Source organism: Vigna unguiculata, chromosome 9 (assembly GCF_037176805.1).
Source record: "Vigna unguiculata cultivar grain cowpea cultivar isolate G323 ecotype 2 chromosome 9, ASM3717680v1, whole genome shotgun sequence".
Lineage (NCBI taxonomy): Eukaryota > Viridiplantae > Streptophyta > Magnoliopsida > Fabales > Fabaceae > Vigna > Vigna unguiculata.
In genome coordinates, this window is record NC_140800.1 from 24,620,425 (window position 1) to 24,692,513 (window position 72,089).

At 35.3% G+C, this 72,089-nt stretch overlaps 1 protein-coding gene and 1 pseudogene across 2 annotated transcripts; both read left to right on the forward strand.

Moving 5' to 3' along the window:
• The first annotated feature begins 25,212 nt into the window (after positions 1-25,212).
• Positions 25,213-38,068, forward strand: LOC114171964 (uncharacterized; annotated as a pseudogene). The gene is made up of 16 exons (XR_014984388.1): positions 25,213-25,592; positions 25,692-25,740; positions 27,041-27,168; positions 28,974-31,701; positions 31,784-32,279; positions 33,144-33,182; positions 33,424-33,489; positions 34,132-34,207; positions 34,281-34,322; positions 34,682-34,790; positions 35,687-35,726; positions 35,826-36,055; positions 36,341-36,417; positions 36,591-36,824; positions 36,905-37,155; positions 37,249-38,068. The product of XR_014984388.1 is annotated as an uncharacterized LOC114171964 (transcript).
• A 4,575-nt stretch (positions 38,069-42,643) lies between these two features.
• Positions 42,644-43,658, forward strand: LOC114195941 (uncharacterized). The gene is made up of 3 exons (XM_028086392.2): positions 42,644-42,907; positions 42,984-43,085; positions 43,169-43,658. The coding sequence occupies exons 1-3, from the start codon at positions 42,884-42,886 to the stop codon at positions 43,556-43,558; spliced, it is 516 nt and encodes a 171-aa protein (XP_027942193.1). The 5' UTR covers positions 42,644-42,883; the 3' UTR covers positions 43,559-43,658.
• The last annotated feature ends 28,431 nt before the right edge of the window (positions 43,659-72,089 follow it).

Consider the following 72,089-nt stretch of genomic DNA (forward strand, 5'->3'; position numbering starts at 1 on the left):
ATTAAATACCCAGAATTAAACACTGAATGAGGGCAAAAATACACACTCATCATACCCACACACTTATCCTTTTGCACTCCTGGGCAAAATTAAGTAATTCCAAAACTTGTTCTGAGGTATTTTATTTCATATCAACACTGGATCAAAGGAATGAACATCATTGGAGATAAATCAATCTTCTAGAAATCAAATTATCATGTATATACAAACGGAAAGGTTCTATTTTTCACACATGAGTTAATCTTTCGAATTCACAAGACAATCAATTATGAAAGAAAGCACTCAAGTTAAATGTGTATTTTCTCACCAAAATTCACTCAAGTGTTTTTGGCTTGTGTTTTCACTCAAAATACTCATGCAAGTAAACACTCGTAATACTTAACAAGACTCTAATATTCACAAACTTTCAGAAAATATGCATTCAAAAATCATGAGGACTTTTCACAGGTTATAACAGGGCCAAGGTAAAGATAGGAAAATTTTGAGGACTCTTTGGGTTTTTGAAATAGTAATGTAGGAAGAATAATGTAGCATAATTTCAAAAACAACTCTTTTTCGTTTATTGCTTTGTTGCTCTCTCTTTTTTTTAGAAAACAATTATTTCAACACTTTTTCATCAACAATTTTTCCTTTTGCCATTTTTATTAATTTGTGGGTGAGGTACTCACCCACACACTTTATTCCTCAACCATTCTTGAACACAATCCATTAGCTCCTTCTTTCTTCCTAAGGTAGAATATGGTCTTTTTCTTTTCAAGATTATGAAATAGGCTTAAAACAAGAAAAAGAGGTTTAAAAGCTCAAAGGGGATACCAATGGATTAATATCAAGGTGGGTTTATTTGGCCAAGTAGCTAAAAACAAGAAGTGCCTCAGTCATATCAAATCATGCATATTCACCTAAGTTGCAAAACAAAAGAATCAAGCTAAATATTTGAGTATAAACAAACATGAGCAAGTCACTCAAGAAAAAATAGGAATGGCACATGGCGGTCCATCCTTTGCATTAAGGCTCAAGACTCACAAGGTCAAACTCTTTCACAAAAGATTTAATCAAGAAATTCTCAAATCAACTCAATTAGCAATTCATAGAAACAAACCACTCATATCAACATGACTTTTATTTTTCCAAAATTATGATCATCCCAATTATTGAATCAAATCCTAAAAATCCAATGTCAATATGTTTTATTGAAAGCAGGGAAATATTTTTGGTGGATTTCTTATGAGACATATTGTTTAAAAGTTTCACTTAGTAAAAAGTTAACTTTCACAATTTTCTCAAAAAGAAATCACAATTTTTTTTCTTTTTAAATGAAAACAAAAACAAAAAATTGAAAAACACAAAAAAGAAAAATCCTACCTACAGTTTGTCTCTCCTACACTTATTTCAAAAAATAAATGGCCTTGATGGACTTATTTTGGGGAGGAAACGAAAAAAAATTTCATTTCTGGCTCAATCTGGCCATATGTCAAAATTTATTTTCTTTAATTTTATAAAGTACAAGTCAGCTTGTACCATTTTTTTAATTTTTAGTTTTTGAAGTTTATGAAAACTAAAAACAAAAAAACATATTTTTGAAATTTTTTTATATTTTTTATTAAAATCAAAAACAAAAAACAAATATGCATGCAATTTAAATTTTTTATCAACAATGCTTTCAAAAGAATTTGAATCTAACCTGTTTTCTTGTTGCAGCAACCTTTCTTCTTTTTCTGCAGCCATGTCAACAAAGATAACCACTGAAAACTTATTTGCATCATTCACATCAACAAACTTGATGTGTGGAGTGTGTGGCTTCAACTCAACTTGAGCATCATCAGGTGCATTCAGAATGTTAACAGGATCATCAGTAATCCTCATAATCTCACCTTGTGAGCAAAAATCTGCACTTGAAGTAGTTGAATTTGCTGCTTCATCATTAACCAAGTCAGTTGCAATAGTAGATGCACTTGAAGTAGTTGAATTTGCTGCTTCATCTTTTTTCTCATTTTTTAATATAATTCTATTATAAGATTTTTAAATTTTCTATTTTTTTAATATTTCTCCCTTAAGATTTTTAGAAAACTTGATGTTATTAATATTTTTTCTTATCTTCTTTCTATATCACAAGATTTCAATTTAAACAATTTAAATTTTTATCCAATAAAATAAAAAAGCAACTTTTTTATTTTTATTTTTTAGTTTAAAATATTTATCTATTTTTAAATATTATTTAATTCTATTTTTTAAATTTTAGAAAATGATACTTTAGAAATATTTTATTAATTTTTTTTTCTATAGTTTAGAAAATGATACTTTAGAAATATTCTATACTTTAGAAAATGATACTTTAGAAAATGATACTCTATCATATTTTCTTAATTATCAATAAAATTACAAATTATTTTCAAGTAATAAAAAATAAAAATTTAAATGAAATTATACACCACTTTGTTCTTCTTTTTTAACAATTGAAAAGAATGTGTTATAATCTAACTTACCACAATTGAAGTACAATTAGGTTAAAAAATTATTGACGTAGCCTAATAATGAACAAATCAAATATAGCATTTTAAAAACTAATATATACGCTTAACCACCTCTACAGTAATTTCTTTTAAATAATTGGTCACTCATAAGTAATTAGGACTTTCTTGTAGTACAATATTTCAATTAGAAAACTTAAAATGTTATCAAATTTAATAAAAAATAATAACCTTTTCTATTTTTAATTTAAAATGCTTTTTTAAATATGTATTTATGGTTGAATATTTCTCAATGTTTCTATATATTTATATTTTTTATTTTTAGGCAATGATAATTTTACTAATATTTCATTATCTTATTTTTTTTATTATATTATATTTCAATTATGAAACTAAAAACATTTATCAAAACAATTAAAAAAGATACTTTTTCTTTATTTTGAATTTAAAATACTTTGAAAATGCTTCTGTATTTTTTAATTTTTTCTCATTTTTTAATATAATTCTATTATTAGATTTTTAAATTTTCTATTTTTTTAATATTTTTCCCTAAAGATTTTTATAAAACTTGATGTTATTAATATTTTTTCTTATCTTCTTTCTATATCACAAGATTTAAATTAAAACAATGTAAATTTTTATCAAATTGTGTTTTTAAGATAAAAGATTTTCTTTTTCTTTCAAGATATAACAAGTTATTCTTTTAAATATGTAAAAAGATAAAAGATATAACTAGAACATAAAATTCAATCAATGTAATGCAATAACTCAAGTAATAAACATTGAAAAATTAAATTAAATGATACATCCAATTTGATATTTTTTATTTTATTTTATGAATAAGTTTTATATATTATTATTACCACAACCATTATTATAATAATATTTTATTCTATAATATTTTCTTAATTATCAATAAAATTACAAATTATTTTCAAGTAATAAAAAATAAAAATTTAAATGAAATGATACACCACTTTGTTCTTCTTTTTTAACAATTGAAAAGAATGTGTTATAATCTAACTTACCACAATTGAAGTACATTCTATTACATATTAATTCTATTACATATTAAGAAAAGAAGATACCACCAATTACTACATTACCCATTTTCTTTTATTGACAAGTGTCATAAAATTTAGTTTTTTCGTCATTTTAAAACTGTGTAAGAAAAGAATCCTGGTTCAAATCCTAAAAAACCAATTTGTTTTCTTTTTTCATTTATTTATGATTTCAAATATAAGTAATATTATTATTTGTAATATTTTTATAAGTATTATTATTTGTAAATTATTTATAATATTATTATTGTAAATATTAATTGTAGTGATAGTAATAAAATTATAACCAATATTAATATAATAATAATAATAATAATAATAATAATTATTATTATTATTATTATTATATGTTACTATTATATATTATTATTGGTATTATTAACATTATTATTATATATTATTATTAATAAAAAAGTAATTAGAAAAATTATTAACTATAATATACGAAAATTAATACTTAAATTAGTAGTGAAATTATTATTATTACTATTAGTATTATTATTATTATATTTTGTTATTATAAAAATTATTAACATTATTAGTAATAGTAAAATTATTGTTGTTATTATTATTATTGTTATTATTATTATTAGTATTATCAACAATATTAACATATAATATATTAATATTATGATTATATATGATTGTTGTTATTATTAAATTTATTGATAATATTAGTAGTAGTAAAAATATTAGCATAGTATTACTTATAATATCAATATATAATATATTAATCATTTTATATATTATGAAAAAAAACTAGAAAAATTTATTATTACTAATAATATTATTATTATGAGTTTTAATGATATTATTATTAATAAAATTATTATTATTATTATTACTATTATTATTATTACTTACGGTTATTAGTACTATACTTATCATAAATAATATCATTATTATTACTATTATTTCAATTTTGACACAAGATTATACTTTAATTACTTACATTTTTATTATTTGGATTGTAGTATTTAGATACACATTTTACTTTTATATACTACAAGATTATATTTTAATTACTTGCATTTTTATTTGCTTTGTTGTTGGTTTGTCTTTACATCTGACTAATTAGTTGAATCCAAAAAAGTAGTTACTAAAATTAGTAAAATAATAAAACTAAAATGTAGTTTTTTAATTATAAATAATCATTTAAATTTAAAAAATAATAATTAGTATTAGTATTAATATTAATATAATAATAATAATTATTATTATTATTTGTAATTTTATTTTAAATAATATTAGTGTTATTATGATTATATTAATATCAATCTTAGTGTTATTATTTGAATCGTAGTATTTAGATACACATTTTACTTTTATCTACTACGGATTATATATTAATTACTTGCATTTTTATTTGTTTTGTTGTTGATTTATCTTTACATCAGAGTAATAAACTGAATTAAAAAAAGTAATTACTAAAATTAGTAAAATAATAGAACTAAAGAGTAATTTTTAATTATCAATAATCATTTAAATGTAAAAAATAATAATTAAGAGGATATAATTGTAAAAACAAAATAGGAGACCTTTTATCTCTATATTTGTAGTTGTGTATTATTATTATTATTATTATTATTATTATTATTATTATTATCAATAGAGGATATTATTATAATTAGACACTCATTTTATTTATATTTACTACATGGTCATGTTCCAATTACTTGCACTTTTTTGTTTTTTTTTGTTATTGATTTATCATTACATCGAAATAATTAATTCAAAAAAATAGTTACTGTAACATCCCATTTAATAGTCTTTTCAGCTACTAAACAAAATATCATATTATGATAGAGCAAAGCAGATAGTCAGAAAAGCCATACAAGAGTTTAATATAGTCATCCCAAGTAACTTGATTTTAAACCTTTGTACTACTCCCAAAGGCAACTTAAAGAAAGATATAACTTATACATCCCAAAATGCTCTATTCTAAAAGCACGAGTCCAAAAACAAAATGAACACCAGGAGCCACAGATCAGATCTGGTTCGAGGGAGGAGTACCATCACCTGGATTCTTCTCTGCTCACACCAAGTCGTAGGTGGTCATCGCAAAAGAAGACATTCAAGGAAAAACATGCTAGGCAAGAAGGGTAAGCTAAAAATTCATACAATGAGAGGGAAGTCATGAATAAAATAGATAAACAATTTCACACACATCACAATTTAATTCAAGTCATCTCTACAAGACACATCAGTACCCGACGCTAACTCAATATTCGGATTATGTAAGCACATTGGATCTCTTGGTAGCTTGCACCTGTGAAGGTTCCTAAACTCTGCAGAGTTTAGGCTTAAGGGGTTATCACCCAACCACTCCCAAGGTAAGTCCCCTTCGCGTCTATGACTGATCGGGTCCATAGACTAGGACCTCCTGCTACTCCTCACGACATAACCCATCACACTCTACATGAGTCTTAATGGATTATTGGAGCGTCAGGATGCCAACCAAATCTGAGTCCTTAAATGCTTACACACACTAAGTACTTTTCCTAGGATTTCCCATGAAATCCTAGTTCATCTCATCCCTTACAGTGGGCAACTCGAACACCTGAGCGAGTTCTCGCTCAGGCTAGGCTGGTTCGCTTAGACGAGAAGATATCTCGCTCAGGCGACCCCAGCTCGCCTAGGCGAGACTTCTCGCAACAATCAGAGGAAAATCCCTGATACTTTCGCTTAGGCGAGAGCCACTCGCCTGGGCGAAATTATCAGGTTTTCCACACTGTTCTTCACATGCAGAGTTACGAAATTCATACCACAGGTAGTTCAAAAAGGAAATTAAGCTAAGAATCATCCCATCCAAACATACAAGGATCCTAATTACTCGAAAATTAAGTGAAGGTTAGCTTCCCTTACCTCTTTTGCTAAGATTTGAGCTTGGTGAAGTTGGAAATGGGTACCAAGGAGGCAAAGATCTCAAATTAACCTAGGAGTTCATCATCAAGACATAAAGAAGAGGAAAACTCATAATTAAACCCAGAATTCAGAGACAACCAGAGGGACTCTAGCTGGAATTGAACTACAACGGAAAGTGGAACCTACCGAGGAGGAAGGGAGCTGAGGGATGAAGCACCAGAGGATTCCGTTGAGTCTGATCTTCTAGAATCTGGTCACGGAATGCAAGGAATTTTGGTGAGGGAATTGATCAAATAAGAGAACCAGAACAGGAGAACTTGAGAGCAGATAGGGAGGGTGGAAGTTGTTGTGTTACTGGATGTTTATAGTGAGAGAGAAAAGATGGTTTAATTAAGGGGTTTCACAATTACTACTATTATTATATATATTATTATTATTATTATTATTATGAGTAAAGAAGTAATTAGAAAAAATATTAACTATAATATACGAAAATTAATACTTAAATTAGTAGTGAAATTATTAATATTACTATTATATTTTGTTATTATAAAAATTATTAACATTATTAGTAATAGTAAAATTATTGTTGTTATTATTATTGTTATTATTATTAGTAGTATTATTAACAATATTAAAATATAATATATTAATATTATGATTATATATGATTGTTGTTATTATTACCTTTTTTGATAATATTAGTATTAGTAAAAATATTAGTATAGTATTACTTATAATATCAATATATAATTTATTAATCTTTTTATATATTATGAAAAAAAAAACTAGAAAAATTTATTATTACTAATAATATTATTATTATTAGTTTTAATGATATTATTATTAATAAAATTATTATTATTACTATTATTATTATTTACGGTTATTAGTACTATACTTATCATAAATAATATCAGTATTATTACTATTATTTCAATTTTGACACAAGATTATACTTTAATTACTTATAATTTTATTATTTGGATTGTAGTATTTAGATACACATTTAACTTTTATATACTACGAGATTATATTTTATTTACTTGCATTTTTATTTGCTTTATTGTTGGTTTGTCTTTACATCTGAGTAATTAGTTGAATCCAAAAAAGTAGTTACTAAAATTAGTAAAATAATAAAACTAAAATATAGTTTTTTTATTATAAATAATCATTTAAATTTAAAAATAATAATTAGTATTAGTATTAATATTAATATAATAATAATTATTATTATTATTTTTTGTATTTTTATTTTAAATAATATTAGTGTTATTATTATCATATTAATATCAATCTTAGTGTTATTATTTGAATTGTAGTATTTAGATACACATTTTACTTTTATCTAAGGAGGGTTTTGGCCAAGGAGGTTTTAACGAGGCACCCCCATTTGAATAAATAAAAATAATGGTTCCCTACTTTATGACTCTATCCCTCTAACTTGGTTAATTCGTTTAAGTTCCCCACCCTTACCCCAAGTAAGCGGCCTGGGTCGAACACCCTTTACTCTCGGTTAATTCGTTTAAGTTCCCCACCCTTACCCCAAGTAAGCGGCCTGGGTCGAACACCCTTTACTCTTGGTTAATTCGTTTAAGTTCCCCACCCTTACCCCAAGTAAGCGGCCTGGGTCGAACACCCTTTACTCTTGGTTAATTCGTTTTAAGTTCCCTACCCTTACCCCAAGTAAGTGGCCTGGGTCGAACACCTAACACATACATCAAAACACCCACTCATAATTATACCATACCGCTAACGCACCACTATCACACAAGTTATCGGCATCCAATAAAAAACATAGCATACACAAAGCATTGATCATATTAAAAGTAAAGTAAAAAAGTGTACGAATTATTACAGACATAGTGTACGGATTATTACAGACGTAGAATTCCAGTTTCAAATTATAAAAAAGAAAGGTCATACGTCGCCTTGTTATCATCACCCTCCACGGCAGCTTCCGCATCCTTCTCCTCCTCTGTCGCCTTCTCCCCCACCTCTTCCGCACCCTCTTCATCCTCCCTCATCAACTTCCCGCCAACTACATCTTTATCCACGTCAAATCTTGAATCCAAGGCATCCACATCCTGATAGAAGAAGGCCGCCTGCCGCAACCCCTTCTCGAAACCATTTATATGCTCTTGGATAACGTTGTTCTTCAAATCATCCAACTCCCCAACAGCCCCGTCGTACTTGTCCTTCAAATCCTCGTAATCTTCTTCCAGCTCCCCTATACGTTTGTTCAGTTTTTCCTCAGAGTCCAAACAACGCACTCTCCGTGATGCCAGCCTCTTCCTCTCCGCTTCCCACCCTTCTTTCTCCTTTTCTAGAGCCGCCTTCTCCTCCTCAAGCTTGTCCACCTTACCCTGCAACTCCCCCACCTCTTTCACTTCCCTTCTGTAAAGGGACCCTACACGTCGACCCAAGACTAAAGCCTTGCTTCCAAACTCCACCATTGTTCTCACGATATGATCAACCTCCATGTTATCAATAGAGTTAACAACAATGTCTGGAAGGTTGATCGAGATGTCCTTCCTCACGGATATCTCCGGCAACTCAATCAGCCCGGCCTCCGGCAACCTCTCTCCACTAGCCGATCCTGCCCTGCTAGCCGACCCAAGAATAGCCGCCCTTATTTTCTTCACGTCTTTACCCTTCCCAGGTCGAGGCGGGAGCTCGGCTTTCCTCTTCGTTCCGCCGTGTACATGTACTTCCACAACCGATTCCTGCAAATTAGGAACATCAGCTTTCCCAGCCGCCTTGGCCTTGGCGGCCATCTCCTTCCTCAGCGATTGAAAGAGCGCCAAATTCTTCTTACCAGATTACGCCATATGCCCTGCAATAACATATCACAACTCGGATCAAAACAACTTAGCATCATTAACACAACTTAAGTAATAAACATATACCTTCAATATCTATTATCGGATGCACCGAATTATAAACCCTAACTAGGCCCTTAGTGGGCAACTTATCCACAAATCTCAACAACATCCCCACCACCTCCTTGTCACCAGCCGACAACTCCTCCACTCCCATGTCTTTATAACGAGAAGGATTGTTGGTCCAGCTAAAGGGAAACTTGGTACTCCCATCCGCATTCAGAAAATGCGGCTCACCTCCCTCCTTCACTACGACCTTGAAGTACCCGTCTTTGAAGTGCTTGAAAGATTGGGAGAATGCATCCAACCTGCTGATACTAGGACGGCTGATTAAAGAAAGCCAAGTAGCCGGCCTTCGGGGTCTGGTGTCATAAAAATACAAGAATGCATAGGGAGTAGGCTCCAAGTACAAAGACTCGCACAGAATGCGGAAGGCCTGTAAGTAAGCCCAGCTATTAGGATGTAGCTGAGTAGGCGCCACATTCAACGCCCGCAGCACACCCATAGTGAAGTCGTCAAAGGGTAGTCGTACGTGAAGCTGAGAAAAATGGCACATATACATGTAAAAGAATTTCTCAGTAGCCCCTTCCTGCCCGTGGCATACCCGGTCGATGGCACTCACCCTCTCCAGCGAAACGATATCTCCGTTGACACCCCTAGACATGACGGGTGTACAGTTTAGCCAAGAGTTTAACAGACGAGACCACCTAAATAATGATGATTGGTCACGAACGTCAGCAGCGACCCATCCATAGCCGACTTTGGCCGGCCAGTTACTCTCCTCCAACTCCTCAGGAGGATCCTCTCGAACTTCCCTCACCACCTCCATCGGCATCCCGCTTGTAACAACTCTGGAACTTGTACCCTTGATGAGTTCAAATTTTTGCCCTCATTTAATATTTAAATTTGGGGATTTAATTGAATTTTCTATGCTTCAAGATTGATTTAATTAGGATTTGTGATTATTGGATTTATTGAGTAAGTTTGGTAAAAGTGGCGTAAAAATTGATTTTAGTTGCATAAAATATTATTGGATATTCTAACGTTTGTTAATGCAGCTGGAATTTATTTTTGGTCAATTAATAGTGTGATTTTGAAATATTCAAAGTTACAAAATAAGTCCAAAATCAAGAAATTCTGAAAAAGAATAAATCAGGAGCTAAATGCACCCCCAGTTTTTATTTGCACACTCCTTGCTCAAGTGGACCACAAAAACCTGTTCTGCACCCCCAGTTTTCACTAAGTTGCACCCCTCCTACCACTTAAACTCCACTCAACCAGATCATGCCATGTGGCAATCCCCACCTTTTAAGATTAGCCAACCATAAGCCGCCACGTGTCATAATCCCCACCTCACCAAATTAACCAATCAGATTCTGCCACGTCATCATCTTCATCTCCCAAAACCCTAACCCTAATTTTCTCCTCTCCTTCCATCACCATGGCAGCCGCCGCCGCCACCCTAGCCACCAATCTCGCCGCCGGCCACCGCGACGCATCATCTGCAGCGCGCATCCACCACGACCACCACGCCGCTGCAACAGATCCGCCACTCGCCGCGCCACCACCATCTTCCTCCATTCGCGGCCGTCACAGAACCTCGCGCTCACCACGAATTGCGCAGCCACCTTCACCTGCAACAACGTCACGCCGCCACCGCAGACCTGCCACAACTTCGCAGCTCCGCAACGCCACCTCCATTCTTCATCGCAGATCTGAAACTCCGGCGAACTCGAGCCAACGAAGCTTCCTTGTGACGCACCTGCAACCATCCGTGAACCCAGATTCCGCGAGCAGCGCCGCCTCCATCTTCTCTGCGCAGCCGTGAGCGAGAACGGCCATAACAGTAGCGGAAACCACAACCATTGCGACGCAGCAGCGAACACATCCAGAAGCAACACCACGCTCGCCGGAGAAGAAGCCGGAGCAGCCGCCGTCAGCCGCGCAGCCAGGGAGAGGAGTGTGAGAGTGAAACCCTAATTCTGGAGAGAGAGTACTCTGCGCCACGTGTCAGCATCTGATAGGCAGTCAACTGGTCAAACTCTGGTCAATTCTGTAAAAATGCTTAAATGCGAGGGGCAGAATTGGAAATTGGACAGAAATTAAGTTGCTAATTAATTAAATAAAAATAAAAGATTTTAGCAACTGACAGATAAAGCCCAAAGTCCAGTTGAAGCCTATATAAAGAGACTTAAGGGAGCAGAGGAACTGACAATTTACAGATGACAGCTTAGACACTTAGAACTCTCTGGTTTTGGCAGATACCGTCTCCACCACATCTCTCATTCTTTCTTTTATTTTCTTTTCATCATATTATCATGTATTCCATCAAAGTCATGGAGGGCTAAGCTTTAAGGGTTGATTCCACTGTAATTTCTTAAATGGATTCTGAGGTTAGATGAATTTATATGTTTTGTTATTTTGATTATTGTTGTGGTTTTTGTTTATCTATGTCCTTTGCTTCTTAATCGAATAGAAAATAATGATTTTAAATCTACATACATGCTAATCATATGAGTTAAAAGGTTTTTAAATTAAATTGAGACTTTACTTTGATTTTGTTTAGAAACTTTCATTTGATTAAATAAGTTTTTGCCAATAATTGAGACTTTAATTTGATTAGAGGTAATTACTTTAACTAAAATTAGTCAAGACTTTACTTTGATTAATTAAGTTTTCTATTTGGTAAAGAAACAAAGGAATAGACATGATTAGGCATAGTAAAATTAATTGAGACTGTACTTTGATTGAATTTACTATGGATAATCTAAAAGTTCTCACTTTTAATTGAGACTGTACTTTGGTTAAAAGTGAGAACGCCAACAAATTAATTGAGTCTTTACATTGATTGATTTGTAAATCAACAACAATAATTAATTTAACAATAATCTCTAGATAACCAATGAAGAATCTTATTTAGAAAAAGCAGTGGAATTGACCTATTTACTATTACTGTGTTTACAATCTTTCGTGTCATTTTCTTTGCATATCAAAACCCCCCTATTTTTATAGTTGCTAGTTTTAAATTGCATTTTTGAGAATCAAATATTTGAGATCAATTCCGTATTCGTTGTGAGACGACTCAGGGTTATCTTAACCCTAACTATTTTCTTCACTACAAACTGGCAATACTGAAGTTGCTAAAGTAGTGGTAATTTGATCGCCTAACGACAGCGATATCAAATTTGGCGCCATTGCCGGGGAATACGGTTAGTATTTCTTTTATTTTGATTCTGTTTTTATTTATTTATTTATTTATTTTATTTTTATTCTTATTTCATTTTTATTTTTATTTTTTTTATTTATTTTACGCATATACGTTTGATATAGTTTGTTATTTTGTAGTATCTAGTTTTCTGTTAATATATTCCAAGCAAAGTTCTATTTTTGTTTTGATTAAGAATTTCTTTTAAGAAATTTTTGAGAGTAGTTTGGAAAACTCTGTCTAGGAAAGACTTGGTATTTAAGTTGTCCATTGTGACGCACCTCTCTTTCCTGGGAGTAGACCCAACGACATCTTAACTCATTTCTTTCTTGAAATCTTTCTCCAAAACAAGAATAGGAAGAAAAAAAAGAACACACAGGGAAACACTTTCAGGTGGACTTGCATAGTGCATGACTCGGGCCAATCTGGGTCAATTTTATCAACTTGATTCAGAACTTGAAAGGAACTTGCGTAAATCACGTAGGAGACTTGAACTCAGGTGTTCTACTGAAGGAGCACCATCATCATCTGAACCTACCACTGAAAGTGTACCGCTAGAATCACCTCCGGTGATTAACATATCTTCTGATCCATCACCTGAACCAGAAATTCAAGAAGATAGAATGGAAGAAAGAACAATAAGAGAATTGGCTTCACCAGATGCAGCAATTACACAAAACATGTGCATCCAATATCCAGATGGAGAATGTGAGCTTAAGTCTGGGTTAATCCATCTTTTACCCAAATTCCATGGATTAGCAGGAGAAGACCCGTACCATCATCTGAAGGAATTTCATGTTGTTTGTTCATCCATGAGACCTACAACAGTGACAGAGGAACATATCAAGCTTAAGGCTTTTCCATTCTCATTGCAAGATGCCGCTAAGAATTGGTTATACTGCCTTCCGCCAGGATCCATCAATACTTGGGAGACTCTGAAAAGATTATTTCTGGAAAAGTTTTTTCCAGCATCTAGAGTTGCTGCTATTTGCAAAGATATTTATGGGATAAGGCAACAAGAAAGAGAAAGTCTTCACGAGTATTGGGAGAGATTCAAAAAGTTGTGTGCTTCCTGTCCTCATCACCAAATAAACGAGCATCTCCTCATTCAATACTTTTATGAGGGATTGAGTATCATGGATAGACAAATGATAGATGCTGCAAGTGGAGGGTCATTGGTGGACAAAACGCCAACAAATGCAAGACAATTGATTGAAACTATGGCATCGAACCATCAACAATTTTCCACAAGGAGTAATTCTATAACTCTATTGAAGGGAACCCATGGAGTAGAAGCTTCATATGTTGCAGATCACAAGAAATTAGAAGGGAAGTTGGATGACTTAGCAGCCATGGTGAGGACCTTGACAGACTTTATGTGGAATATGTGGAATATGTGCTTCTACTAATCATCCTACAGAGGCTTGTTCTATGTTAAAAGAGACAGGGACGTTAGATAATGAACAACCTCAGGCATATGCTGCAAACATCTATGGCAATAATAGACCACCTCGGCAGCAATACAACCATGATCTGTCCTCCAACAAGTACAACCCAGATTGGAAGGAATATCCCAGCCAGAAATGGGGAAATCAACAGCCTCAACACCAACAAGTCTATGTTCCACCTCAACAGAGGCAACAACCACAACCAGCGGCAACCTTTGGTGATTCAAACATGGAGGCAATGATGAAAATGATGGCTGACATGATGAAGGGACAAATCAATGAGTTGAAACAGACGATGGAAGCAACCAATCAAAATTTGCAAAATCAGATTGGACAAATGGCAAATGAGTTAAATCAGATGAAGTCTCAACAAGGCTCAAGCAATTTGCCTGCACAAACTGTAATCAACCCGAGAAATGTAAGTGCTATTACTTTAAGATCGGGTAAGCAAATACAAGGTCTTGGGGATGCCCAAGAAGATGAAGATAAGGACAATGAAGTTGTACCTAATGATGAAAGAGGAAGATCAGATGAAGCAACACAAGCAACATCTGAGATGCCTGCACCCAGTGATAACTCCAGGTTGGTATCCCCTAATACTTCCTCTGAAAATCCTTCTCCTTATTCTCCTCCTCCTCCCTATCCAAACCGTTTGAAACCAAAAACTAAAAAGATGGAGGAGTTAGACAAAGAAATCCTGAATACCTTCAAGAAAGTGGAGATAAACATTCCTTTGTTGGATGCTGTGAGACAAATTCCTAAATACGCCAAGTTTCTCAAAGAATTATGTACACATAAAAGGCGTATTATGGACAAAGAGGTAGTGAACATGGGAAGAAACGTCTCTAGCTTAATTAAGAAGCCTGCAGTCAGAATGCCGCAAAAGTGTAAGGATCCAGGTATGTTTTCTGTTCCCTGCATTATAGGTAGTACTAAGTTTGACAATGCTATGTTAGATTTAGGAGCTTCCATTAATGTAATGCCTTTATCTGTTTTTACTTCACTTCATCTTGGACCTCTTAAGTCTACTGGTGTGGTCATTCAATTGGCCAACCATAGCACAGTTAACCCTGCAGGTGTGCTAGAAGATGTGCTTGTCCGTTTGGACAAATTAATTTTTCCTGCAGATTTCTATATCTTGGATATGAAGGATGATGAAGGAATGAGTTCAACCACAATCATCTTGGGAAGACCATTCATGATGACAGCACGTACCAAGATAGACGTGCATGCAGGATCCTTGACTATGGAGATAGGAGATGAGAAGGTGCAGTTCAACGTGCTAGAAGCCATGAAGCACCCAATTGAAGACCATTCTTTGTTTTGTATTGATTTATTGAGTAATGTAGTGAACAATTATGCTTTTGGACGTTTTATCTGGTTTTTCTTCTTCTTTGAATTTTTCGTTTTCGAATATTTCGGGCTCAATTTTAGACGAAAGAGAAAATTTTAAAACAGGTGATGTTGAGGACGCGGTGTCACTATTTGATACCTCTGTGGCGTCCAAGTGTGATGCTGAGGTGGCTGAAATTACCTTAGGCAGTAAAATGTTGCCATCTGTGGAACAGCCACCCACTTTGGAGTTGAAACCTTTACCATCTCATTTGAAATATGTTTATCTTGAGAGGGATGGGAAACTCCCTGTTATTATATCTGCCTTGCTTACTGACGAGCAGGAACAAAAGCTATTGCAGGTTATCAAAGATCACAAGCGAGCAATAGGCTGGACTTTGGTAGATATTCCTGGTATTAGTCCTTCTTTCTGCATGCACAGAATACTCTTGGAGGAGGATGCTAAGCCAGTAAGGCAACCTCAGAGGAGACTGAATCCTCAGCTGATGGAGGTTGTGAAGAAAGAAGTCACCAAGTTGCTACAAGCAGGTATTATATATCCCATTTCTGACAGCACTTGGGTGAGTCCTGTACATGTGGTCCCCAAGAAATCTGGGATCACCGTGGTCAAGAATGAGAAGAACGTGTTGATTCCTACTCGTATTCAGAATAGCTGGAGGGTCTGTATTGATTATAGAAGACTAAACCAGGCCACCAGGAAGGACCACTTTCCTTTACCATTCATGGACCAGATGTTAGATCGATTGGCAGGTAAGTCTCATTATTGTTTTCTTGATGGATTCTCTGGGTATTTTCAGATTTGTATTGCCCCAGAGGATCAACATAAGACTACTTTTACTTGTCCATTCGGTACATATGCTTATAGGAAAATGCCATTTGGCCTTTGCAATGCTCCTGGAACATTTCAGCGATGTATGATGAGTATTTTTACAGATTTGTTGGAGCATTGTATTGAGGTTTTTATGGATGATTTTAGTGTATATGGTTCATCTTTTGATCATTGCTTGTCTAATCTTGCTAGAGTCTTGGAGAGATGTGAAGAAACTAACCTTGTTCTAAATTTTGAAAAATGTCATTTTATGGTGGAACAAGGTATAGTTTTAGGTCACGTTGTTTCCAAGAATGGTATATCTGTAGATCCTGCTAAAATTGATATTATTTTACAATTGCCTTACCCCTCTTCTGTGAAAGAGGTTCGATCTTTTCTTGGACATGCAGGATTTTACAGGAGGTTTATCAAAGACTTCAGCAAGATAGCCAACCCTCTCTCCAACCTGTTGCAAAAGGATGTAGTATTTGACTTTGGAGAGAGGTGCAAAGATGCATTTGATACATTGAAAAAGGCGCTTACCACCACTCCTATCGTCCAGCCACCTGACTGGACATTACCGTTCGAGTTGATGTGTGATGCATCAAACTTTGCAGTAGGAGCGGTGCTTGCACAAAAAGATGGGAAGCTATCACATGTGATATATTATGCTTCCAGAACATTAGACACAGCGCAGGCTAACTACACCACGACTGAGAAGGAATTATTGGCTGTTGTGTTTGCCTTGGACAAATTCAGACCGTATATACTTGGTTCCAAGGTAATTGTTTATACTGATCATGCAGCATTAAAATTCCTTCTGAAGAAAGCAGATTCGAAACCAAGGTTGATCAGATGGATGCTACTGCTCCAAGAGTTTGACATTGAGATTCTAGACAAAAGTGGAGCACATAACTTAGTAGCCGATCATCTTAGCAGGATTGAAAATGGAAAAGATAACATTCCTATTAAGGATGACTTTCCTGATGAAGTCCTCCTAGCATTAACTGCTGTGAAAGGTATGTTTCCTGAACCTTGGTTTGCTGACATTGTTAATTATTTGGTTGTTTCTGCTATACCTCCTTCCTTCTCCAAATATGAAAGAATCAAGCTAAAAAGTGAGGCAAAGTACTATATCTGGGAAGACCCAATCTTATGGCGCATTGGTAGTGACCAAGTCATAAGGAGGTGTGTTCCAGATATCGAGATACCTCATGTGCTTGAGTTCTGTCATTCGTCTCCTTTTGGTGGACATTATGGCACACAAAGAACAGGTAGGAAGGTGATGGATTGTGGATTATATTGGCCTACTATTTTTAAAGATGCACAGAGGGTATATGAAAATTGTGAGCAGTGCCAAAGGGCAGCCAGATCCATTACAAGAAGGGATGAAATGCCTCAACAACCCATGCTATATTGTGAGGTATTTGATATTTGGGGTATTGATTTTATGGGTCCTTTTCCTCCTTCTTTTGGGTTTTCTTATATTTTGCTTGCTGTAGACTATGTCTGCAAATGGGTGGAAGTCATAGCTACAAGGACTAATGATTCTCGAGTTGTTATGAGTTTTGTCAGGTCTAACATTTTCTGCAGATTTGGGATACCACGAGCCATCATCAGTGACCAGGGGACTCATTTCTGTAATAGGCTACTTGAGAACATGTTGAAGAAGTATGGGGTGACACATCGCATTGCTACACCATATCACCCCCACACTAATAGGCAAGCAGAGATCTCTAACAGAGAGATTAAAAAGATACTAGAGAAAGTAGTGAAGCCTAGTCGAAAGGATTGGGCCACAAGATTGGATGAAGCACTTTGGGCACACAGGACAGCCTACAAAACACCTATAGGTATGTCACCTTTCAGGGTGGTTTTTGGAAAGGCTTGTCATCTACCTGTGGAGATTGAACATCGGGCCTATTGGGCCGTGAAAGCATGCAACTTGGATTTGGAAGAAGCAGGAAATGAGCGAAAGCTTCAGTTGCAAGAACTAGAGGAGATTAGGCTAGCAGCCTATGAAAATTCAAAGTTCTACAAAGAGAAAACCAAGAAGTTCCATGACCAAAAGCTTGTGGCTAGAAAGGATTTCAAGGTAGGCCAGAAGGTGTTACTATACAAATCCAAGCTTGGTCACATGAGTGGTAAGTTGCGTTCTACTTGGGAAGGACCATACATTGTTACAGAAGTCTTCCCTTATGGAGCAGTGGAGATCAAGGAAGAACCTTCAGCAAGAACTTTTAAAGTTAATGGGCATCGTCTTCGGATATTCAATGAAAATCAAGATATGCTGAATAAGACGATGGATGGGATGAACTTGACTTCTCCCTCATACCTTCCACCTTGAGGAGGTAAGTACACTTCATACTTTTTCTTTGCATTTTATACATATTGAATACATTGAGGACAATGCATGGATAAAGTGTGGGGGTGTGGGGAGATTTCCCCCTTTTTCTGTTTTTGTTTTCTATTTGTTTTGTTTTTTTTTCTTTTCTAATTTTGTTTTTTGTTTGTTTTTATTATAAAAAAAAAAGTTTCTGCTTTCAATAAAACATATTGACATTGGATTTTTGGATTTGATTTACTAATTGGAACGGTCATAATTCTGGGAAAATAAGAGTCATGTGCTATGAGTGGATTGTTTTCTGTGATTTACTTGATTGAGTTGATTTGAGAGTTTCTGGAATAAATCTTTTGTGAAAGAGTTTTTGACCTTGTGAGTTTTGAGCTTTATTGTAAGGATGAACTACCATGTGTCATTCCTATTTTTCTTGTGTGATTTGCTCATGTCTTGTTGGTACTCAAATGTTTAGCTTGATTCTGTTGTTTTGCATCTTAGGTGAACATGCATGATTTGATATGACTGAGGCATTTCTTGTTTTTAGCTACTTGGCCAAATAAGCTAACCATAACATTGATCCATTGGTAGCCCCTTGAGCTTAAACCTCTTTTTCTTGTTTTGAGCATATTACTAAACCTTAAAAAGAAAAAGACCATGTTTTTCCTTACCTTAGGGAGAAAGAAGGAGCTAGTGGATTATGTTGAGATTGGTTGAGGAATAAAGTGTGGGGGTGAGTATTTCCCCCACAAAGTTGTAAAAATGGCAAAAGGAAAATAATAGTTGATGACAGAGTGTTGAAATGAAAAATGATTGCTGTCTAAAAAAAAAAAGAGCAACAAAGGATAAAAAAGAAAAACAAAGAAAAAAAGGGATTGTTTTTGAAACTATGCTCCGTAACTCTTTCTTCCTTACTATTTCAAAAACACACAAATCCTAAAGTTTTTCCTACCTTTGCCTTGGCCTCATTATAACCTTGAAAAGTCCTCATGATTTTTGAATGCATGTTTTCTGAAAGCTGTGAATATTAGAGTCTTGCTAAGCATTGAGAGTGTTTACTTGCATGGGTATTTTGAGTGAAAACACAAGCCAGAACACTTGAGCGAATCTTGGTGAGAAAATATATATTTAACTTGAGTGTTTCTCTTTCATATTTGATTATCTTGTAAACTCAAAAGATTAACTCATGTGTGAAAAACAGAATTTTATCCATTTGTTTGTGCATGACAACATGATTTCTAGAAGTTTGATCTGTTTCCATTGGTATTCATTTCTTTAATCCACTGAAAATATGGAATAAAAGACCTCAGAAAAAAGTTTTGAAATTATTCAATTTTGCCCAGGAGTGCAAAAGGATAAGTGTGGGTGTGTGATGAGTTCAAATTTTTGCCCTCATTTAATATTTAAATTTGGGGATTTAATTGAATTTTCTGTGCTTAAAGATTGATTTAATTAGGATTTGTGATTATTGGATTTATTGAGTAAGTTTGGTAAAAGTGGCGTAAAAATTGATTTTAGTTGCATAAAATATTATTGGATATTCTAACGTTTGTTAATGCAGCTGGAATTTATTTTTGGTCAATTAATAGTGTGATTTTGAAATATTCAAAGTTACAAAATAAGTCCAAAATCAAGAAATTCTGAAAAAGAATAAATCAGGAGCTAAATGCACCCCCAGTTTTTATTTGCACACTCCTTGCTCAAGTGGACCACAAAAACCTGTTCTGCACCCCCAGTTTTCACTAAGTTGCACCCCTCCTACCACTTAAACTCCACTCAACCAGATCATGCCATGTGGCAATCCCCACCTTTTAAGATTAGCCAACCATAAGCCGCCACGTGTCATAATCCCCACCTCACCAAATTAACCAATCAGATTCTGCCACGTCATCATCTTCATCTCCCAAAACCCTAACCCTAATTTTCTCCTCTCCTTCCATCACCATGGCAGCCGCCACCGCCACCCTAGCCACCAATCTCGCCGCTGGCCACCGCGACGCATCACCTGCAGCGCGCATCCACCACGACCACCACGCCGCTGCAACAGATCCGCCACTCGCCGCGCCACCACCATCTTCCTCCATTCGCGGCCTCACAGAACCTCGCGCTCACCACGAATTGCGCAGCCACCTTCACCTGCAACAACGTCACGCCGCCACCGCAGACCTGCCACAACTTCGCAGCTCCGCAACGCCACCTCCATTCTTCATCGCAGATCTGAAACTCCGGCGAACTCGAGCCAACGAAGCTTCCCTGTGACGCACCTGCAACCATCCGTGAACCCAGATTCCGCGAGCAGCGCCGCCTCCATCTTCTCTGCGCAGCCGTGAGCGAGAACGGCCATAACAGTAGCGGAAACCACAACCATTGCGACGCAGCAGCGAACACATCCAGAAGCAACACCACGCTCGCCGAAGAAGAAGCCGGAGCAGCCGCCGTTAGCCGCGCAGCCAGGGAGAGGAGTGTGAGAGTGAAACCCTAATTCTAGAGAGAGAGTACTCTGCGCCACGTGTCAGCATCTGATAGGCAGTCAACTGGTCAAACTCTGGTCAAACTGGTCAAACTCTGGTCAAACTCTGGTCAATTCTGTAAAAATGCTTAAATGCGAGGGGCAGAATTGGAAATTGGACAGGAATTAAGTTGCTAATTAATTAAATAAAAATAAAAGATTTTAGCAACTGACGGATAAAGCCCAAAGTCCAGTTGAAGCCTATATAAAGAGACTTAAGGGAGCAGAGGAACTGACAATTTACAGATGACAGCTTAGACACTTAGAACTCTTTGGTTTTGGCAGATACCGTCTCCACCACATCTCTCATTCTTTCTTTTATTTTCTTTTCATCATATTATCATGTATTCCATCAAAGTCATGGAGGGCTAAGCTTTAAGGGTTGATTCCACTGTAATTTCTTAAATGGATTCTGAGGTTAGATGAATTTATATGTTTTGTTATTTTGATTATTGTTGTGGTTTTTGTTTATCTATGTCCTTTGCTTCTTAATCGAATAGAAAATAATGATTTTAAATCTACATACATGCTAATCATATGAGTTAAAAGGTTTTTAAATTAAATTGAGACTTTACTTTGATTTTGTTTAGAAACTTTCATTTGATTAAATAAGTTTTTGCCAATAATTGAGACTTTAATTTGATTAGAGGTAATTACTTTAACTAAAATTAGTCAAGACTTTACTTTGATTAATTAAGTTTTCTATTTGGTAAAGAAACAAAGGAATAGACATGATTAGGCATAGTAAAATTAATTGAGACTGTACTTTGATTGAATTTACTATGGATAATCTAAAAGTTCTCACTTTTAATTGAGACTGTACTTTGGTTAAAAGTGAGAACGCCAACAAATTAATTGAGTCTTTACATTGATTGATTTGTAAATCAACAACAATAATTAATTTAATAATAATCTCTAGATAACCAATGAAGAATCTTATTTAGAAAAAGCAGTGGAATTGACCTATTTACTATTACTGTGTTTACAATCTTTCGTGTCATTTTCTTTGCATATCAAAACCCCCCTATTTTTATAGTTGCTAGTTTTAAATTGCATTTTTGAGAATCAAATATTTGAGATCAATTCCGTATTCGTTGTGAGACGACTCAAGGTTATCTTAACCCTAACTATTTTCTTCACTACAAACTGGCAATACTGAAGTTGCTAAAGTAGTGGTAATTTGATCGCCTAACGACAGCGATATCAACCCTCTCCGCCAAGTCGTTCATCCTTACTCCTATCTGACTCAGTACTTTCACTACTACTAGACGTAGACACGCTACTACTACTGGACATACCTGATTTCGTTTTTTACGGGAAGATGTCGGTTGAAATAGAGGACAAGTCGGACACTTTTACGCGCACAAGGTCTTTAAATTCAGAAATCACAAATGAAACAGGTAACCTCCTATCAATTTGCAAACACACATTTATAGCCTGTGATCCCAAACGACGAACCTCTTCCCGCCAAAACCATGTCACAAATCAAGAGACACCATCATTATGAAAAACACCACTCCGAAATGACGGCGCCAAAACTTTTTTGATGTGACCAACTGACGCCCTTTCACCTACCTTCTGACAGTTGCAAATTATAAGCCTTAACACTGTTCATCACACTTAAAGGCTGGGGGACTGGTGTATCACACCTAACACATATTATCCTTGACCGACAACCCATATCGGACAAGGCTGGGGGACTGGTGTACCGTATCTAGCCAAAATCAACCAAGTAAAAATAATATATCACACCTAGCCGTTTCCGATAGCTTACCAACACATATCATCCTTGACCGACAACCCATATCGGACAAGGCTGGGGGACTGGTGTACCGTATCTAGCCAAAATCAACCAAGTAAAAATAGTGTATATCGAGACCACCTAATATTCGGACATCACCAATATAAGCCACCTAGCCAAGTAGTCGGTCAAGACCGACTACTCGAACACACCTGCTAAGTTCTCCAATAAACTAAAGCGACCCCCGCATTCAATAGGCCTCAAGGGCCTGGGTTGGGGCCCAGGCCCACTCATGGCCCAAACTAGAGCCCAGGTCAAGACCCAGCCCATGAAATGGTCAAACGTCATTAATGTTCTATAAATACACGTGGACCTCATCATTTAAAGGTACGCATTCATTAATCATTGATTTGACTCTCTGAGAGCTTTGACTTACTTGAGCTTCGGAGATTCTTCTGCAGGTAACCCCTCCCGGGTCCAAGCTGACATGTATCGATCGGGAAGAGGCCAACTGAGGAGATAGCGGACTACATGGTAAGGTGACGCTTGTGTCTAACCTCTTATTTGTTCTCTGCAGGAACATTTTGTTATTGATTTATCTTTACATCCGAGTAATAGTTGAATTAGAAAAAGTAGTTACTAAAATTAGTAAAATAATAGAACTAAAGACTAATTTTTTTTATTATCAATAATCATCTAAATGTAAAAAATAATAATTAAGAGAATATAATTGTAAAAACAAAATAGGAGACCATGTATCTCTATATATGTAGTTGTGTATTATTATTATTTTTATCAATACAGGATATTATTATTTTAGTTAGACACCCATTTTATTTATATTTACTACATAATCATGTTCCAACTACTTGCACTTTTTTGTTCCTTTTGTTGTTGATTTTTCATTACATCGGATTAATTAATTCAAAAAAATAGTTATTACTATTATTATATATTTATTATTATTATTATTATGAGTAAAGAAGTAATTAGAAAAATTATTAACTATAATATACGAAAATTAATACTTAAATTAGTAGTGAAATTATTAGTATTAGTACTATTATTATTATTATTTACGGTTATTAGTACTATACTTATCATAAATAATATTAGTATTATTAATATTATTTCCGTTTTGACACAAGATTATATTTTTATTATTTGGATTGTAGTATTTAGATACACATCTTATTTTATATACTACGAGATTATATTTTAATTACTTGCATTGTTATTTGCTTTGTTGTTGGTTTGTTTTACATTTGAGTAATTAGTTGAATCCAAAAAAGTAGTTACTAAAATTAGTAAAATAATAAAACTAAAATGTGATTTTTTTTATTATAAATAATCATTTAAATTTAAAAAATAATAATTATCATTAGTATTAATATTAATATGATAATAATAATAATTATTATTATTTGTATTTTTATTTTAAATAATATTAGTGTTATTATTATCATATTAATATCAATCTTAGTGTTATTATTTGAATTGTAGTATTTAGATACACATTTTTCTTTTATCTATTATGGATTATATATTAATTACTTGCATTTTTATTTATTTTGTTGTTGATTTATCTTTACATCCGAGTAATTAGCTGAATTAAAAAAAGTAGTTACTAAAATTAGTAAAATAATAGAACTAAAGACTAATTTTTTTTATTATCAATAATAATTGAATTTTAAAAAATAATAATTAAGAGAATATAATTGTAAAAACAAAATAGGAGACCATGTATCTTTATATATGTAGTTGTGTATTATTATTATTATTTTTATTTTTATCAATACGGGATATTATTATTATTATTATTATTATTATTATTATTATTATTATTATAGTTAGACACCCATTTTATTGATATTTACTACATGATCATGTTCCAATTACTTGCATTTTTTTTATTCCTTTTGTTGTTGATTTATCATTACATCGAAGTAATTAATTCAAAAAAATAGTTACTATTATTATTATTATTATTATTATTATTATTATTATTATTATTATTATTATTATTATTATTATTATTATTATTATGAGTAAAGAAGTAATTAGAAAAATTATTAACTATAATATACAAAAATTAATACTTAAATTAGGAGTGAAATTATTAGTATTACTATTAGTATTATTACTATTATATTTTGTTATCGTAAAAATTATTAAAATTAGTAGTAATAGTAAAATTATTACTATATTATTATTGTTATTATTATTATTAGTATTATTAAAAATATTAATATATAATATATTAATATTATGATTATATATGATTGTTTGTTATTATTAAATTTATTGATAATATTAGTAATAGTAAAAATATTAGTATAGTATTACTTTTAAATATTTATTTAATCAAAATTGATAATATTTATTTTTATTTTACTTAAATATTTCTATTACAATGACCATAACCTATAAATATTATTATTAACACTACAAAAAAAAAGATATATATAGCATGGGTCATTTTATGGAGGTTAAAAAGACCTCCACAAATAGATATCATATGAGCTGGTTATGATAGATTTTTTAAAAATTGATAACAGAGGAGGTTTATAACCTCCGCAAATTGCAATACATTTTTCTTCGAGCAAAGACACGTGTTCCTCCCAAATCAGAAAAATTAGAATGAAATTTTCCGACAACCTAAGTTCAGTGTCGCAGCCTCAACCAATCAAAAACCTAAGTTCAGTGTCGTAGCCTCAACCAATCGAAAACCTAAGCCAACCATCGCGTGCAGCGATCTTCGTCGCGCCATCCCATCTCCGTCACGCCATCACCGTAACGCCGTCGCGCCATCTCCATCACGCCGTCGCGCCATCTCCGTCGGCGTTGTCTTCTTCGCTTCATCTCAGTCGCGTTGTCTCTGTTTCCCCTTTCCGTCGTCGCGCCATCTCTAGAGGTTCCTTGTCCATATACCTTTTATGTTCCTGGTTAAGATTTTATGTTCACTGTGTGAGGTAGAAGTGTTGGATGTTATGTTTTGTTTTTTCTTTAACAGGCGATTCGGACATTGCTATCGAAGGGTGCTGCCTCTATTTCCTATCCTGGTAGTTATTCACTTCTCTAGTAGATAAACAATAAGGTTAATTTTCCTCTATTGGCTATTTTATGTGAATAAAAGAAGAAGATAAAGTGAATTGAACTTCTTCATTATGTTTAATGATGCTCACAATTTCTTTATTTGGTATTGAAAATAGCAAGTGCTCTGTTGAATTCAAAAATTCAGATGGTAGAAGAGTTGATAGCGTTGTTTATAAAAATGTCAAAATAAAAGACTAAGAGTAAAATACCAAAACGAAAACAAGCTGAAACACCGTGCAGGTTAAGTATCGTCCCCAGTATGAATCACTCAAAAATGCTTCGATCAATGAGAACATGTAAACAGTTCCTATCCACTTACTAACATTATTAGCAGCACTCACATTGTCTTGTCCAAGAACTCAGGTTAGGAACAGAACCAAGTTCACTCCCACTCCAAAGAAGGCTAGTGTAGCTAGTGCTTGATTCACCGACAACAAACCAAAAGTGCATTCAGTCACGGATTATCATATACAATGGATTTATTGACCCTTCTACTAACAACTGTAAAAGTTATATTTGAAACTATTTCTTGAAAATTGAAAAGTGAATTAATCGATCATTTGTTCAGTACCTAGCAAGAGGCTTGCAACTTTCGCTCCTCCTATTTTCTTTTCATCCGCTCTGCTACTTCTCTCCATGACAGATTCCTCTCTGTAGCTGCTATCTCCTTCTGTTACCTATTTCAAGTGCATGTACTTAGAATCAATGCATCGTACATACATATACAATCATTTATTTTTCACCATGTCTATTACAGATTTTGAAGTCAAAAGTGGATCTATGTGGACAGTGTAATTCAAAATTTATGGAATCAGCGTTGAATTATTTGACACGTTAGACACCCTGTACTTTTAGACGTGTTAAATATGAGTGAGAGCTGTTCAATACATGTGTAGAAATAATTGTATGAATATAATTGTAAGAGTTAAGGGTTTCACTTTCATATGTAGCGACTAAGGATCCACATTCAATTCATATCTTAGTAAATGATATTTCCTGTAAGATTCTATCTGATTTGTGTTCCTTTGTTCTTGCTTAATTCTTATAATTAAAAATTTTCATGACAAAAGGTGATTTGTATCTTTTTTTTTTCAAATATGGTTGTGATCAAAAACAAAAATGATGGAATGGGATTCTATATCCACATGAAATGTGGATTGAAATCACTTGTTCCAGAATTGACAATTATTTCATTCAGCCTACGATTTTTCTTCCTGCACCATATCATTTTACTTAATTCCAGTTTCATGCTTAACTCTTTGTCAGCTAGGGAAATAAGAAAAGAATGGTGATTCGTCCTTGGAGAAGGTTGGTTAGTGTTTGCTGCGGTTTGGCATTGTTAAGTTGTTGAAGGAGCGTTGTTGGTCTTTGAAGAAGGAGATACATCACTGCAGGTAATAACCAAGTATTAGGCCTTTACTAAATTATTAATAATAAAAAATTGAAATTACATAATTTTACGATAGTGTGACGACCTGCAAGCAATTCATCAACACCAAATTCGTCTTCTCTAATACTATATCAGTAGGCCTGGCAGCAACTCAACTATAACTAATATTCTGGAACTGAATGATGCTAGATAGAACGACGCTAAAACCAAAAGGATTGGACCGACAAGTATATCTGTCATCGAGCTATGTTAGTGTTTTCCTTTTTTTTATTCTTAATTTTGTTGTCATTTTTAAAACTATTTAAAAACACATGGGTAGGTACTGAAATGTAGTCCAAACTGTAATAATTGAAAAGGCATTAGTTTTCAACTGGTCCAATTGTAATGGATTTTGTTACTAATGAGTTGAATTTATCTAGACGTTGTATCATACAACACGAAGCCTTTTGCTATTTGATTGAACTATTTACTAAGCTTGAATATGCTGATAAAGTTTGGAAACACTTTTATCATCTTTTAACACTAATTAATTGATTAATAAATATTTATATATATATATATATATATATATAAAAGATATTTGATTCTATTTTATAACTCGAAAAAGTATTCTCAATTGCTCTGAACGACAAAGCGCTCTCATATATTCTTGTCTCGAATTTCACAACCTTTTTTTAATAAACAATTGTCAAAAGTTCTTGTTGAAATTCACAATGTTTCTTCAAAAGAAACTCCTCTTGATATAGAACCTTCTATCCTTTGCTTACACACATCAAATACTCATTTTTACCTAATTGTTTAGATCCCTTACAAGAAACTGATAGAGAGGTTAATATCATTGACTTTGGGAAAAACAATACTGTTGAAAACTTGACCAATCCAATAGCCTTTGATATTGTTGTGGTTGACCATAGGAGACATGCCTGAGAGGGTGTTTCAAACAGGCCAAATTCACTAGTCAACATGGCATAACCAATTGTAAATGATACTTATATAATATGCGTACAGGTCAGCAATACATATATAATATTATTAATATTCACTCATCATCATATCATTTACTAAATTAAAATCATTTTTGAAAATAATAGCCTTTGAGATTAAGCAGCATGATATAGTAATAATCATCCACCATATTATATATACTTACACATGCATCACTCCAATCATAAAAAAAAGTGTGTCGAACATTTCCTAACGAATTAATCGAATATAATTTACTTTTTTGAATAGTCTTTTTATAATACATTATGTGTATCTTTATTAGTATCTTTATTAGTATCTCCTTTCAATTTTAGAGCACATTAATTTACCATATTTCTTATTTAGTTATTAGTGAACCATATTTCTTATATTCTTCTATGTTTTATAAGTGTTTGTGTATTTTATAAAATACTCATTGTCATTTTGTTTAGGTATCTATTTCAATGGATAAATCTTGGATTGTTAAACCTCGGAATACAATTGAATACTCAATTGGTTTAAAAAAATTCTTAGATTTTGCTTTTGAAAATGGGGCTGTTGGAGATACAATTAAATGCCCATGTCCCAAATGTGGGTTTATGAAATGGCAAACTAGAGGCGTAGTTGAGGAGCACTTGATTTTAAAAGCATTTCCCAAAAATTATGTTATATGGAATCTTCATGGTGAGAAACAAATAGAAGATATTTCTAGTAATGAAGATGATATACAAGAGGCATTTCATTATGAAAATCTAATGGAAACAATGATCAATGAAGCATTTGGGCACTATAGGCAAGAAAGTACTAATCTAGGCAGAACACAACTGATGGACGTCCTTGGTGTAGGAGAGGAAGGAGATCCATGGAAGACACCAAAAAGAAGATGAAATGCAGCGGAAATGAAGATAAGAGCAAGAAGAGCTCTAGGCAATGGAGGTTTTTGGTGAAGATGAAGAGTAGAAGTGGAGCTATGGTATGGAAGGTGGCTAGAGGAGATGAAGGAGAAGGTTAGCCATGTGTGCTCTCAAAATAATAGAAGAGTGGAGTGATCTCAACACAAACATTCTATTAGAAATTTCAAGAGTTAAAATGTACAAATGGTCTACTTTTGGCTTTTATATGTGAGCCTAAAAGCTAGACTAATTCTTGGCCCTTAGATCAAGCTTGGAGGAGAAGCTTTAATCATCACCCTTGGATGGTGGCTTGGAGAAGGAGGCATCTTCCTAGCCTTTGGATGAAGACTTGGAAAAGAAGACACTCTCTTAGCCCTTGGATGAAGGAGGCACATGGGTGGAGTGTGGACTTGGCTCCATGGGATGCATGATCCATGAGGTGTAGGAAGGAATGTTGACTTCCACTTAGTCCACCTTTGACCTTTGGTAGCTCATGGCCAAATCTCCTATTGGGCTTAGTCAAGCCCAATTTCATCAATTTAACTACACATTATTTGACTTAGTATTCTAGAAAAACAAGGCCTAAACAATGGCCCAATTTAAATCTAAACTATGGTCTTCCATGCATTAACTCATATTTTGTAGATTTCTTTGGCCCATGTGAATAAAGTGAAAAGCCCATGATTGACTTGATCATCTTGTGAGAGGCCCATGTGGATCTTCTTTATCATGCTTCTAGTGATTGGGCCTCGAGGTGGGCTTGCGCTTGTTGATGCATTTGAGCTTAGGCTTATTGGGATCACATCAACAACCATTGGGTGTAGATGATGTTTTGAATGAAAGGCCAAAGGAGGATTATAATGAGTTTATTGAGTTTCTCAATGATGGAAATCAAACATTGTGTGACGGGAGCAAGTACACAAAATTAGAGTTTGTAATCAAATTATATCACATCAAGGTTTTGTGTGGATTAAGTGACAAGGCCATGACTATGATCCTAGATTTGTTAAAAGATGCATTTAATGAAGCAAACTTGCCTCATTCTTTTTATGAGGCTAAGAAAACCATCAACAAACTTGGTCTTAACTATACCAAAATAGATGCATGTCCGAATGATTGTATGTTATATTTAAGAGATGATGAAAAAGATTTGCAAACATGCAAACATTGCGGTACATCTAGATGGAACCCAAAGAAGAAGAAAAAGCAACCTGCAAAAGTTTTGCGTTACTTTCCATTGAAACCAAGATTGCAAAGATTGTTTGTGTTCTAAGATTGCAGAGCATATGAGATGGCATTCTTTAGAGAACAAGGATGGGTTCATAAGGCATCCAAGGGATGGTGAGGCATGGAAAACACTTAGTTTATTGCATCCTGAGTTTGCTTCTGATCCTCGAAATGTTCGTTTAGGCCTTGCTAGTGATGGTTTTAATCCTTTTGGTACTATGAGTTCTACTTATAGTATTTGGTTAGTGTTTTTAATTCCATACAATCTTCCACCATGGATATGTATGAAGCACACTTCATTGATCCTATCCATGATCATTCCAGGCAAGCAAATGCCAGGAAATAATATTGATGTGTACTTACAACCCCTTGTGGATGAGTTACGTGAGCTATGGAACAATGGTGTGGAGACCTTTGATTCTTCATTGAATGAAACTTTTAGGATGCGAGTAGCTCTTATGTGGACAATTAGTGACTTTCCTGGCCTAGGCATTTTATCTGGTTGGAACACACACAGGTTTAGCTTGCCCTACTTGTAACTTTGATGCAAAACCTTGTCGTCTTCCTTATAGTAAGAAGTGGTGTTTTATGGGGCATCGTCGCTTTTTGAGTAGAAACCATAGATTTAGATTGAATCGTGTTCGCTTTGATGGAAGCACTAAAACAAGGAATCCACCACTAAAATTATCAGGATCTGACATTTTTAGGCAAGTTGAAAATATTAATGTTACATTTGGGAGATGAGTAATTTTGGATGGTAGAGGAAAAAGATCTAGAGAAGAAGTTAAACAATGGAAAAAAAGAAGCATTTTCTTTGAACTTCCGTATTGGGAGTCTAATTTGTTACGCCATAATTTAGATTTCATGCATATTGAAAAAAATGTATTTGACAATTTGGTGTATACTTTGTTAAATGAAAAGCCTAAATCCAAAGACAATGTAAATGCTAGGAAAGATTTAAAGGAAATAGGCATAAGAGAGGATCTTTGGCCAGATGATAATGGAAGATATCACCTTGCTTAGTTTTCACTAACTCGTGATACCAAAAAGTTGTTTCTCAAAACTTTGAAAAATGTTATAGTACCGGATGGTTACTCAAGTAACATTTCTAGATGTGTTGATGAGGTGCAACAAAAAATATTCGGGCTAAAAAGTCACGATTGCCATATTATTATGGAGCAATTACTACCGCTGGCAATACGTAATTTGTTACCAAACCATGTCACTGCAACCTTGGTGGAGTTTTGCTCATTTTTTAAAGTCCTCTGTAGTAAAAGTTTAAATCCACAAGAACTTGAAATGCTTTAAGATCGCATTGTGCTAACACTTTGCCACTTAGAGATGTTATTCCTACCATCATTCTTCACATTTATGGTTCATTTAACTGTTCATCTGGTGGAGGAAGCAAAACTTGGAGGTCCAGTTCATTATCGATATATGTATCCTATAGAAAGGTAATGCTTAGTACTTTTAGATTAAGGTATCATTATCATAAATATCCAAGTTGTTTACTCTAATTATTTCTCATTATTATAGGGAATTAGGTCATTTAAAGACCTTTGTACGAAACAAGGCAAAAACAGAAGGTTCTATAGCTGAGGGATACTTAGCTGAAGAGTCTCTTACCTTTTGTTCTAGATACATTGAAGATATAGAGACAAGGTTCAATAGACCAAGACGTGTTTGTGAAAAAACAGGTGATAATGAGCCTTTTCTGTCATCTATCTTCCCACAAGGTGGGAAGCCAGTAGAAGGTTCCTCGAATTTTACTTTAACTCAGATGAAAAAACTACAAGCCCATCGATATGTGCTTTTAAATTGTGCAATAGTCACACCATTTGTTGAGTGAGTAATCTACATTAAGTATGTGATTTGTATTTAAACTAATTAAATTATATTAGTCATGTTGTTTGATTATATATGTAGTGAATTTAGACAACTAATAAAAAGAAGTTCAAGGGGAAGGCGACCTTCAACCACTGAGATCGAAACTAGAGTGTTTAAAGAGTTTGTTGATTGGTTTCAAAGGCGGGTGGGTTATCAAATAGTACATTTTCTGTTATTTACTATGTTTTCTTTCAATTATGGCTAACATAACTTCTTTATTTAGATTATGAATCTAGAAACAACAAATACAATGTCTAATGACTTAAAGTTTCTAGCACGAGGTCCATTGGAAAATGCTAACAGATTTACTGCGTACAACATCAATGGGTTTAAATTTCGAACATTGACTCGAGATGAGGGATTGAGAATATAAAATATTTGTGTGTTTTTAACATCTAATACAGCTTGTGTATCAAGCAGTGTTGACAGGAACTTAAGGCAAGTAGACTTATCCTATTATGGAAAGTTGGAGGATATCATTGAGCTTAATTATTATGGTCAATTCAAAGTTGTTCTTTTCAAGTGTAAGTGGGCAGATACTACACGAGAAAGAGGATATAAAAAGGATCAATGGAATTTTAATTGTGTTAACTTTGATAGACTAATTCATATTGGAGATCGTGAAGAACATGAACCTTATATTTTGGCATCTCAAGCACAAATGGTATATTATGTAGATGATGTGGTCAATAAAGGATGGAGTGTTGTTGTGCATTTAAAGCCAAGAGATTTGTATGAAATGGGAGAAATAGTAGAAGAGGTATATGAAAATGAGCCATACCAAGATCAAGAGCTAGAGAAATTTTATAGTAATGACAATGAATATGTGCAATTGGCTACAAACCATTTAGATGGTGATATCCCTGACTCAAATGTATGAGTTGAAAAAATAATGAGTAATAAATTTTTTCTTAAAGGTAATGATTTTTTATATTCAAAGTTATTTTCAATGCATGTATACTTGACTCATGTTTGATTTTTTAATGTTGCTTCCTCTTATCAATTTCAGGTTAGGAAGGACATATATATAAAGAACCTATAATAAAAAGTGTACTCTTTATTCTCTGATTCTCTTTCTTCTCTAGTTCTCTTTCTTCTCTGGTTCTCTTCACAAGTTATAACTTATATACAGTTTCTTGCACTTCATTAGCTTCTAGAAAAGCATAACAAATCCTCATTATATACAATTAGATAATATGTCATTATAGAATTTTCTTTAGAATTTTCTGCTTCATATTCTTAGTTGACTTTTCTCAATAATTAAGATGTTAACCAATTTGTCCTTGTAGAGTTTATAAACCTCATCTTGTCAGAATCAATCCTGCAACAGAGAGCATATATTGAAGGCTCCACAGGTGGTTTCTTTTGTTTTCTGTCCTTCTTCTCTTGCTCTCACCCTAGATGGTTAGAACTATGAATCTCTTATTTTTTTTCTCTGCTACAAATTCTCTTCTATACTTTTTGTTTAGTTTTTTTCCTTTCTGTGGGGGGAGAATAAATGCATTCTGGGTACTTTGTAAAATGCTTGGAATAAATGCATTCTGGTTGTGAACTTTAACTATCTAAAGCATTTTTTTCTAATCTAAGAGCACTGTAAGTGAAATGGTTCACTCCTAAAGAAGTATTTATTAATTTCCTATAAATTGCAGTGCTTTTATGTTATCCATCATGAACTAAATCTAGTGAGCAAAAATCTTTTGGCAAGCATGTACCACTAATAAACAATGAAGACCTAATGGTTATAATTTCAGTATTCTCAGTATATGGAATTTTGTTATAATTTCCATTTATATACACCAAATCATTTGACACATAAAAGAAATCGTTGGATAGGAATTTGTACTTCACTTTCAATTTAGATTAAGTATGATTTATGTTATCGAATATATTGATAATTGTTTGTCATTTCCATAATTGGTTCTTTGTTTTCTTTGATGATGTAAAAAGTTTATGTATCTATCTTTTCCTTACTTTCTTGTGGATGTGCCTCCCTGCAGGTGCTATCAAAGAAGCAATCAATACATTAAGGAGCAATAATGTTAATGCATTTGTTTTGGACCTAAGAGATAATAGGTGATTAGGCAATGAACATTTCCCATTATGTACTTTCAATCACTAGTTTTCTGAAGCCTTTTATTTGTTGTAGTGGTGGTCTTTTCCCAGAAGGAATTGAGATTGCCAAAATTTGGTAAGATAGGATTATCAACTATTGGCAAATTTACACCTTGTATTATGTATCATTTTTCTTTGGTGGCACTTGAAAATATGCTTGATAGTACAACTTATAGTCATTCCATGTCTGCATAGGTCACTCCATCATTCTTATCTTTTATGTCAGAAGTGTTCAAACCATATTATCAAAAACACCTCGTAATATTTAAAATTATTTGCCTAACTAAAATAGGTTGTGAAATTCTTTCAACAATCAATAATCCAGTAGATCCAACAATATCATCTTTAAATTTTCTTTTACGTAACTATCTTGCATGTAGCTTTGAGTTCTAGTTAAATTAAGAAAGCTAAGTTCTAATGGATATTATCAACCAGGTTGGACAAAGGAGTAATTGTGTATATTTGTGATAGTCGTGGTGTTCGAGATATACTTGATACAGATGGAAGTAGTGCACTGGAAACATCAGAACCCTTGGCTGTACTGGTAAGTCTTGGTTTCCTCTGTTGCATCAACATCGAGTAAAGAGTAGGCTAAAATGCATACTAGAGAGATATGATAGTTCTTATGGTCTCGTAGGTTTTTGTGTGCAAGTTCCTTAAACATGATTTTACAGAATTGCAAGTTGTGTTTGGCATGAGAAGCATATTTCAAGAGTCAAGTGGCATTGAACAGAGATGCAGGGCTATTAATTAGTTGGGGGTGTTTGAGAATTCCATTGACTCATTATATCACAGTTAAAATACTCTCTCATGTCAAATTATCTCCATATACTGAGAATACTGAAATTATAATTATCACAGTACAGAAATAAGATAGTTTTATCTAAGTGGGTATGAGAGAGTCTCAAACATAACTGATGGAAATAAGAAAACAATCATCTATGCAATTCTATGGGTCTTCGTGACTTCTGAATTATGAATCTATGGAACTAATAATGTCAATGTATATATAGTTTCAATTAAAATTAGAGACCAAAGATCCATGCATTTTACAAACAAAGCCTGCTTCAAATTAATTGCAAGACACTGGTTGTAGAATTCTGCTACATGTCAGATCTATGCATCTTAGTAGGAACCTAAAAGATTGAAAACATAGATTTAATTCCTAAAATCATCTCCCTTGCTAGTATTTACCATTAGTAATCAGAAAACCTCAATCCTCAAACATGGTTGTAAAAGGAGAGGAAAATAATGTCATATGAACTAGTTATTATTACCTTTGCTCTGCTTTTGCCAGAGCCAAATGCACCTGAAATATTTCCACACAAAAAACTTAGGCAACTAAAATAAACAGTAATATTAAAAATGCCAGATTCAGTACTCCCTGTTGGCAAGTTATGGCTTGTTAGTTGCTTACCTTATTCAACTTTGTTTCTGCAGAAGCATGGAGCATTCTTTTTTTCAGCTTTTCTTTCATCAGGTTCATGGCAGATTTGTCCAATTCCTTCTCAGTTCTTTTTTCCTCCTTTTCACATTTTGCACTGAAATTCTCCTAAGCATATTTGCTTCTTTGAAACAGCTCCCCAAGTGAAGTCCTGTGTTCTTTCTTTGCTACAGCAGTTGTTTCAGACAGTTCAATAGCTGTTCCAAAGAGATATCCCTAGAGTGGACAATTGTAGCACCATTTCCATTTGGTTCTGCACCTTTTATTGGCTTTCCACTGAGTGTTATTATCTGGAATTTATCGAGTATCTCATTGAAAGGTGCCATACCTTGCTGTATTGGCCGTCTCTTACAGTTGCAAATTTTGTAAGTCAGTGTAACCTAAACCTTTCTGGCATAATGATATTAATAACTTTATGATTCATTTTTTCCTCCCTGTCTTGCTTTCTGCATCTCTCCTCAACTGTGCTAACTGTTCTCTATATTCTGTTTCTATTCTATCCAAAGCAGAATTTTGTTTATATTATACCTTGTAACATGCAGACTAATTATTCGCACTCATGGATTACAGTAGGGTGATAATTATTCGCACGCATTCTGTTTCTATTATATTCGTACTTTTGTAATGACAAATTCATTGCATGTAAATAGGTTTGAGGGTACTCACCCTTAGATTTCACTTGGTTTTCCTGTTGTGCTCCCCCATGCTGAAAGTGATCAAGCTGCAGGCAAGTCTCACCCTTGGATTTGATTTTTCTAAATACTATCTAATTTCCTTGATTTAGAACTACATACATATTAAAGAATTATGGTCACTGTTTTGTATGATAATCCCCATGCATTCTTTATATCTAGTTTTCATTGTTGTGATTCACTTTTGGTTTCTCATAAATATATGTAGCCATGCCAAAGGTGAAGCGTTTCCGAAATCCACAAAAATCATCACTTCAGCCTCCAACTAATTCTTTACCATCAACAAATCCTGCACCAACAAATGAAACCTCATCACACACTTCAATGAGCACAACACCACCAATAGATTCCTCATTACCCACTGAGAACTCACAGCAACCTGAAACATCTACAAAACATGCTCGACGTGAATCTTCATCATATTAGACTGTTCATGCAATAGGTATATGTCATATTTATTTTTACATGATCATAATTTTTAAAATTTTACTTATGGTTAAGTAAGTTGTTTTATGGTTAAAGACTTAGAAGGAGTTATCAAGAAAATTAAGGTGAAGGTCAGAGAAGTAAATAACTTACCTCGTGGGGAACGCATCATTGTGGACTTTGATGAGTTAGTCATGGCAATTGGTGAAGGACAAGGCGTGCTTGCAGGATATTGTGGTTCATTGGCAATTGATTGTAATTTGTTTCCAATTAATTTTGAAAGATGGTCTGGGAAAACAGGCATGCCTGACACTTACTTTTTCGAATGCTTTAAGGAAATATTACAGGTATATCTTTATGCATGTATGACCTTATATCTTTTGTAAATGTTACATTTACTCAAATGTTTACACACTAACTATGTCTTCTTTTTTCAAAAGCCTCGGTTTTGTTTTAAGACTGGTGAAGCTAGTGCACAACGGTATTGCAAACTAACTCTTGGTAGGAAGTGGGCTGCACATAGGCAGAATTTATGGAATGAGTTCTATGATCTAACAAAAAGCAAAAATGTGATGAAGGATTGACCCCAACCAAGGATGAAGGCACATGCTTAAGAAGACTAAGCATGTTTAGAAAGGAAGTTCACTAATCCTTCATCCCTTTTCATTTGTGTTTATTATTTTTGATTTCCAAAGTTGACTTAGTTGAATCAACTTTAGTTGATTTGTTGACCTTTGACTAGGTTTGACTTATTGACTATAGTTGACTTGACTTAAGCCAACATGCTAATCTATGTTTATTTGCTTTGTAGGTTAATTAGGAGTAAGAAAGCAATGCTAGGTGGCGCATGGTGATTGGGGAGCATAAATGATGTGGAGGAGAGAGTAAAGCAAAGGCATAAAGCATAAAGTAAAAGCCATGAAGCAAGTGTACATATGTACCTTTGGTCTCCTTTGTTTTTAGCACACTTTGGCAACTTTTTAGAGACATATGAGACACATTTTTTGTCTCCTTTTGTGCTAGAACGAAATTAGCCTTGCACACACCATAGCTAGCTCTTTTGTCTCTCATTTTTTGTAACCTTATTTGACCTAGTTTCTAGAAGCTAGGGTTAGGTTTTTGTAGAGACATCCTTAGGTATCTTTTATTTGCTTAGAGGCCCCTAAACTCTTCTATATAAGGGGTGCTCCTAGACATGTAAAAGGGTTGAACATTTTGAAGTAAAAACACTCTTGTGTCTCAACCATTTGTGAGAGTTTCCTCCCTTGGGACTGAATACTTTTAAGCCTTATCTTGCATAGCAAGTGGCAGCACACATCCACTCATCTTCAAGGTTGTCATGGCTTCTAGCCTAGCCTTGTAGTGGCGTGCTTCTCACATTTTTTACCATTTCTTTCCTTTCCATTTTATGTTTTCTTCTTCCTTTAATTGTTCTTGGTTTTCTATGGTTTATGTGCTTTCCATTTCCTTTTTGTTTGAATCAATCCATCATCTTCTTCTCTTGAGCTTTGTGAAAGGAACCTTCACATCTAGATAGCATGCTATCTTAATGTCCAGTGGGGATTTCACTTAGCTTTCTTAATCAACTCACACCATATTCAATAATCTTAAAAAGGAACAAGATAATCCTTCATCATTTGGTATCTAGAGCTTTGGTTTTCCTTGAATATGGTGTTTTCATGTTCTAACCTTGTCTTGTTGTAGCTATCTTGGTATGGTTCAACTCCACTTCCATGACACACAAAAACAGTGCTGGCAGAAAACTTGACGATTTTAAAACATTAAACTGCACCAGCTCAGCGGTCCAAAAATTACGTTTTTGGTGTCAAAAGAAAGCTCTATGAGTCTAGTTTCCAGCAAAAAAAGAACCAACGCATTTGGAGTTCTTTGGAGAAAGTTATGATCAAATTAGTGAGCAAAGATCAGATCTGCCAAGAATACGTGAATCAGCGTTTTCAGGTTTTGTTGTGGCAGTTTGGCTACGGTTTTTGCACCTCTTTAAGCTCCTAAATGTGGTTGGATAACATGTCTTTGGATGCTTAGTCTTTGAGCCTCAAATCCATGAGTTTAAATGCATGATAGCTACATGTTTGTGTCTTTGTGTATGTCATGTTGAGTCTTTAAATGTGTCTAACTTTTGCTTGAGTCATATGTCATATGTTAGCTTGAAGTTTTCTTATTCTTGTTTTTCCAAGTATTTGAATCTTGCTTTCACTTTATGTCTTGCTTGATGTATGCTCCATGAAATTGATTTTGGCCTAAAACTTGAGGAACTAAGTGTTCAAGCCACCTAAAACTCTTTCTCACCATTTTATGAAACTAGTTGTGAAAAGAAGAAAATTTTTGCACCAAATATTGTCTAAAAACCGAGAGCAATCTTGCTCATTGGTGAACTAAAAGTGTGTTTTTCACTAAGTATTATGCAACCAGTTTCATGCTTGAGAAGTGGGTGATATTGGCAAATTAGTTCCATGCTTTAACTTGGTTATGATCTTTCTTGGTGTATGCATGATTTAAGACTTGAAGATGCTTGTCAAGTGCTTTCCATAGAGTCTTTAAAATGTGCTTTTCTTGTTTTAGTCTTGTTAAAAGTTTTGTCTCAAACTTTTCTTCTTTAGAGTTTAGCTTTCCTTGTTTTTGTGCTTTTCTTGCTTGTCACTAGGTGTTCTTTGTTTTGTCTTAGTAGTTTTCTTTTCTTGAAACTCTTGGGATGTTGTGGCCGAATCACTTGTCTTGCATTTGAAAGGTTTTGAACAAGTTTTTAAAAGTGTTTGCTTCACTCCTTTGGTGGATTTTGAGTGCTAACCTTGCCTTGTTACTTTGGGAGAGTGATCTAAACACTTGGGTTACATTTTGGGTTGGATTTGGTCTCTGTTTTCATGTTGTCTAACCTCTAATCCATTTATTTTGTCTCGGATTTGAGTGTTTTTGTTGTAGGAATCATGGCAAGTTCATCAAATGCACCTACACTAAACAAAAACAATACATTGATGAGATTGCTTCAGGATTTGGAGTTGTCTAGGAAGGAGGCCTTTGAACAATTAAGAAAAGACAAGGAGCAAAGTGACCTAAGAATCCAAGAGCACATTCAAAGGCTTGAAGCTAAAGAGCAAGAAAGAGAGGCTAGGAAAAGAGGGCATTCTAGGCGCAACCCATCACAAGAGAAGCAAACTCCAAAGATTCCTAAGTTCTATGGAGGAAGTGATCCCAAAGTCTTCCTTGATTAGGAAGCTAAAGTTGATCAAATTTTCAATGAAAATCATGTAAAGGATCAAACACAAGTTGATCTAGTAGTTTTAGGATTTTTGGAGTATGCCAATACTTGGTGGCATAAAGTTTGTGAGAATTATAACCAAGGGCCACCCGCGGCTTCTTGGATGGACATTAAAACTCTTATGCGCGCTAGATTTGTTCCTCCCTCCTATAGGAAGGAACTTCTTTTGAAGCTCCAAAGGCTTCACCAAGGTTCTATGAGTGTGAGTGAGTACTTTAAAGAATTAGAGTCTCAAATGCGTAGGGTTGAAATAAAAGAGACTAACAAAGAGAAAATAAAAAGATTTGTGAGTGGTCTTAGGAGAGACATACGAGACCAAGTAGAGTTGTATGAGTACTCCACTCTTGAAAATGTTTTCACACTTGCCCTTGGGATTGAAATTCAATTGAAAAGAAAAAGAAGGGCAAGGAAGAGTTACTCACCCAACCACTACTTTAGTCACTCATGGAAGGGAAAGGATAAAAAGAAACATGATAAGTTCCCTTCTAACTCTCATCAAGAACCACCAAGTAAAAGTAAGTCACCAAGTGATCACATTCACCATTCCACTTGTTAAAGATCAAGTTCCATTAAATGTTTTAAATGTTTGGGTTATAATCACATTGCTTTAAATTGCCCAACCAAAAGGACCATGATCTTAAAGAAGAGTAATGATGTTGAAAGTGAACACTCATCTCCCCATTCTCTTTCAAAAGAATCTTCTTCCTCTAGTAAAACTAAAATTTTTGAGAAAGACCCTATGTTATTAAGGCGCATGATAGGTCAAGATCAAAGTGAGCTTGAGCCAACTCAAAGAGAAAACATTTTTCAATCTAGGTGCAAAATTAACAAATGGGTTTGCTCTCTAATTATATGGAGGAAGTAGTACAAATGTAGCTAGCACAAGGTTGGTGGAAAAGCTTAGCTTAGAGACCATTCCTCATGCTAAGCCCTACAAGCTTGCTTGGATAAGTAAAGAGGGAGAAATAGATGTCAATAAACAAGTCCTAATTAACTTCTCTATAGGAAGCTACAAAGATGAGGTGCTATGTGATGTTGTTCCCATGGAAGTCACACATATCTTACTAGGTAGGCCATGGCAATTTGATAAACAAACTTTACATGATGGCTATACCAACCAATACATTTTCTTCAAAAATGGGAAAAAGACAACTTTACTACCTCTATCACCTCAAGAAGTTAATAAGGATAGAAATATAATAAGAAAAGATAAAGAAGAAAAAGAAAAGGGGCAAGCTTTCACCAAGGTTTTACTTGCCTACAAAAAAATTCTTCCAAAGCAAGATGTGCATCACTCTTCCTTCTTTTCCCAAGCCAAAAAGGAAGGCCCAAAGCATAAGCAAGAGAGGAAGAGTAGGGGTAATACCCTTAGAAAGGATGGAACAAAAGCTCATAAAAGGGAGGCGCAAATCCTCCCCCAAATCAAGTCAAGTTCCATCCACAAAGGCTTCAAGAATTTGTGGTCAAATTCTCTCCAAGAAGGGGAGGATGATGAAGGATTGACCCCAACCAAGGATGAAGGCACATGCTTAAGAAGACTAAGCATGTTTAGAAAGGAAGTTCACTAATCCTTCATCCCTTTTCATTTGTGTTTATTATTTTTGATTCCCAAAGTTGACTTAGTTGAATCAACTTTAGTTGACTTGTTGACCTTTGACTAGGTTTGACTTATTGACTATAGTTGACTTGACTTAAGCCAACATGCTAATCTATGTTTATTTGCTTTGTAGGTTAATTAGGAGTAAGAAAGCAATGCTAGGTGGCGCATGGTGATTGGGGAGCATAAATGATGTGGAGGAGAGAGTAAAGCAAAGGCATAAAGCATCAAGTAAAAGCCATGAAGCAAGTGTACCTATGTACCTTTGGTCTCCTTTGTTTTTAGCACACTTTGGCCACTTTTTAGAGACATATGAGACACATTCTTTTTCTCCTTTTGTGCTAGAACGAAATTAGCCTTGCACACACCATAGCTAGCTCTTTTGTCTCTCATTTTTTGTAACCTTATTTGACCTAGTTTCTAGAAGCTAGGGTTAGGTTTTTGTAGAGACATCCTTAGGTATTTTTTATTTGCTTAGAGGCCCCTAAACTCTTCTATATAAGGGGTGCTCCTAGACATGTAAAAGGCTTGAACATTTTGAAGTAAAAACACTCTTGTGTCTCAACCATTTGTGAGAGTTTCCTCCCTTGGGAGTGAATACTTTTAAGCCTTATCTTGCATAGCAAGTGGCGGCACACATCCACTCATCTTCAAGGTTGTCATGGCTTCTAGCCTAGCCTTGTAGTGGCGTGCTTCTCACATTTTTTACCATTTCTTTCCTTTCCATTTTATGTTTTCTTCTTCCTTTAATTGTTCTTGGTTTTCTATGGTTTATGTGCTTTCCATTTCCTTTTTGTTTGAATCAATCCATCATCTTCTTCTCTTGAGCTTTGTGAAATGAACCTTCACATCTAGATAGCATGCTATCTTAATGTCCAGTGGGGATTTCACTTAGCTTTCTTAATCAACTCACACCATATTCAATAATCTTAAAAAGGAACAAGATAATCCTTCATCAAAATGAAATCATAAGTAATGTGCCAAATGGTATAGACAGAACTCAGTGGGCTCATTTTGTTACTTATCGTCTAAAACCGGAAACATTGGTACAAGTTACATTATTTTGAATGGTGTGAATTGTTTGTGTAGATATTTTTTTATTGTTGTGTGAACTTACAATTTTGTTTGTTCATAGGAGAATTGTAAAAAAAATAGAGAAAATCGCAAAAAGCAAGTAATTCCTCATACTGGTGGTTCTAAACCTATGTCAAGAAGAAGACATGAGATGGTAATGATAGTAGTTAACATGATACTATACTATTTTTTAATTTTTACTATTTAACTTAACTTCTCTTTTTATTTAGTTTTTGGAAACTGGACAACTGCCTAGTCGGGGAAAGTTATACATTGATACTCCTAAAAGAAAGGATGTATCATTTGTAAATGATGCGGCAAAGGCTATATCGGTTAGTTGTACCATAATATGATATTTTCGTGCATTTTCCTTCAATTTTTAGCGTTTTCACTACATATTGTTGTATGTCTATAGGAACAAATTGAAGTGGGTTTGACTCAAAGCACTAATGATGAATCAGAGGTTTCTCCTAATGATGTTGTTGGTAGAGTGTTAGGCGCAGAGCATTCTGGGAGGGTTCGATGCATGGGTTTAGGAGTAGCTCCTACTAACTCATTTAGAAATACAAGATTTCAACTTTCGAATTTAAGCATTGCTTCATCTAGTGCTGCCACATCATCAACATCTTCTGATCAATGGCAACAGAAGTACACTAATTTAGAATCCCAAATTCAAACCACCTTGGGTGCACTAAAAGCCTACATGATAATGAAGGAAAGAAAGATCCCTGATGAATTAACTGCCTTCTTTGATCCTCAATCACAAGTCAGTTATGTCCAGCCTTTGCAACATTTAGGGTGTTGATGATGTTTTTTAGGATGAAACTATTTTAGTGTGTTATGAACTTTGAGTAAGTATGGATTAAGTTGTAATTGTTTCAATTTAAATTGCTTTTATGTTAATATGTTGATTTTGAGAATCAAAAGTTCTAATGATATATATTTGAGCACTTTGGTTGAAGTATTTGATTGAAGTTTACAAAAAATATTGTTGATGTAAAAATATAAGTACCTCAAATGATGACATACATTGTCAAGTATAATACGAAATTCTAATTACAAACAAAATATTACTTTTTTTATGAGATTTGAATAATGTAAGAAAAATACAGTATTAAATCTACAAATTAAATAATACAAACGAAACAAGTTAAAATTTTTACAGTATAATCCTCAAATTGAGGAGGGTATTAACTCCCACAAAAAAAATGAAAAATAGGAATTTTGGAATCAAATAGGTTTTTGGAAATAAAAGAGGTTTTAAACCCCTACAAAATATTAGTCATGAATAGGAGAGGTTATAACCCTCCATTAAAAAACTTCCACAATATAAACATGATACCAGAGGTTATAGAAAATCTCCACAAATAACTTGTGGGGAACCTAACTGTGGAGGTTTGAAAAATCTCTGCAAATTATTTTGTGGAGGGTAAAAAACCCCACTAAAAGAAATTAAAACCTCCACAATTTAATAAAACTATAATATCATATTTTTATGAGATAATTTTATATTATATTTAAATAAAAAAAGGAACGTATAGGTTACTATTAAAAAATGTGTATTTTTTATTCTTTTCTTTTAAAAATTTTTATTTAAAAATTAATTACACATTTTCTATAAATAATAAATATAATATCAATTATATTATTTAAAACAAAAAACAAAAAAAAGACCCGTGCATGTGCACGGATCAGAGACTAGTTAGATTAAAAAATTATTGACATAGCCTAACAATGAACAAATCAAATATAGCATTTCAAAGACTAATATATACGCTTAACCACCTCTACAATAATTTCTTTTAAATAATTGGTCAGTCATAAGTAATTAGGACTTTCTTGTAGTACAATATTTCAATTAGAAAACTTAAAATGTTATCAAATTTAATAAAAAATAATAATCTTTTCTATTTTTAATTTAAAATGCTTTTTTAAATATGTATTTATGGTTGAATATTTCTCAATGTTTCTATATATTTATATTTTTTATTTTTTAGACAATGATAATTTTACTAATATTTCATTATCTTAATTTTTTTTATTATATTATATTTCAATTATGAAACTAAAAAAATTTATCAAAACAAAAAAAAAGATACTTTTTCTTTATTTTGAATTTAAAATACTTTGAAAATGCTTATGTATTTTAAATTTTTCACATTTTTTAATATAATTCTATCATAAGATTTTTAAATTTTCTATTTTTTTAATATTTCTCCCTTAAGATTTTTAGAAAACTTGATGTTATTAATATTTTTTCTTATCTTCTATCTATATCACAAGATTTCAATTAAAACAATTAAAATCTTTATCCAATAAAATAAAAAAGTAACTTTTTTATTTTTATTCTTTAGTTTAAAATATTTTTAAAATATTTATCTATTTTTAAATATTTCTCATTTTTTAAATATAATTATGCTATAAGCTTTTTAGTTAATTGTAATTTTTAAATTTTAGAAAATGATACTTTAGTAATATTTTATTAACTTTTTTTTCTATAGCACAAGATTTCAATTAAAAATCATTTAAAACTTATCAAATTGTGTTTTTAAGATAAGATTTTCTTTTTCTTTCAAGATATAACAAGTTTTTCTTTTAAAGATGTAAAAAGATAAAAAATATAACTAGAACATAAAATTCAACCAATGTAATTAGGGATGGCAACGGGGCAGGGTGGGGACGGGTTTCACTATCCCATACCCATCCCCGTAAAAAAACATTCATCCCCATCCCCATACCCAAACTCAACGGGTATCAAACTTTTGTCCCATCCCCATCCCCACCGGGTAACGGGTATAATCTCGTACCCATACCCGTACCCGTTTACTTACTACTTTAATATTAATTTTAACTAATTTTTATAAAATAATAAAAATTACGGTAAAGGAAACATAATATTATCACATATTCAATATTAGGAGTATGGTTGTTTCTTTGATATCAAATACTTTTAAATAAATTATAATTGTTTACATTTTAGATTAGAATACCAAATAAAATTTAATGAGAACCAAAACATTTATTAAATTTGCAAACATTAATGAAACCTAGTTGATAAACTTTAAAAATATTTTTTTAAAAATTATAAAAGGAAAAAATATTTTTAAAAAAATATAAAAGGAAAAAATATTTAAATTAAAATATATTTTAAATGTTTGTTTACTTCAATTTTTAAAATTATAATGAATCTATATTTTATACACTAATAAAAGTTATAATACATCACTTGATCAAAATGATGCAAAGAACAAATAATAAACATAATAATAAAATTTTAACATAGATCTTGTATCTTTTGAACCACAATATATGTTGGATGGTGGTAAAAAAATATTCATGGCAATTACATTAAATTTTTATATTATAGTAAATGAAAATTATTTATACAATTATATTGAAAAAATTAAAGTAGGATTGTAATGAGTTAAAAAATAAAAAATAATTAGATAAAATTTATCAAAATAGTATTCTACATGATGAAAATAAACAAAAAATAAAAATATTAAGAAATTATCACATGTGTGTCTTATAAACAATTTGGAGACTATTGGAAGGAATCACACAAAAAGAAACAAATATATAATGAAGGGTATGATAAGATGAAAAATATCTTAGAGATCTAAGAAAACTTTTCAAATATCAACATATATACTCAATGGTTGATAAAGAAATGACGCAAAAAACAAATAATAAACATAATAAAATTTTATCATAGATCTTGTATCTTTTAAACTCCAATATATGTTGGATGGTGATAAAAAATATTCATGACAATTACATTAAATTTTTATATTGTAGTAAATAAAAATTATTTATACAATTATAGTGAAAAACTTAAAGTATGATTCTAATGAGTTAGAAAATAAAAAAATAATTAGATAAAATTTATCGAAATAGTATTCTATATGATGAAAATAAACAAAAAAAATATTAAAAAATTAACAAATGTGTGTCTTATAAACAATTTGGAGACTACTGGAAGGAATCACACAAAAGAAAACAAATATATAATTAAGGGTATGATAAGATGAAAAATATCTTAAAGATCTAAGAAAACTTTTCAAATATCAACATATATACTCAATGGTTGATAAAAAAAATGACGCAAAGAACAAATAATAAACATAATAAAATTTTATCATAGATATTGTATCTTTTAAACTCCAATATATGTTGGATGGTGATAAAAAAATATTCATGACAATTACATTAAATTTTTATATTGTAGTAAATAAAAATTATTTATACAATTATGGTGAAAAAATTAAAGTATGATTGTAATGAGTTAGAAAATAAAAAATAATTAGATAAAAATTATCGAAATAGTATTCTACATGATGAAAATAAACAAAAATAAAAATATTAGAAAATTAACAAATGTGTGTCTTATAAACAATTTGGAGACTATTGGAAAGAATTGCACAAAGAAAAACAAATGTATAATTAAGGGTATGATAAGACGAAAAATATCTTAGAGATCTAAGAAAACTTTTCAAATATCAACATATATACTCAATGGTTGAGAAATAACAAAAATTGTTCTAGCGAAATAAAAGAGTTCTTGAAATGAAATAAAAATTAATAATAATAAGTAAAGATTTTTTTTTATATTACCAAGTAAATGAAATGTTTATGCTATTAAACACTTAAATTAAGAGTATTAAACATTCTCATGTGAAAGGAAAATATACAATAAATAAAAATATTAAAAAATAATATAAATATTCAAATGTTAGACATAATTTTTTTTTAATTGACATACATCATTTTAACATAATTACATAAAGATTATGATAAGATAAAAAATATATTGGAGATGCGAATGAGTTTCATGACAAACCAAATATTTAGAAGAAATAAAAAATAAAAAGAATATATAGGGTTACTTAATTAATTGTGAATATTTTAATAAATTAAACAAGGATGAAAATATGGCGGGGACAGATATTATGGCGGGGATATATTCATCCCCATCCCCATCCCCATACCCAATTGAAAAAATCGGGGATTCCCCATACCCATACCCATACCCAGTCAATGCGAGGATTCCCCGTCAAAACGGGGACGAGTTCGGACAATACCCACGGGGACGGGTTTATTTGCCATCTCTAAATGTAATGCAATAACGTCAAGTAATAAACATTAAAAAATTAAATTAAATGATACATCCAATTTGGCATTTTTTATTATATTTTATGAATAAGTTTTATATATTATGAATACCACAACCATTATTATAATAATATTTTATTGTATAATATTTTCTTAATTATCAATAAAATTACAAATTATTTTCAAGTAATAAAAAATAAAAATTTAAATGAAACGATACATCACTTTGTTCTTCTTTTTTAAAAATTGAAAAGGATGTGTTATAATCTAACTTAGCACAATTGAAGTAGAATTAGGTTAAAAAATTATTGACGTAGCCTAATAATGAACAAATCAAATATAGCATTTTAAAATTAATTTAAATACTTAACCACCTCTACAGTAATTTCTTTTAAATAATTGGTTAGTCATAAGTAATTAGGTCTTTCTTGTAGTACAATATTTCAATTAGAAAACTTAAAATGTTATCAAATTTAATAAAAAGTAATAAGCTTTTCTATTTTTAATTTAAAATGTTTTTTTAAATATGTATTTATGGTTGAATATTTCTCAATGTTTCTATATATTTATATTTTTTATTTTTTAGACAATGATAATTTTACTATTATTTCATTATCTTAATTTTTTTTTATTATATTATATTTCAATTATGAAACTAAAAATTTTTATCAAAACAATTAAAAATGATACTTTTTCTTTATTTTGAATTTAAAATACTTAGAAAATGCTTCTGTATTCTTTAATTTTTTTCTCATTTTTTAATATAATTCTATTACAAGATTTTTAAATTTTTTATTTTTTTATTATTTCTCCCTTAAAGATTTTTAGAAAACTTGATGCTATTAATATTTTTTCTTATCTTCTTTCTATATCACAAGATTTCAATTAAAACAATTTAAATTTTTATCCTATAAAATAAAAAAGTAACTTTTTTATTTTTATTTTTTAGTTTAAAATATTTTAAAAATATTTATCTATTTTTAAATATTTCTCGTTTTTGAAATATAATTATACTATAAGCTTTGTAGTTAATTCTATTTTTTAAATTTTAGAAAATGATACTTTAGTAATATTTTATTAACTTTTTTTTTTCTATAGCACAAGATTTCAATTAAAAATCATTTAAAACTTATCAAATTATGTTTTTAAGATAAAAGATTTTCTTTTTCTTTCAAGGTATAACAAGTTATTCTTTTAAAGATGTAAAAAGATAAAAGATATAACTAGAACATTAAATTCAATCAATGTAATGCAATAACGTCAAGTAATAAACATTGAAAAATTAAATTAAATGATACATCCAATTTGGTATTTTTTTATTTTATTTTATGAATAAGTTTTATATATTATGATTACCACAACCATTATTATAATAATATTTTATTGTATAATATTTTCTTAATTATCAATAAAATTACAAATTATTTTCAAGTAATAAAAAATAAAAATTTAACTGAAATGATACACTACTTTGTTCTTCTTTTTTAAAAATTGAAAAGAATGTGTTATAATCTAACTGACCACAATGGAAGTACAATTAGGTTAAAAAATTATTGACGTAGCCTAACAATGAACAAATCAAATATAGCATTTTAAAAATTAATTTATATGCTTAACCACCTCTACAGTAGAGAAAAATATGATGGAGAGTTTATTTGTCAATGTTTTTTCTTCTACATTTTGTGATGTCATTTTACAGGAACAAAAGGATAAACATGTGAATGAAGCACACCAACTTCCTTGTTTGAAAGGGAAGCTTGTTCATAGTGCTTTATTATGCATTTGGTCAATTGATGAGAAACAAATTCGTCAAACACAACACATGAAATTATTTCTTGTTACATTTCAAGGTGGGGTAGGGTTGGCAAGAAAAGTTGATGAAGGATTGATCCCAACCAAGGATGGAGGCACATTTCTTAAGAAGACTAAGCATGTTTAGAAATGAAGTTCACTAATCCTTCATCCTTTTCATTTGTGTTTGTTATTTTTTATTCCCCAAGTTGACTTAGTTGAATCAACTTTAGTTGACTTGTTGACCTTTGACTAGGTTTGACTTGTTGACTATAGTTGACTTGACTTAAGCCAACATCCTAATCTATGTTTATTTGCTTTGTAGGTTAATTAGGAGTAAGAATCAATGCTTGGTGGCGCATGGTGATTGGGGAGCATAAATGATGTGGAGGAGAGAGTAAAGCAAAGGCATAAAGCATAAAGAAAAAGGCATAAAGCAAATGTACCTATGTACCTTTGGTCTCCTTTGTTTTTAGCACACTATGGCCAGTTTTTGGAGACATATGAGACACATTCTTTGTCTCCTTTTGTGCTAGAACGAAATTAGCCTTGCACACACCATAGTTAGCTCTTTTGTCTCTCATTTTTGTAACCTTATTTGACCTAGTTTCTAGAAGCTAGGGTTAGGTTTTTGTAGAGACATCCTTAGGTATCTTTTATTTGCTTAGAGGGCCCTAAACTCTTCTATATAAGGGGTGCTCCTAGACATGTAAAAGGGTTGAACATTTTGAAGTAAAAACACTCTTGTGTCTCAACCATTTGTGAGAGTTTCCTCCCTTAGGAGTGAATACTTTTAAGCCTTATCTTGCATAGCAAGTGGCGGCACACCTCCACTCATCTTCAAGGTTGCCATGGCTTCTAGCCTAGCCTTGTAGTGGCGTGCTTCTCATATTTTTACCATTTCTTTCCTTTCCATTTTATGTTTTCTTCTTCCTTTAATTGTTCTTGGTTTTCTATGGTTTATGTGCTTTCCATTTCCTTTTTGTTTTGAATCAATCCATCATCTTCTTCTCTTGAGCTTTGTGAAAGGAACCTTCACATCTAGATAGCTTGCTATCTTAATGTCCAGTGGGGATTTCACTTAGCTTTCTTAATCAACTCACACCATATTCAATAATCTTAAAAGAAAACAACATAATCCTTCATCATAAGCATGGACATAAAATGAAGTTGAAATTTATGACACCAAGAGAAGTCAATAAGGATCAATGTAGGCTGAATGAGAAAATGGAAAAAGAAAGAATAGTAAAGGAAGAAAAAAAAACTACAAGAGGAAGGAAAATGAAGAAAAGGAAATGGAAGTAGAGAAAAATATGATGGAGAGTTTTTTTGTCAATGTTTTTTCTTCTACAGTTTGTGATGTCATTTTACAAGAACAAAAGGATAACCATGTGAATGAAACACACCAATTTCGATGTTTGAAATGGAAGCTTGTTCATAGTGCTTTATTATACATTTGGTCTGTTGATGAAAAGCAAATTTGTCAAACACAACGCATGAAATTATTTATTGTTACAAATCAAGCTGGGGTAGGGTTGGCAAGAAAAGTGCTCCACGAATTGTAACCATTGGAAAGGAACAAAGATGAATATAATCAAGTTGAATTTCATCCTGGAGGAAGAGAATTAGTTTCAAGTCATGGAAAAATAAAGTCCTTCATAAGATCACAAGATCGAAGGAGGGTATGATGTGAATTGCGTATGCGCCAAATGGAGGATGACTAATGCGTCATGTTGATACAATTTCTTTTATTTAAATAAGGGCCCAATGCTTTGTTAAATTGCCTGACCAAATTGTGTTAGGCTTAACGAATTAATGGGCTTCAGTTTTGCTTTATTTTCATATTGTAATAAGGATCCATATGCCAACTTAAGAACCAACCTTTGGAAGATCAAAAGGACCTTTGCTGAAAGTTTTTGGATGACTTTTTGTAGCCTTAATTTCAGTTACAATCAATCATTAAGTAGTGGATCATTATTAGCTTGAGTGGATCATTAATAGCTTAGTGGGTTGTAATTGAAATTTATATGTCTTTTGTAACTCTGATGGTTAAAGCTCCTAAATAAGTTGAACCATTTTCATCAATGAAGGCAAGTTGAGTTTTATTCAGAAAATATAAGATTTTTATCTCTTCTATCTTAGTGAGAGTGATTCTCCTATGTTCTTGAGTGATTCAAGAATCCCTGAGTTTTATCAATGGTCCTTTCTCCCTTTGTGTGTTTAAACTCTTAGGCCTATCTTCCATTCTTGGATGTGTGATGTCCATCAATTTTCGCTCGATCTTCTTATATGTTTCCATTTTCGAGTTTTAAATAACTTCTCAAATTTCTTGCTTATTAGCATTCCAACCTTGATAGATCAGTAAAACGAATCCAATCCTCTGGATTCACATCATTTGGTATTCAGAGCCTGGCTATCTATATTTGGAATAGGAACGAAAGTTTATTATATGTTCCAACCACACCTAAGTATACGGCCCTTAGCAACCCTCTAGGCCGTATACCATGCACTAGATGTCCTCCCCTGTAGTATGCGGCCACGAATAACCCTTTAGGCCGCATACCCTGTACAAGGTAACCTCCCCTGCAGTATGCGGCCACTAGCAACCCTTTGGGCTGAATACCCTGCACTTGATGTCCTCCCTTACAGTATGCAGCCACTAGCAACCACCTGGGCCTCACACGTTGTACTAGATATCCTCCCTTGTAGTATGCGGCCATCAGCAACGCTCTAGGCCGCACTCTCTAAACTAGATGTCCTCCCATGCAGTATGCGGCCATCAACAACACTTTGGGCCGCAAACCCTGCACTAGATGTCCTCCCCTACAGTATGTGGCCACCAACAACCCTCTAGCCACATACCCTGTACTAGGTATCCTCCCCTGTAGTATGTGGCCATCAGCAACCCTCTAGGCCACACACCCTGTACTAGGTATCCTCCCCTATAATATGCAGCCACCAGCAACCCTCTGGGTCATATACCCTGCAATAGATGTACTCCCCACAGTATGCGGCCACCAGCAACCCTCTAGGCCGCATACCCCGTACTAGGTATCCTCCCCTACAGTATGCGACCATCAACAACCCTCTAGGACGCATACTCTATACTAGATGTCCTCCCTTGCAGTATGTGGACACAACTAACCCTCTAGGCCGCATACCTTGTACTAGGTATCCTCCCTTGTAGTATGCGGCCACCAGCAACCCTCTAGGCCGCAAACCCTGTACTAGGTATCCTCCCCTATAGTATGCGGCCACTAGCAACCCTTTGGGCCGCATACCCTGCACTAGATGTCCTCCCCCGCATTATGCGACCACCAGCAACCCTCTGGGCCGCATACCATGTACTAGGTATCCTCCGCTGCAGTATGCGACCATCAGCAAACCTTTGGGCCGCATACTCTATACTAGATGTCCTCCCATGCAGTATGTGGCCACCGACAACCCTCTAGGTCGCATACCCTGTACTAGGTATCCTCCCTTGCAGTATGCGGCCACCAGTAACCCCTTGGGCTGCATATCTTGTACTAGATATCCTCGCCTGTAGTATGTGGCCACTAGCAACCCCCTAGGCCGCATGCCCTGTACTAGAGATCTTGCCCTGTAGTATGCGGCCACTAATAACCCCCTGGTCCGCATACCCTGTACTAGATATCCTCCTCTGCACTATGCAGCCACCAGTTACCCTTTAGGCTACATACCTTGTACTAGATATCCTTGCCTGTAGTATGTGGCCACTAGCAACCCCCTAGGGCACATTCCCTGTACTAGATATCCTGCCCTGCAGTATGCGACCCCCCTAGGCCGCATACCCTGTACTAGATATCCTCCCCTGCACTCTGCGGCCACCAGCAACCCCCTGGGCCGCATACCCTGTATTAGATATCCTGCCCTGTAGTTTGTGACCATCAGCAACCCTCTTAACCGCATACCTTATACTAGATGTCCTCCTCTGAAGTATATGCCTACCAACAATTCTCTAAGCCGCATACTCTGCACTAAGTACCCCTCTCTAGACTATTTATTCTACACCAAAGTCCAAAAGACGAGCAGCTTGAGTCCAACTACCACTTAGATGGTCAAGACAAACAAGAAGTACCCTCCCATGAAGATCCTCATGGCTGAATACCGAATACCGCCAAGCCTCAAAGGACCTCCTGGTAATTTCTCTCCATACCATTAGATCCAGAAATGGGCAAAAAGGGAATATTGGTCCAGAAAGCGCATTTCAGGTAGGATCCACAGGTAAAAAGGTTTAAATAGCACACTATTTTATGCATTGATGACACATTAAAATATTCTTTGAAATCTTGATATCACCAATGCTGACTTAGGCATCAGAGTGTCTTTTGCAAGTCCCCCTGCGCTGTCCTCGGAGTCCCTCCGGAGGTGAGAAGATTCGCCAGAGATCAAACATTTGAACCCTTCAACAAATTTGTGGATTACAGTTTGGTTCCATAAGAACAATTGGCGCCCACTGTGGGGCCGAAAAGTACTTCGCAAATCCAGACTTCGACTCCAGAGATAATGGTATCCACGAGAAGTAGAGCAGCAGAGGTTCTAATTGTGGAATATCGCGCATTTTGGAAGCTCAAGCCATAATGCAGCAAGAGTTTACAAAAAACAAGAAAAGAAACGCAAACAAAATAAAAACATTTAGGGAAGAGAACTCCCGCCTCAGGCGGAAGATCGAAGCGGATAGGGTGGCTGGGGAACCCTGCCCCACGCATTCGAGAGTAGATATCCCTCCTACCGAGGACGAAAGTGAATATAAATCCATCGGGCCCACGACAGGTGGTAACTACAACTCATTTGCTTCATAAAGGAACCGCCGACACCCTTTCATAAAGGGAATCACGGAAACCCCCTACCCCATAAGTGGAAGGCGCCCACCATCAGGTATGACGGCACAATGGACCCAGACGAATTTATGTCCATTTACACCAATCAAGTGGGACTGTACTCCACAAATGACGTCGTGCTGTGTAAGTCGTTCTCAGTAGCTCTCAGGGGGTCAACCTTGGAATGGTTCATGAGCTTACCACCCTACACCATCGAATCCCTTACCACACTAACCACTACCTTCACGACACAAGCTGCCGCCATGACCTCACAATGATTGCCCTCCTCAACCTCAGGCAAGAAGAGGGAGAAGCCCTGAGAACTTTCATAGATAGGTTCAAGGTGATCGCCATGAAAATTAAAGACCTCACCCCCAACCTCATCTTAACATACATGATGACCTCCCTTGGGCCAGGACCATTCGCCGACGAGCTGGCCATGCGCCCACCCTTGGGAATGCAAGAGCTTAGGAAAAGAGCACCTATGTTCATCAGGGTTGAAGGCATGCGACGATATCAAAACAACGCCCAATCTGCCCCAGCGTGAGCAAAAATGAAGAGGGCCAACAAATAACCTACCACACATGACCAGAACCGTCCACAGAACGGAGGCCAGCCAAAGGTCGTATTCATAATTGTGGAACTCAAAAACTTCGCAGTGAAGAAAGTGCTAATCAACCAAGGAAGCTCGATGGATATCCTATACTGGAAAACCTTCCAGCAATTGCAAATTCTCGTAGAAGACCTGACTTCCTGTGATGATCCCATATATGGCTTTTCTAGAGAAAGGGTCCCAACATGAGGGTATGTAGACATCTGATGAGTGCGTATTTTTGCCCTCATTTAATGTTTAATTCTGGGTATTTAATTGAATTTGTGTGCTTAAAGAGTGATTTAATTGATAATTCTGATAATTAGGTTGTTTGAGCTTGTGTGATAAAAATTTCTTAAAAAGTGATTTTTAGCTGCATAAATTATTTTTGGATATTTTAACGTTTGTTGATGCAGCTAAAGTTAAGTTTTAAGCTCATTTAGAGGTGTGGAAATAAATTGATTAAAGCTTCATGACACCTTAAAGATAAATCAAAGAATAAGAAATTATCAAAAGCACAAAAAAATTCAGGCCAAGCATTGCATGAAGACGACAAGAAAAACTTGAAAAAGTGAAGAAGTTTGGATAAACCAAGAAGAGAGGAACAACAAAATTGGACCTTGCGGTTTTCTTTATCTTTAGATAGAAGATAATTTGGGAAAATATATCTTTAGATATTTTATTTGATATTTTTAAATAATTATGTTATTTAATTATATCATAAAATATTAAAAGATAATAACTACCAAATCTTTTTAAATATGACAAGATCTTCTTGAATCTTTTTAGTTCCACAACAAACAAATATATCTTGAAGATATTGGATTATTTAGAAGATAATTTAAGGAGATTGCAAAGGGTTAATTTGGAAAATTAATACAAATACTAATTGGTGATAATTTATCATATATCTTTAAGTAATTAATTAATTTAATTATATTAGATATTGATATTATCAACCAACTATATTTGTCAAATAGTATATATCTCTCTAAATATTTTTAAATATTTATATTTATCTTTATTTTAAAAGATATTTGAGAGATTTTAGCAACATAAAAGCCCAGTCCAATTCCTATATAAAGAGACCAAGGGAGAAGCAGAAACAACAAGCTCGGGACTTCGGAGTTTTGGAACCCTTAGGGGTGCCTAATTTCGTTTCCTTTCTCTCTCTTTTCTTCTCTCTATTCTTCTTTTTGTTTTGTATTCCATGAATTACTAAACTTCTTGGGTTGATTCCATTGTAATTTCATTATGGATTTTGAGGTTAGAATGAATTAATTTCTTTGTTCTTTTTATTATTGTTGAGGTTTTAATTTATCTATGTCTTTTATCTTTGAATCGCGTAAAAAGTAATGATTTTAAATCTATATGCATGTTGATCATATGAGTTCAAGAGTTTTTAAATTTAATTGAGACTTTACTTTGATTTTATTTAGAAACTTTCATGTGATTGAATGAGTTTTTACCAATAATTGAGACTTTACTTTGGTTAAAGGTATTTACTCTAACGAAAATTAATTGAGACTTTACTTTGATTAATTAAGCTTTTTATTTGGTGAGAAGATAAAAGAATAGACATGATTAGGCATAGTAACTTTGATTGAGACTGTACTTTGGTTGAATTTACTGTGGATAATCTAAAAGTTCTCACTTTTAATTGAGACTGTACTTTGGTTAAAAGTGAGAACGCCAACAAATTCATTGAGACTTTACATTGATTAATTTGTAAATCTACAACAATAATTAATTGAGCAATAATCTTTAGATAACCAATGATGAATCTATTTTGAAAAAGCAATGGAATCAATCTATTTTCTTTACTATTGTTTTTATTTCTTTTTATCTTTTAAATTTTATTTCTATCTTTGTTTATCTTAAACCCCTATGTTTTTTATTTTATTTGACTAATCGCTTTGTATAGTTTTATAAGAACTAATTTGTTAAAAATCAATTACGTGTTCGTTGGGAGACGACTTTGGGTTACTTTACCCTTTCTATTTTGTTGACTACTTTCTTAACAATACTGAAGTTGTTATAGATAAGTAGTATTAATTTGAACTTGTCAACGACAGCGTTATCAAATTTGGCGCCGTTGCTGGGGAACACGGTTAGAATTTTTATCATTTTAGTTCTTATTTTTATTCTTTTGATTTTGATTTTTGATTTTGATTTTGATTTTGATTTTGATTTTGTTTTATCACTAACATTTTTTTTTCTCTCAATTTTTGTACTAACATTTTTTTTTCTTTAGTTATTTTATTTTATTTTATTTAGTTATTTTTTTAAGCATAGTTTTTGTTTGAGGAATTTTGTTGGGAAATTTGTGAAACTAGTTGGGAAAAACTTTGGCTAAGGAAAGACAAGGTACTTAAGTTGTCCATTGAGACGCACATCTCTTTCCTGGAAGTCTACTCAACAAGCTTTCAACTTATTTCTTTTCAGGAAACCTCTTTCAAAAATGCAAAATAGTTTTTCATATGAAAATAATCGACAGTGTGATTTTCAAGTGAATTATGATTACTATCCATAGCAACCACATGATTCATATGATTATCAGCAACAAATTGTCACACCTACTTCTGCACCTGATATAAGTGGGTTAACTTTACGACAATTTAATGATCTATATCCTAGATCATCTTTTTTGGGATATGAGCAACAACCATATTCTGAGTGTCCACCTCAGCAACCATATATTCCAAATAGTTTTCATCAACAATATGTACCACCACAGCAAGTTGAAGCAACCAATGGACCATCCTACAGGGAAGTTATGATATTAATGGGTGAAGTTATAGAGAAATTAGAGTCCATGGATGAAAGGTTGCGAGTTGATCAACGATGCAGAGATATTGAGCAAGAGTGGTATGAAAATAAGCAAATATTGTCTGATATGTTGAGGGATGCAAGTAAGAACAACTTCATAGAATTACTTGTAACTGTTAATACCACCCCTCAACCCCATCAGAGATTTTCTGAAAATCCAGATTTTAATGCACTTCGTCATGAAATCAAAGATGTGCTTCTGAAGTTGGCGATCAGAGCTGAACAAATGTCTGAAGATTTGAGTCAGCTAATGAATGATGCAGTGAGAAAGGTCACTTTGGAAGATATGATGAAAATGATGACTGAAATGATGAAGATGAATCAGACAGACCAGAAAGAGATGATGAATGCCGCCACACAAAGCTTGCAGAATCAGTCTGAAAAACCAATAGCGGAATCACATCACATTGATATATCTACTGATGGATATAATGATTGTCATAGTAATATGTCTACTGATGGACATATTAAGTATGTTGCTGAAGTTGATGAAGAAATTGAAGGTTCTCACACAAACATATCTACTGATGGATATGTTGATGATGCTCAATGTGAATATAAAGTTGTACCCGTCGATGAGGATATGAGTACAAATGATCATTTTCAAGAGCAAAGTTGTGAGAACAATACAATGGAGGAACCAAGTGCAGTTGAAGAGCCAACAATATTCGAAGATGCAGCTGAAGCATCTACTATTGCAACTGACTTGGTTAATGATGAAGCAGCAAATTCAACTACTTCAAGTGCAGATTTTTGCTCACAAGGTGAGATTATGAGGATTACTGATGATCCTGTTAGCAATCTGAATGCACTTGATGATGCTCAAGTTGAGTTGAAGCCACACAATCCACACATCAAGTTTGTTGATATGAATGATGCAAATAAGTTTTTAGTGGTTATCTTTGTTGACATGGCTGTAGAAAAAGAAGAAAGGTTGCTGCAACAGGTAAAAAGCTTAGATTCATATTCTTTTGAAAACATTGTTGATAAAAAAGTTAATTTGCATGCATGTTTGTTTTTTGTTTCTGTTTTTAATTTTAAAAATATTAAAAAAATTTCAAAATTACGTGTTTTTGTTTTCTTTAATAAAATTGTACAAGCTGACTTGTACTTTATAAAATTAAAGAAAATAAATTTTGACATATGGCCAGATTGAGCCAATAGTCAAAAGATTTTTCGTTTCCTCCCCAAAATAAGTCCATCAAGGACATTTTTTTCTGAAATAAGTGTGGGGGAGACAAACTGTAGGTAGGATTTTCCTTTTGATGTTTTTTGTTTTTTGTTTTTTGTTTTTGTTTTTTGTGTTTTTTTCATTTAAAAAAATTGTGATTTCGTTTTGAGAAAATTGTGAAAGTATTAACTTTTTACTAAGTGAAACTTTTAAACAATATGTCTCATAAGAAATCCACCAAAAATATTTCCCTGCTTTCAATAAAACATATTGACATTGGATTTTGGGATTTGATTCACTAATTGGGATGATCATAATTCTGGAAAAATAAAAGTCATGTTGATATGGGTGGATTGTTTCTATGATTTGCTAATTGAGTTGATTTGAGAATTTCTTGATTAAATCTTTTGTGAAAGAATTTGACCTTGTGAGTCTTGAGCCTTAATGTAAAGGATGAACTGCCATATGTCATTCCTATTTTTTTTCTTGAGTGACTTGCTCATGTTTGTTTATACTCAAATGTTTAGCTTGACTCTTTTGTTTTGCATCTTAGGTGAATATGCATGATTTGATATGACTGAGGCATTTCTTGTTTTTAGCTACTTGGCCAAATAAGCCCACCTTGATATTAATCCATTGGTAGCCCCTTTGAGCTTTTAAACCTCTTTTTCTTGTTTTAAGCCTATTGCATAACCTTGAAAAGAAAAAGACCATATTCTACCTTAGGAAGAAAGAAGGAGCTAATGGATTGTGTTCAGGAATGGTTGAGGAATAAAGTGTGTGGGTGAGTACCTCACCCACAAATTAATAAAAATGGCAAAAGGAAAAATTGTTGATGAAAAAGTGTTGAAATAATTGCTTTCTAAAAGAAAAAGAGAGAGCAACAAGCAATAAATGAAAAAGAGTTGTTTTTGAAATTATGCTCCATTATTCTTTCTATATTTTAATTTCAAAAACCCAAAAATCCTAAAATTTTTCCTACCTTTGCCTTGGCCCCGTTATAACCTATGAAAAGTCCTCATGATCTTTGATTGCATATTTTCTGAAAGTTTGTGAATATTAGAGTCTTGTTAAGTATTATGAGAGTTTACTTACATGAGTATTTTGAGTGAAAACACAAGCCAAAACACTTGAGAGAATTTTGGTGAGAAAATACACATTTAACTTGAGTGCTTTCTTTCATAATATATTGTCTTGTGAATTCAAAAGATTAACTCATGTGTGAAAAATAGAACCTTTCTGTTTGTATATACATGATAATTTGATCTCTAGAGTATTGATTTGTCTCCAGTGATGTTCATTCCTTTGATCCAGTGTTGATGTGAACTAAAATACCTCAGATTAAGTTTTGAAATTGTTGGATTTTACCCAGGAGTGCAAAAGGATAAGTGTGTGGGTATGATGAGTGCGTATTTTTGCCCTCATTTAATGTTTAATTCTGGGTATTTAATTGAATTTGTGTGCTTAAAGAGTGATTTAATTGATAATTCTGATAATTAGGTTGTTTGAGCTTGTGTGATAAAAATGTCTTAAAAAGTGATTTTTAGCTGCATAAATCATTTTTGGATATTTTAAAGTTTGTTGATGCAGCTAAAGTTAAGTTTTAAGCTCATTTAGAGGTGTGGAAATAAATTGATTAAAGCTTCATGACACCTTAAAGATAAATCAAAGAATAAGAAATTATCAAAAGCACAAAAAAATTCAGGCCAAGCATTGCATGAAGACGACAAGAAAAACTTGAAAAAGTGAAGAAGTTTGGCTAAACCAAGAAGAGAGGAACAACAAAATTGGACCTTGCGGTTTTCTTTATCTTTATGATAGAAGATAATTTGGGAAAATATATCTTTAGATATTTTATTTGATATTTTTAAATAATTATCTTATTTAATTATATCATAAAATATTAAAAGATAATAACTACCAAATCTTTTTAAATATGACAAGATCTTCTTGAATCTTTTTAGTTCCACAACAAACCAATATCTTCAAGATATATTTGTTTGTTGTGGAACTAAAAAGATTCAAGAAGATCTTGTCATATTTAAAAAGATTTGGTAGTTATTATCTTTTAATATTTTATGATATAATTAAATAAGATAATTATTTAAAAATATCAAATAAAATATCTAAAGATATATTTTCCCAAATTATCTTCTATCATAAAGATAAAGAAAACCGCAAGGTCCAATTTTGTTGTTCCTCTCTTCTTGGTTTAGCCAAACTTCTTCACTTTTTCAAGTTTTTCTTGTCGTCTTCATGCAATGCTTGGCCTGAATTTTTTTGTGCTTTTGATAATTTCTTATTCTTTGATTTATCTTTAAGGTGTCATGAAGCTTTAATCAATTTATTTCCACACCTCTAAATGAGCTTAAAACTTAACTTTAGCTGCATCAACAAACGTTAAAATATCCAAAAATAATTTATGCAGCTAAAAATCACTTTTTAAGACATTTTTATCACACAAGCTCAAACAACCTAATTATCAGAATTATCAATTAAATCACTCTTTAAGCACACAAATTCAATTAAATACCCAGAATTAAACATTAAATGAGGGCAAAAATACGCACTCATCAACATCCACACCACATTCGGTGAAGGAAGGCAGATCAAGACAATCTCGATTCGCTACCTTGTGGTAGATGCTAGCACTCCTACAACATGCACTGTGGGCGCCCATCCTTCAACTCCCTTGGAGCAATAGTTTCCACCCCACACCTTGCTCTGAAGTTCCCATCGTCATTAGGAGAAATCCTCACCATACACGGTGATCAGAAAACGGCCAAAGAATGTTACATGGCGAGCCTCAGACTCCCATATCCCCCCTTATGACAAACAACGTAGAGAAAGCACGTGAAAACATAGTACCTGGACCCAACACCTGAAATGTCCTACATTTGAAAGTCTACTTCAGTTAAATTGTAAAATCATTTTCTATTTTAACCACAAGATGTACTCTTTCCTAACTTGACATTTTTCCCTAAGGAGGGTTTTAGCCAGGCAGGCTTTAATGACACGTCCGTTTTCACTAATGAACACCAAGGTTTCACCCAAGCGAATACCTTTATTCTCCATATGTAATAAGTTCCTAGCCTCTAATCTAAGAGTTGTTGGTCGAATATAAGTGACAGTTCCCAGCCTCTAATCTAAGAGTCGTTGGTCGAATACAAGTAACAAAGTTCCCAGCCTTTAATCTAAGAGCAACCGGTCGAAATATAAGTAACAGTTCCCAACCTCTAATCTAAGAGTCATTGGTTGAATGCAAGTAACAAAGTTCCCAGCCTCTAATCTAAGAGCAGCTGGTCGAATATAAGTAACAGTACCCCGCCTCTAATCTAACAGTCGCTGGTCGAATACAAGTAACAAAGTTTCCAACCTCTAATCTAAGACTCGATGGTCGAATATAAGTAACAAAGTTCCCAGCCTCGAATCTAAGAGTCACTGGTCGAATACAAGTAATAGTTCCCAACCTCTAATCTAAGAGTCGTTGGTCAAATACAAGTAACAAAGTTCCCAGCCTCTAATCTAAGAGCAATCGGTCGAAATATAAGTAACAGTTCCCAGCCTCTAATCTAAGAGCCGCTGGTCGAATACAAGTAACAAAGTTCCTAACCTCTAATCTAAGAGCCGTTGGTCGAATACAAGTAACAAAGTTCCCATCCTTTAATCTAAGAGCCGCTAGTCGAATACAAGTAACAAAGTTTCCAACCTCTAATCTAAGAGCCGATGGTCGAATATAAGTAACAAAGTTCCCAACCTCTAATCTAAGAGTCGCTGGTTGATGAAGGATTAGCTTATTCCTTTTTAAGATTATTGACTATGGTGTGAGTTGATTAAGAAAGCTAAGCGAAATCCCCATTGGACATTAAAATAACAAGCTATCTAGATGTGAAGGTTCCTTTCACAAAGCTCAAGAGAAGAAGATGATGGATTGATTAAAACAAAAAGGAAATAGAAAGCACATAAACCATAGAAAACCAAAAACAATTAAAGGAAGAAGAAAACATAAAATGGAAAGGAAAGAATTGGTAAAAATGTGTAAAGCACACCACCACAAGGCTAGGCTAGAAGCCATGGCAACCTTGAAGATGAATGGATGTGTGCCACCACTTGCTATGCAAGATAAGGCTTAAAAGTATTCACTCCCAAGGGAGGAAACTCTCACAAATGGTTGAGACACAAGAGTGTTTTTACTTCAAAATCTTCAACCCTTTTACATGTCTAGGAACACCCTTTATATAGAAGAGTTTAGGGTCCTCTATGCAAATAAAAGATACCTAAGGATGTCTTTACAAAAACCTAACCCTAGCTTCTAGAAACTGGGTCAAATAAGGTTACAAAAATGAGAGACAAAAAAGCTAACTATGGTGTGTGCAAGGCTAATTTCGTTCTAGCACAAAAGGAGACCAAGAATGTGTCTCATATGTCTATAAAAAGTGGCCATAGTGTGCTAATAACAAAGGAGACCAAAGGTACTGTTCTTTGGGGACCAAGTTATACTTCACAAGTCTCGTGGACGGTCTTGATGTTGGGATGTCGGGTGAGTCTTCTAGCTCCGAGGGACTCTGGTCACGGCACAGGTGTGCCTGCAATAGATACTCCGATGCCAAAGTCAGTGATGGTGATGTCAGTGGTTTCAGAGAATATTTAATGCGTAATCAATGCATAGAACAATGTGCTATTTATACCTTTTTCCCCTGTGGGTCCTACCTGACTTGGGCTTTCTGGCCCAATATTCCTTTATTGGTCATTTTCAGATCCAGTTGTGAGGAGGAAATTTACCAAAAGGTCCTTTTGGGTTGGTGGTATTCGGTATTTGGTCATGAAGGTCTTCGTGGGTGGGAACTTCTTGCCGGTCTTGATTGTCTGGATGGTGATTTGGCTCGGACTGCTTGTCTTTGGTCTTTAGTGTATATCGAACAATCTGGAGAAAGGGACTTGGTGCAGGATAGGCGACTTAGGGAGTTGTTGCCGCAAACCCACTTGTTTGCAATTGGGGACGTCTGGAAAAGAACGCAGCCTCAAAGGGTCGTTTGTGGCCGCCTGCTTGGGGGGGGGCATCCCTCAGTACAAGGTATGCGGCCCAGAGTGCATTTGGTAGCTGCGTACTATAGAAGGGGATGTCTAGTGGGGGGTGTGCGACCCAGATGTTTGTTGAGGGCCGCATGTTGTAGAGGGGGTAGCCGGCACAGGGTGTGTGGTGATTGGGTTTGCTGAGGTCGTATACTTAGAGGTGCCGAGGCCGTGTACTTTAGGTATGGTTGGGAAATCAGCCTCCCAGTCTTGAGGAGAGAAATGATGCGTTGACTTAGAGGTGCCGAGGCCGTGTACTTTGGGTATGCTTGGGACATCAGCCTCCCAGTCTTGAGGAGCGCAGTGACATAACAGACTTGAGATGTTTTACTTTTTTGCAATTTTCATTTGTGGGACTTGGCCGTATACTCTATGGTTATACTAACCTCCCAGTCTAGAGGAGCTTGGTGACGTAATAGACTTAAGATGTTACTTGTTATTGTGTTGGAGCAGGGTTGTTACCTTGATGCGTTTGGGCTGCTACGTGTTGAGTTTTTGTTGGCCGCTATCTTTGCGTGTTTGGGCTGCTATGTTTGAGCTTTCTTTGGTGTAAATTGTCAGGATGTCAAGTTTATTGGAACGTCGCAAATGTCAGTTAATGGGGTGTTAGTGAAAAGACGTGACTGTTGGGTGCACTGTGGTGTTAGGGTGCGTTTTTCGAAGCGTTTTCCTGGTGGTTGGGCCTTAGGCTTCCAGGGTTTTGTATGAGGATGAAGGGGTATGAGTGTGGCCTTTATATATGGTGTTTGTTTATTTGCTTCTGGATTGTGGTTTTGGTTTCTAGGGTTTTACTATGATTGTCTCTGAGTGTAGTTATCTTGCTTCAGTTGTTGTCGCGTGCCGAGGTATGTTGACTTCTTCTAGTGGTTCTAATCTGGTGATTCTGGAGCTAGTTTTGGGGGCCTTAGGCTAGAATTCTTAAGCATGTCATCCGAGTCTTTGCATATTGAGGTGGAGAGGGAAGTGTGTGAAGATCTGGCTAGTGAACATGCCGAGTCTCTTTGGCCGAAGAGGGAGGGTTATGACTGGGTGGCTGAGGGCGTCAGGGAGTGTTGCTCTAAATATCGGTGGTCGAGGCTTCTTAGGTCGTGGTTAAATAGTGTTTATTTGTTTGAGAGGGGGGCCGATACGAATGTTGTTTCCATTGATGTTTATGCTTGTATGTTTATGAAGCTACATGTACGGTTACCTTTTGATGACTTTACTATGGGTGTTTTGCGGAAGCTGAACGTGGCGCCTACGCAACTCCATCCGAATAGTTGGGGGAGTCTCCAGGCTTTCAAGCTTATTTTTAAAGCGTTGTATTTGACGTCCGATCTCATGGCTTTCCCTGATTAATCATCCTAAGATTGGTTTATTGGACGACTTTACTCAGTCATTTAAGAAATTTAAGGATGGTTTTTTCCGTGTGCGGATTCTGACGGCAGGGCGGTTGTTGTACTGTGATGAGAATGGGTTTCCGAAATTTTTGTTTTACTGGACTGAAGCGCCTGCTCGTTTGGATGCGGTTTCGAAGGATGGACTGGATGCCAATAGTAGGCGGGTAGTGGATGTGCTTGAGAGATTACCGACTAGGGTGCCCGGGAAATGGGTTATGTGCTGTTATCTCTGACGGATAAGCCCGCCAAGGATTTATGTGGTATTTGTGTTTCGTCTTCGGTTCTTGCTAGTATTGGACTAATCTAAAAAAATTTGTTTTATGTAGTTGTGATGGCTCATCATGCGAGGATTCGTGACAAGATGGGGAACACGGCCAAGGCGGAAGGTCAATCGCATGCGCCTAACTTGGTTGGTCCGGTTGTGGACGTGTATCGTCCTCCTACTGCAAAGAGGTCGGCTCCGTCCAAAATGAAAGGCATGAGGAAGGATAGAAAAAGGCTGCGTGCTTTGGCAAAAACTGGAGGTGTGGGGTCGAGTGGGTCAAGCAATCTAGATTTGGGGGGGTTCGAGAAGAGTAAAATCCAGATGAGGAAAGGGGTTGAGATTAAGTTAAGTGATCCGGAGGTTGGCGTAGTAGAGGCGGCTGATCCCGGGTTGGTGATGAGGGCTTTGAACGAGTATATGGCTCAGGGACTTGTGCTGAGTAGGAGGGTGACGACCATGCTGCAGGAGGAGTTGAGCGCTGGGGATAAGAAGAAGCTTGCGGAGGAGGTTGCTTCATTGAAAAAGTTGAGGGACAGCGATCAACAGTCTTGGGCTGAAGAGAAAAAGAAACTAGAGGCAGAGGTTAAGAAGTTGAAGCTGAGTCTCACTGATGTTGAGAAAAAATTGAAGGTGAAGCAGGAGGAAATGGATGAGGTTATTGCTGCTAAGGAGGTTGCTGCAGAGGAGGCGGCGAGTGAGATATTTGGTTTGCAGCAGGCGGTGTATACGGAACATGTGAACGGGTTTCAGAAGGCCTTGAGGTAGGCCGATTTTCTGTACAGGGAGGTTTCTGTGTTCGATTGCTGCTTTAATGTAAACTTAGACGTGTATGACAACCGTATGCTCGATGTGGCGGAAATCAGTCGCTTAAGGGCCGAGCAGGAGGTGATGGCGGTAGGGAATGAGGAGGCGGTTGCCTTGCTTTATACCTTTTTCTTTATGCTTTATGACTTTGCTTTACTCACTCCTCCACATCATTTATGCTCCCCAATCACCATGCGCCACCTAGCATTGCTTTCTTACTCTTAATTAACCTACAACGCAAATAAACATAGATTAGCATGTTGGCTTAAGTCAAGTCAACTATAGTCAACAAGTCAAACCTAGTCAAAGGTCAACAAGTTAACTAAAGTTGATTCAACTAAGTCAACTTAGGGAATCAAAAATAACAAATACAAATGAAAGGGATGAAGGATTAGTGAACTTCCTTTCTAAACATGCTTAGTCTTCTTAAGCATATGCCTCCATCCTTGGTTTGGGTCAATCCTTCATCACTCTAGGCTGCATACCCTGTACTAGGTATCCTCCCCTGCAGTATGCGGCCATCAACAACCCTCTAGGCTGCATAGTCTATACAAGATGTCCTCCCCTGTAGTGTGTGGCCACCAGCAACCCTCTAGGCCGCACACCCTGTACTAGGTATCCTCCCCTACAGTATGCGGCGATCAGCAACCCTCTAGGTCGCATACCGTGCACTAGATGTCCTCTCCGTGTAGTATGCGGCCACCAGCAACCCCTTGGGCTGCATACCTTGTAATAAATATCCTCCCCTATAGTATGTGGTCACTAGCAACCCCCTGGGCCGCATGCCCTGTACTAGATATCTTCCGCTGCAGTATGCAGCCATCAGTAACCCTTGGGCCGCATACCCTGTACTAGATATCCTCCCTGATGAAGGATTGACCCCAACCAAGGATGAAGGCACATGCTTAAGAAGACTAAACATGTTTAGAAAGGAAGTTCACTAATCCTTTATCGCTTTCATTTGTGTTTGTTATTTTTGATTTCCTAAGTTGACTTAGTTGAATCAACTTTAGTTGACTTGTTGACCTTTGACTAGGTTTGACTTGTTGACTATAGTTGACTTGACTTAAGCCAACATGCTAATCTATGTTTATTTGCTTTGTAGGTTAATTAGGAGTAAGAAAGCAATGCTAGGTGGCGCATGGTGATTGGGGAGCATAAATGATGTGGATGAGAGAGTAAAGCAAAGGCATAAAGCATAAAGTAAAAGACATAAAACAAGTATACCTATGTACCTTTGGTCTCCTTTGTTTTTAGCACACTTTGGCCACTTTTTGGAGACATATGAGACACATTCTTTGTCTCCTTTTGTGCTAGAACGAAATTAGCCTTACACACACCATAGTTGGCTCTTTTGTCTCTCATTTTTGTAACCTTATTTGACCTAGTTTCTAGAAGCTAGGGTTAGGTTTTTGTAGAGACATCCTTAGGTATCTTTTATTTTCTTAGAGGCCCCTAAACTCTTCTATATAAGGGGTGCTCCTAGACATGTAAAAGGGTTGAAGATTTTGAAGTAAAAACACTCTTGTGTCTCAACCATTTGTGAGAGTTTCCTCCCTAGGGAGTGAATACTTTTAAGCCTTATCTTGCATAGCAAGTGGCGGCACACATCCACTCATCTTCATGGTTGTCATGGCTTCTAGCCTAGCCTTGTAGTGGCGTGCTTCTCACATTTTTACCATTTCTTTCCTTTCCATTTTATGTTTTCTTCTTCCTTTAATTGTTCTTGGTTTTCTTTGGTTTATGTGCTTTTCATTTCCTTTTCATTTTGAATCAATCCATCATCTTCTTCTCTTGAGCTTTGAGAAAGGAACCATCACATCTAGATAGCTTGCTATCTTAATGTCCAGTGGGGATTTCACTTAGCTTTCTTAATCAACTCACACCATATTCAATAATCTTAAAAAGGAACAAGATAATCCTTCATCACTCCCCTGCAGTATGCGGCCACCAGCAACCCCCTGGGCCGCACACCCTGTATTAGATATCCTGCCCTGTAGTATGTGACCATCAACAACATTCTGGGCGCATAGTCTATACAAGATGTCCTCCCCTGTAGTGTGTGGCCATCAGCGACCCTCTAGGACGTACACCCTATACTAGGTATCCTCCCCTACAGTATGCGGCGATCAGCAACCCTCTGGGTCGCATACCGTGCACTAGATGTCCTCCCCCGCAGTATGCGACCACCAGCAACCCTCTAGGCCACACACCCTGTACTAGGTATCCTCCCTTGTAGTATGCAGCAACCAGCAACCCCTTGGGCTGCATACCTAGTACTAGATATCCTCCCCTGCAGTATGTGGCCACTAGCAACCCTCTAGGCTGCATACCCTGTAATAGGTATACTCCCGTATAGTATGCGGCCACCAGTAACCCTAGAGGTCGCATACCCTGCACTAGATGTCCTCCCTCGTAGTATGCAGCCACCAGCAACCCTAAGGCCGCATACCCTATACTAGATATCCTCCCCTGCAGTATGCGGCCACCAGCAACCCCCTGGGCCGCATACCCTGTATTAGATATCCTGCCCTGTCGTATATGACCATCAACAACCCTCTGGGCCGCATAGTCTATACAAGATGTCCTCTCCTGTAGTGTGTGGCCACCAACAACCCTCTAGGCCGCACACCCTGTACTAGGTATCCTCCCCTACAGTATGCGGGGATCAGCAACCTTCTGGGTCGCATACCGTGCACTAGATGTCCTCCCCCGCAGTATGCAACCACCAGCAACCCTCTAGGCCGCATACCTTGTACTAGGTATCCTCCCTTGCAGTATGCGACAACCAGCAACCCCTTGGGCTGTATACCTAGTACTAGATATCCTCCCTTGCAGTATGTGGCCACCAGCAACCCTCTAGGTTGCATACCCTGTACTAGGTATCCTCCCCTATAGTATGGGGCCACCAGTAACCCTCGGGGTCGCACAACCTGCACTAGATGTCCTCCCCTGTAGTATACGGCCACCAACAACCCTCTAGGCCGCATACCTTGTACTAGGTATCCTCCCCTGTAGTTTGCGGCCATCAGCAACCCCCTAATCCGCATAGTCTATACTAGATGTCCTCGCTTGTAGTATGTGGCAACCAGCAACCCTCTAGGCCGCATACCCAGTACTAGGTTTCCTCCCCTACAGTATGTGGCCACCAGCAACCCCTTGGGCTGCATACCTTGTACTAAATATCCTCCCCTATAGTACGTGGCCACTAGCAACCCCTTGGGCCGCATGCCCTGTACTAGATATCTTGCGCTGCAGTATGCAGCCACCAGCAAGCCTCGGGCTGCATACCCTGTACTAGATATCCTCCCTTGCAGTATGTGGCCACCAGCAACCCTGTAGGGTGCATACCCTGTACTAGGTATCCTCCACTATAGTATGCGGCCACCAGTAAACCTAGAGGTCGCATACCCTGCACTAGATGTCCTTCCCCGTAGTATACGGCCACCAACAACCCTCTAGGCCGCATACCCTGTACTAGGTATCCTCCCCTGCAGTATGCGACCACCAACAACCCCTTGGGCTACATACCTTGTACTAAATATCCTCCCCTATAGTGTGTGGCCACTAGCAAACCCCTGGGCCGCATGCCCTGTACTAGATAACTTGCGCTGCAGTATGGAGCCACCAGCAACCCTTGGGCCGCATACCCTATACTAGATATCCTCCCCTGCAGTATGCGGCCACCAGCAACCCCCTGGGCCACATACCCTGTATTAGATATCCTGCCCTCTAGTATGTGACCATCAACAACCCTCTGGGCCGTATAGTCTATACAAGATGTCCTCCTCTGTAGTGTGTGGCCACCAGCAACCCTCTAGGCCGCACACCCTTTACTAGGTATCGTCGCCTACAGTATGCGGCGATCAGCAACCCTCTGGGTCGCATACCGTGCACTAGATGTCCTCCCCCGCAGTATGCGACCACCAACAACCCTCTAAACCGCACAACTTGTACTAGGTATCCTCCCTTGTAGTATGCAGCAACCAGCAACCCCTTGGGCTGCATACCTAGTACTAGATATCCTCCCCTGCAGTATGTGGCAACTAGCAACCTTCTAGGCTGCATACCCTGTAATAGGTATCCTCCCCTATAGTATGCGGCCACTAGTAACCCTAGAGGTCGCATACCCTGCACTAGATGTCCTCCTTCGTAGTATGCAGCCACCAGCAACCCTTGGGCCGCATACCCTATACTAGATATCCTCCCCTGCAATATGCGGCCCCTAGCAACCCCCTGGGCCGCATACCCTGTATTAGATATCCTACCCTGTAGTATGTGACCATCAACAACCCTCTAGGCCGCATAGTCTATACAAGATGTCCTCCCCTATAGTGTGTGGCCACCAGCAACCCTCTAGGCCACACACTCTGTACTAGGTATCGTCCCCTACAGTATACGGCGATCAGCAACCCTCTAGGTCGCATACCGTGCACTAGATGTCTTTCCCCGCAGTATGCGACCACCAGCAATCCTCTAGGCCGCATACCCTGTACTAGGTATCCTCCCTTGCAGTATGCGGCAACCAGCAACCCCTTGGGCTGCATACCTAGTACTAGATATCCTCCCTTGCAGTATGTGGCCACCAGCAACCCTCTAGGCTGCATACCCTGTACTAGGTATCCTCCCCTATAGTATGCGGCCACCAGTAACCTTAGAGGTCGCATACCCTGCACTAGATGTCCTTCCCCGTAGTTTACGGCCACCAACAACCCTCTAAGCCGCATACCCTGTACTAGGTATCCTCCCCTGTAGTTTGCGGCCATCAACAACCCTCTGGGCCGCATAGTCTATACTAGATGTCCTCCCTTGTAGTATGTGGCCACCAGCAACCCTCTAGGCCGCATACCCTGTACTAGGTATCCTCCCCTACAGTATGCGGCCACCAACAACCCCTTGGGCTGCATACCTTGTACTAAATATCCTCCCCTATAGTATGTGGCCACTAGCAACCCCCTAGGCCGCATGCCCTGGACTAGATAACTTGCGCTGCAGTATGCAGCCACCAGCAACCCTTGGGCCGCATACCCTATACTGATATCCTCCCCTGCAGTATGCGGCCACTAGCAACCCCCTGGGCCACATACCCTGTATTAGATATCCTGCCCTGTAGTATGTGACCATCAACAACCCTCTGGGCTGCATAGTCTATACAAGATGTCCTCCCCTGTAGGGTGTGGCCACCAGCAACCCTCTAGGCCGCACACCCTGTACTAGGTATCGTCCCCTACAGTATGCGGCGATCAGCAACCCTCTGGGTCTCATACCGTGCACTAGATGTCCTCCCTCGCAGTATGCGACCACCAGCAACCCTCTAGGCCGCATACCCTGTACTAGGTATCCTCCCTTGCAGTATGCGGCAACCAGTAACCCCTTGGGCTGCATACCTAGTACTAGATATCCTCCCCTGCAGTATGTGGCCACCAGCAACACTCTAGGCTGCATACCCTGTACTAGGTATCCTTCCCTATAGTATGCG

Coding starts and splice junctions, on each gene's coding strand:
- LOC114195941 (XM_028086392.2), top strand. CDS start 42,884: ATGTCAAGAAGAAGACATGAGATG. Junction 42,908..42,983: donor CAAGAAGAAGACATGAGATG/GTAATGATAGTA, acceptor CTTTTTATTTAG/TTTTTGGAAACTGGACAACT. Junction 43,086..43,168: donor ATGCGGCAAAGGCTATATCG/GTTAGTTGTACC, acceptor GTATGTCTATAG/GAACAAATTGAAGTGGGTTT.